Source organism: Podarcis erhardii, assembly GCF_964252035.2.
Source record: "Podarcis erhardii genome assembly, chromosome: 10".
Classification (NCBI taxonomy): Eukaryota; Metazoa; Chordata; class Lepidosauria; order Squamata; family Lacertidae; genus Podarcis; species Podarcis erhardii.
Window position 1 is genome coordinate 29,989,055 of NC_138500.1, and position 59,990 is coordinate 30,049,044.

A 59,990-nucleotide genomic window follows, 5' to 3' on the forward strand; every position below is an offset into this window, starting at 1 on the left:
AGTCATACTTAATGCAGTGTGTAACTTATAAATGCATTGAATCAGTTGCAGGTATGGATGGGGGAGATATTCTGCTTAGATCACAATTAAAGATGAGCCTACCTAATTTGTACTTCCCAAAGATATAGTCAAACTGAAACACAGCCTGCCTTTGAAATTTGCATTTATCTGAATTTTGCAATGCCATGTGCACAAAAATGCATATATTCATGGAAGCAACATACAGAAATGCTTTAACTTAGAGGACATTGCTTTGCAAAAAAGTGTGTATTAGGTAAAGCTGTATACAAAAACGTGCTTATTCAGGGACAAATTCACACTAAAATACTGGTGAGGACTTTAAAATGAACAGTTTGGGGGCCTGATGTGGAAATGTGAAGAACTGAACTTAAGTCAGGAAAAATGAGAAACTGAAATGAATAATTTTGCCCATGCCTAGCTGAGAGGGACCTCAGCGTTTGCTTAGTCCAGTCCCCTGTCACTACATTCCCACAGAAGGTGGGAATGGGTGCTTCTGCCAAAAGATTAGATGCAGACCAGGGCGTGGATCTCATTTGGGATTATCCCTGAAAACTAACTGGATGGAACTTAGGTCACCCAGCAAAGACAGTTCTTAGTTACCATTTGTGCCCTTTCAACAATGTTTAGGGAAGAAATATGAAACACCATTTTCATATTGCATATGTACTACTGCTATTAGCCGCCTTGAGCACTACAGTCGTAACTTGGAAGTCAAACGGAATCCATTCCGGAAGTCCGTTTGACTTCCAAAACGTTCGGAAACCAAAGCACGGCTTCTGATTGGCTGCAGGAAGCTCTTGAAGCCAATCGGAAGCCACTGAAGCCTCGTCAGACGTTTGGCTTCCAAAAATAGTTCGCAAACCGGAACAATCACTTCCATTCAAGAACTAAGCTGTTCGAAAACCAAGGTACGACTGTACTTGGAGGAAAAGCGAGATTCAGATTTAACATATAAATAAGAAGAAAAAAATGTGTGAGCCAGAAGGGTGTGTGTAGGTAGAAATAGTTTCCTTCCATCCCTTTTGGGCAGTGGGGATTTAGATTGAGATAGAGAAAAGAAGAAACAGAAATTGACACGCATAGCTGAAACCTCTTAAGTTTATTATTCCATACATTTGATGCAAAGTTAATGGTGCTAGAGGGTTGTGGTGCTGGGAAGAGGGGAGGATGTGCTACTTCCATAAATAAGGGTGTAGAGCAGTTAATAGATTGCATGCATACAAGGATTACAGGCATACTACATGTTCTTTTCAAACACCATGGAGAAGAGATAATCATCCATAGCAGAAAAATGGAGTCAAGCATATATAAAGCTCATAACTTTTGGGGAGGTTAGCCTTAGTCGTCTCAATCCAAAGGGGTTAGGAACAACAGCAAGTACCACAATGTACATGGTGGCCAGTTGTGGGTCTATCCTCATGCAACTGCACAGGGTGTGTTTTGGGTACCGTCTTAAGTCACGGCAGCCATCAAAGTGACATGCTCATTCTTTTTTGAAGCTGTGGAATGGGCATGCATCAGGGCCACGGAGAAGAGGAAAATAAAGGCAAAGTTTGATTTAGCTGAGGAGGCTGCCTCCATTTGAAAAACTCAAAAGGGAACATGGGTTCATCTGAATTCTGCACAGCCCTACTTCTTCTTTAAATGCCCATTCCACATCACTTACACCAGCAAGGTCCTCCTTGTTGTGGCAAAGACAGAACTTAGCTGTTAACAATTTTGAACATGTGACAGGGATTGGCCCTGCCAGGAGGCAGGGTGAGGCAGCCTCTGGCACACAGCAGATTTTGGAAAGCGGGAGCAAATGATTGGTGATTTAGTTTATAATGTTTTGGGCAAGCCATGTGCATGCTCTGCTTCGGGCACCAAAACGCCTTGAGCTGTCTCTCGTGGGGGAATGAGGATATGTCTGTTCTAGCATTGTGTTCATGTAGAAGTTCTCCCTGCGCACTTGGTCTGTGTTTAAGAAAATAGGAGAACCACACTGACCGTTCCAGGCACTGATATCTTTCTGCTTTCCCTCACCCACTCTGCACACACATGTGCACACACGCATATAGACACACAATCACTCTTGTAAGCCGGAAGGAAAAGTATTGGCTTTGGTAGGGTATCTTCTGGCATGTTAGAAAGGTAGCTGGGGGAGTTTAGAAGGGAGCCACAAAGTGTTGGAAACAAACTAGGAATACAAAATGTTCATAACAACAAAGTTGGATTCAGTCCCGTTTGCTTTTTTTACGGTCCAAGGGACCAGCATGTATGCACATGCTTACATGCTGCGATGCAAAGGCGGCCAGAGCATATAATGCAGTTCCTGAGTCCAAAGTACTGTGTAGTTAAGTCTTAAGAGAGCCAGGCAGCAGAGAGGCGATGGAATGGATAAGGGAAAGTGGGCCCAGGTGCCAAATATCAACAGGAAAAGCAAGCATAGGTTGGTCTTCCAATGGGGAGCAACATTTCATGCACGTGCGACTCTGAAGCAGGAATGTCCTAGAGCATGGTCCATATCGGACGGCTGCACCATTCTACTTCTCCACCTGTAACATTACCCCACCAGGGTGCCCACCTAGCCTTCACCCACAGCGAGTGGCAGAATTGCGTCCATTGTGTTTCTTTCTAAACCATCAGGATGATGGGTCTGGACAACTTCAGGGAGGGGGAGAGAAGGGAAGGGATTATCTCTCAATTTTATTTTGTTTTAAACCCTTGATCTTCTGAACAAAAACAAAAAAACCTGCCATGACTAGTTGCTCCGTGCCTAGAATCGTCCTCATCTAGAAGGCCTATGGGACCTCGGAAGCCAATCAAGGACTGGGATAGTGGGGGGTGGCTGGGAACCTTCCTCCAGCCAGGTGAGCCATCGATAACTGCGGTCAAGATAGACACGCCCGGATATTCTGTGGGTTCTGGCGACTGGATTACACCGAATGACCTCGGGACCCGGAGGCTCGTCTTCTGGGGCTGATTCTCCGGAGCCTTTCCGCTGCTGCTTTGGTCACTGCTCCCCGTTCCCTAGGGTCTCGAGAGGGTCGTATATACAGGCTGCTCCCAGTGTGTGGGGCTATGAGACTGTGGCACTGAAGGTGCCGGGTCAGAGATGGCAGTGTATAGGGGCCGTTGGGAGGGCCCCATATAGGAGAAGGCTGAGTAGAGGCCGGAAGCCTGACTGGAGTGGCCGTAGTAGGGTCCTGAGGGCTGGTGGTCAGGGTAGTCAAACTGAGGCCTGGATATAGAGGGGAAAGCTGAGCCATAGTGGGGCAAACTGAGAGAGGTGTATGCTATCTGTGAAGTGGAGGGCTGGTCAGTGTAATGGGCCCCCGGAGCAGAGCCCTCTGTTTTCACTTGTGCCTTGGAGTCTACCACCGATGATGTGGCAGCAGACAAGGAGACTCCATGCTGCTTGGAGATCCAGGCCGAGTGTCCACTGGCTGCAGCCAGGGCACTCCCAAGGCCATAACCAGCAGCTGTGGCATAGCCTCCGACATGACCTGGGTGAGCAGCATGTCCATTCGGCGGCAGGTACTGGTCAAACTCGTTGACGTCGAAGGGCTCCATGTTGGACATCACTTCGTGGCTGATCTCCCCAATATCCACATTGCCAAAGTCGATGTGTGGCTTTCCTCCTTCCCCAAGGGAACGCCCCTCCCTCTTGGAGTCAGCCTTACCGGACTGCAGTTCTGTCTTTGGAGTGGTCGGTGGTGTGGGAGGTCCATGGCTCTGACCTGTGATATGAAAACCACATAGGAGGAAGCCGAGAGAAGATGTCAGTTACCACCTCACCGCGGATAAAGTAGAGAGAACAACGTCACAGCAGAAGAAGAGAGCAGCTGACCTGTCTCCCTTTGCTGCACAGACCTGCTAGAGCAGCTCCCTAGCTTGAAACCCTACAAATGTTGTTGAGTTGCAGCTCCCATCACCTTTAATCATTGGCCGTGCTGGCTGGTGTCAATGGGAGCCAGAGCCCAAAGCATCTGGAAGGCACTAGATCAGCCTTTCTCAACCTGTGGGTCCAGAGCTCAGGGATGATGGGAGTTGTAGTCCAACAACATCTGTGGACCCACAGGTTGAGAACCTCTGCACTAGATGTAGGAAAGCTGTGCTAGCATTGTTCCTCAGAGACGAGGCAAAAATAAATTGGGCAGCAGCTAATGAAATACAAAATGACAGCTGGGTTAAATATAGCCCTTAGACTTTGGCAATGATGAACCATGAGGGTTTGTTTTTAAAAAAATAAAAAGTTGCCAAACTCACTTGTGCCTATCCCCGGTCAGAAAAATAGGAACAAAATCAACCATTTGTTTTCACGATGGTACTCTACAGTTAGACAAGGGGTAGCCAAGTGATGCCCCTCAGATGAAGGTGAGACTACAACTCCCATTATCCCTGACCATCGGCCATGCTGGTTGGGGAAAATGGGAGTGGGAGTAAAAACAAAAATAACACCATGTTGCCTACCCCTGATATTCCCAGCTGCTGATCTTCAGGCTATGTCTGTGGATTAAACTGTATTATGGGACTAACCTGAGGGGTGTTCAGGGTGCCCATCAGACAGGGGAGAGCCTTCCCCAGGGTGCCTGTGGTCCAAATGGGCGTTCTTGTAATGTGCCTGTATTGCAGCTGCTCCACCAGCTTCTCCCTCGGCCTGGCTGTCATTTTCACCCTGGGCGGCCTTGCCATTTTTCCGCCGGCGCGGCTGGTACTTGTAATCAGGGTGGTCCTTCTTGTGCTGCATTCGCAGCCGCTCTGCCTCCTCAATGAAGGGACGCTTGTCACTTTCATTCAACAATCTTAAAGAAAGCAGAGGAAGGGGGGTGTTGGGGGAGGACACGCAGAACGAGTTTGTTAAAAGCGGAACCACAAACCCACCAGAAGCCATAGCATTGCCATAGAATTGGAGGAAAGAGGGGCAAATATGTTCTGAAAGTGGATTGCTCCATTGTGACCCCTGTCAACCATACACTCCCTTTCAGAGGTTTTGAAGTGGCAGGGTAAGGGTCTTCGGGCCACTTTATGAACAACCTGCATATATGATCAGCTCCCCATTTTTGATACATTTCTAGTCTCAACCAATGAGCCATCTGATCCATTTATTAGTAGTAGATTGCAAATCAATCACACCAGCAAAGTTGTTGACCTTAAGCACAGTTTTATTTAGATTTACTAACACGGGCAAAATGTGTTAATTCTCTTTATTTTTTTCTGTGTAGTTTTGAAAGCTGTGCAATTGGGAATGTCCCATTTAATTATCCCAGATATTGTTGCATTAAAAAACCCCACAAAATTCTAGGGTCCTTGTGCTCTGATCTCATTTTCCACTCTCTTTAACAGGCGCTGCTTTATAAGATGCTGTTTTGGGGTGACTAATTAAATACACAGCACGGAGCCTTGAAAACACAGGATGAAAGACACTATAGAACGGTACGGTCACTCCTGTAGCACTTTGAGTTTACTCCAGTTAGAACAGAATCTCACTGCTCTTCATCATATTAGTCATGGACTAGACAAAATCCTATACCTCTTTTGCAGGTGCTATCAAGCTTTGACCACAACCTTTTTTCATACTACATCAGGGATGGCTAAATGGTGACCCTGGAGTAATTTTTTTCTGGACCCTGGCAACTCTTACCAGATTTTAATCAAGGTGTTGTGTACATGCTTGTTGTCAATTTCCCTCATAAGAAACAGCATTGAGTGGACCACGTTTCTTATCTTTGTTCCCAAATATGCTTATTTAGCCCATCTAATTTGCTCAAACATAATTTGCACAACTTTTGTAGATTCCAGAATTCCAGTTTCGGAGTTGTCTTCTGTTCTGAATATGGTTCCATGGTCATTCTATCTTGCAACACAGATTGACTGTCATTCCCCACCAACCCAAATGCCGTTCTGTGTTCTATAGGAAACAGAAAAGCTCCAGGGTGTGAAAGCTTCTTGGGTGACATTTCCAGTCAAGACAGACCTAGCTGTAATATCTCACATACAATTTTTTCATTTATATGCAAGATCTCTAGTTGAAAATTTGAATTAACTTCTGGAGAAAGTATAAACTGAAGAAGCTTCTGAGGGCCTATGCAAATACAGAACCAAACTTTCTGCAGAGTCTATTGCTAGAAAGTAAATAAACTCAGGCCAAAGAAATAAAAAGGAGGAAAGAGCTAATGGCAGGAATAATGAACACAAAGCAGCCCATAGCAAAAGTAGTGGCAGACTTAAGACTGATTTAGTCAGGCCCTAACAACAACAACAACAACAACAACAACAACAACAACAACAACAACAACAACAACAACAACATTTCTCACCCGCCCTTCACCATCTTATCTCGGGGCTAGTTACAACAATTTAAAAATACAGTATTAAAAACTGTTAAGGCCATTGGGCAGACTGAGGACGCTGCCTCACGCAGCAGATGCTGATGGGTGAGGAGTGGCAGCAAGGTGTTGGGGGAACCTGCCCTGCCTGCCTGAAATGCCTCTGCTATCCAATGAAGCCATAGAGGGTGCTGCCTTGTTCACCAAGGTTGAATTATGACCCAACTGCCAGTCCAGTCCACTTCTGTACACAATGGTAGGGACACCATTTTGCATTTCACTTCAGCGAGCAAAAGGCCTGGGGCAGCCCTGGATTGAGCTTCTCCTTTTCCCTCTTGGGCAGGATGTCCTGCAGTGGTACCTCTAGTGGAGCTGACCTAACTTCACACCAGGCTGAGAGGGTCTCTGCCACATAACTGCATTCCAACCATGGCTTTAATCCAGGAGATTAAAACGATTGAGTCACCCTGAGTTCAACACCAGCTTTCCTGTGTCTCCTTCCCGCCCCTTTTTATCACACACAAATGTCCCCAAGGATCCTAATTCTCTCATCCTGAATTGCTCCCAGCACGGTTATTCAATGAGTCCAAGACTCGATTCCTGATGGTTTCCAAGAAGCAGGAGACTTGGGAATCAAACCCATTTTGAAACCTATTCTGGGTGCTTTAGGTGGATCCACGCCACATTTATTTACTTTATTTATTTATTTTAAATTAAATTTCTATACCATCCTTCCTCTGAGGATCACAGGGCAGTTTTCAATGTAAAAATACATTAACACATAACATAGTAACAAACAAAACAATACTTCCCCCAAACAGTTTAAAAGGTTATAGATCATTTAATTAGCCAAAGGCCTGAGGGAAGAAGGATGTTTTTGCCTGGCACCTTTATATTTAAAGCACACCCAACACACAGTGGAAGCACATGACTTCCCCCAAAGAATCTGGGGAACTGTAGTTCGTTAAGGGTTCTGCAAATTGTAGCTCTGTGAGTAGGAAACCTACAGTTCCCAGGATTCTTTCAGGGAAGTCATAATTTTTAAATGTACACTGGATGTGCTTTAAATGTATGATTTGGATCTGCCCAAAGCCCCCAAACAGGTTTCCAGATAGTTTTAATTCTTGGGTCTCCCGCTTTTTGGAGACAATGAGGAGCTGGGCTTAGACTCGTTGAATAATCGTGCTTGGAACAATTTAGGATGGCATAATTAGGTTTTTTCTGACACTGGAGGAAGCAAAAACTCGTTCCAGCAAAGGATCCAGCCTTTTTTAAACCTGGGAGGTACTAAGTACAACATACACTCCAACATTTCTCCAATGAAAATAGGGATGTCCCATTTCATAATGATAATTACCCCACACATCTTACTAGGTTGCCCCAGCCACTCTGGGAAGCTTCCAACCTATATAAAAGCATGATAAAACAATAAACATTAAAAAAAAACCTTCCCTATACAGGATTTTCTTCAGACGGCTTGGGGGTCAGATAATTCCATACCCTCCAACATTTCTCCAGTGAAAATAGGGACATCCTAAGGAAAAGTGGGACATTTTGGCATCAAATCAGAAACCTGGACGGCTTCTCTAAATCAGGGACGTCCCTGGAAAATAGGGAAACTTGGGGGGTCTGAGTACAAGCCGGTGGGGAACTGGGTTTCTGCAAGCTTTCCAGAGCTTCCAGCCCTTGCTTATGCTAGTGGACATAGGACGTTGCCTTATAGTCAGTCAGAGTATTGGGCTATCTAGTTCAGTACTGTCTACACTGACAAACAGCTGCTCTCTGGAGTTTCAGCTAGAAGGCTTTACCCAGCCTTACCTAGGGATACTGGGAATGGAAACTGGGATCTTCTGCATGATGTTCTACCCTGAGCTACAACCCCCAATGCATGCGCAGGGATGGATTTTTCAGTTATGGCACCCACGTGTGCCTAACCATATTGCTTCTTCTGAGTTTAGGATGTCATTTCCTTTTACTGTGAAAAATGTATCATGTGCAGTATTACAGATACATGTTTGTCAGGAGGAAACAAGCCACAGAAACAGTGAACTCCAGATTTGAACTGCAGTGCTCGATAGCAGCCTTGCTCTTGAGATTCCCTGACTGCATTGTGCAACCAAGTCCTCTTTCCGTTCCTCCCACCCTACCCTGTGGCCCAACCCTGCCCTTGTCTTCTCCTGCTATGTCACCTGGCTTCCCTTTGTTCTTCCTGGGGATCAGAACTTCAAATCAGCTTTAGCAAAGGGAAACCGGTATGAGCAGGCAGAGAGGCCAGGAGATTTGCGGGATTTGGATTTCACTCATTTCCTGCCTTGGCGTCCCCCCTACTTCATGACCTTTCATGCAATGGAATTTTTGCAGGCACCCAGGAAAGAAAGAAAGAAAGATTGGCATGTAAATGCAATTGGTATTAAGGCAGCTTTAACTGGACCTTCTCCTCCTTCCTCCCCATAGGCAGAATACTTTTTGATGCTGCCAGAGTGGCATCTACACTCCAGTTTTGTGATCACGGAGGGGATCCATTGCTGTGGCTTCTACATTTGTAGTCGTAGCACATGCAACTAGTCTAAATCACTGAGCCTCTTGGACTTGCCAATCAGAAGGTCGGTGGTTCGATTCCCTGCGACGGGGGTGAGCTCCCATTGCTCAGTCCCAGCTCCTGCCAACCTAGCAGTTCAAAAGCACACCAGTGCAAGTAGATAAATAGGTACTGCACCGGCGGGAAGGTAAAGGATGTTTCCATGCGCTCTGGCTTCTGTCACGGAGTTTCCATTGCACCAGAAGTGGTTTAGTCCTGCTGGCCACATGACCTGGAAAGCTGTCTGTGGACAAACGCCGGCTCCCTCAGCCTGAAAGCGAGATGAGCGCCACAACCCCAGAGTTGATTTTGACTGGACTTAACCGTCCAGGGATCCTTTACCTACTCCCCCCCCCCACATCACCACCATATCCTCCTTAACTGCTACTGGCTGGAGTTGATGGGAGCTGGGGCCTGACAACATACGGCATACCCTCCAACATTCCTCAGGTGAAAATAGGGACATAGTCTACATCAATGTCATCATTGCTATCCCCCGTGCCTCCTTCTCCTCAGAGGCTAGGGCATGGACTCAGACACAGTGGCCGAACGAACCAAGCTGGAGCCAAGTGACCATAATGGCTGCTCTTCAGCTCCCACAACACCCCTTGCAGCCATGGCAATGGCCTTGCAAAAGGCCCTACCCCCTTCGCTCCCCCACTCTCCACTTTCTTTATGGGAGTCCGACCGACTGAGGTGCAGGGAAACGGTGAAAAACTTTCTTGGGGGCATTCAGGTGACTTGTTTTTATAAAAACAGGAAGTGACGCCATATTGAGCTCATCTAATAAATGTGTTAGAAGGATGCACAGAACTGAACTTCTAGTAACACATTGAAATGCTGTACTGAAGGGAAAGGCCCTTGGGAATTTGGGACTCTGCATGAGGAAGTGAGATGCTGTAATGGCTTAAGGGTTTTCGTGACAATCCTGGCATTGTGGGGGCAGTGGGAGGGTATGCATATGGAGGGCACCACCTTGGCCATCTGTGCCAAAGTATAGTATTTTTCCGTCTATAAGATGCCCCAAGTATAAGACGCCCCCTATTTTGGGGGACTCTGATTTAAGAAAATGGGGGGAGATCTATTCTATCTGTGTATAAGATACCCCCAAATTTTGGACATTATTTTTTAGGGGGGGAAACCTAGCCTTATACATGGAAAAATACAGTATGTCTATAGTGTAGTGGCTCTATTAGTGGGTGACTGCAAAGGATGCAGCTGATATATTTTGCCAAGCCTCTTTACTCATCGGTGTCTGCTACAGCTGAGTCAGTGCTATAAGAAGGGCTCAGTCATTGGTCCCATAGAGAGCAATGAGGAGAATTAAGGCAGGGAATAGAGTGGGGGAAGAGATCAGTTGTATCTATGCATATGTGTGTACAGACCCAATGTAGATGTTGCAAGCACTGCTCCAAGGGACAATTTGCTCAGAGTGGTGTGTGCCAAGAAAGATTCAGCTGTTATCCACATGCTGAGATCCCATCAACTCATCTGTTATATTTGATAGGCCTCTTGCCTCTAGCATGCAGGCATGGAATAAAAAAACCCAAATCTATGGCAGCCAATGGATTCATTTCATGCTGTCCGAGAGAGGATCCTCCATATTTACACACCCCAAAGACTTTTTACATCCTATTTTGCCATGCACCGAATGCAGAAGAGAGAGACCAAAGGAACTTTAAAGAGACTTGAGCATGAATCTGCTAACTTATAAAAACGTTAGTTGCTATCCACTCAGACTTGAATGGAGACAGTGGTTTCCTGTCTCATTATAGGTGTGAGTAATTAACTGTGCTTATTTTGAATACGTACATTTAAGTTTTTAAATGCATCTGTGACAATTCAATTAATGCATATGCAAAATAAGCAGAGCAGCAGGCTATAATTTTTAACCATGTGATGCCACTGTTGACAGTTTTTGCTCTCTACATCAGAGGTGGGGAACTATAAGGCTGGATCAGACCTCCCAGACCCCTCCTGTCACTTCATGCTCATTCGCAGAGAGGAAAACAAAATGATCTGCCCCTGCAGGAAGTTCCCTACATGGCCAGCTTGCTGTTTCCTCTCTTTGAGTGCTGAGAAAGGGCTCATTTTTCCCAGTGCCCAGAGAAAAAACAACACACATGTATATACACACACTTACAGACATATGCACACTTGCATACACTTTCACACACACACACACACACAGAGAGAGAGAGAGAGAGAGAGAGAGAGAGAGAGAGAGATTTGTACACCAACATGCTAACTGAGGATCACGAAGGGGCACCCTAACATATAAAAGCATATGCCACAATAAACATGCAAGTCCTAAGGCATGTATTCTGCCTTAAAGGGGAAGCTATCACTTAAGGGAAATATACTTATTCAAAGGCACCTTTAATATTTTTTCACATGTTCACAGTCTAAGGCCTGGCATGCAGGCCGATTCTGGGAATTTAGGAAGCATCGATTTTATTCAAAGCCATGCGCATCTTTTCTTTTTTTAAAAAAAATGTTTTTATTAAGACTTTCTTGGGTTACAAAAGTACATACATCGTTTCTGTTTTCTGATCATAAAGTCCTTTTTCAGATCATTTATATTCGATATGAGACTTTGATGCTGCATACAGTAGAAGGTTGGGGAAGAAGAGAGGTAGGGAGAGAAAACTGGGGAGAGAAAAAGGGGGTAGTAAACTTTCGTTCTTTTACATAGTGTATGTGTGATATTTCTGTGTCAGGTACACATGTGTAGGTTCCCTTTCTATTCAATAATTAGTTTTCATTGGCGTTGAGAGTGGTTGTGGACTCAGGGTATGGTTAGTTGCCTTCAGCCGACTGCTGTGAGTTTTCTTTCTATGGGGGGGGGGAGGGTTGTTGGGTCAAGTTAGCCGTATCAGTTTGTATGCTGTTGGTGGGTTTCTTGCCAGTCACACCTTTTAAAACTTTATTTTAGCTTAGTGAAATTCATTCAAAAAGCTCTGAACTATGTGCGAAAGTAGTTCCCGTAATTGCAAGGTGAACTGAATGTGGAAGATTTCTACAATTATCTGCCATTTGTGGAGCACAGTCTGTGGGCATGAAGCTCAGGCTGTGCTTTTGTTCTTGCGATGTCACAAGTGTCACAACACTCGGCACTATTTATAGCCCTTGTCAATGTAGCACATGGATTGTTATTGCATGAGGGTCATAGGCACCTGTTGGGCCCAGCCGTCCGTGATGTCATTCCTGGCAGAAAACAGCTCCTCCCTCTCTCCCTCACATTCTATTGGTTGCCAGATCCATTTCGGTGTTTGTCTGGGTTTTGGTTTTTTTAATGCTTCATTTTAGGTTTTGGGTTTGAAAGCTGTGTTCTCTCAAATCATGAAGAGAAGCATATGCACTGTGGCATTCAGAGAGAGAGAGAGAGAGAGAGAGAGAGAGAGAGGATGCAATAAACAGTAAAAAATATTCCACTTCCACAACACACTTGTTATGTTTACAACTGGGATGCAGAGATGGGATACTGAGGCACTGCTGCTGGTTGCATCACTTGTGCAAGTACTGCACAACAGGTGAAATGTGGCCAGGGCACACTTTGAGTTATTGTATGGAAAGGCTCAATCTGAGGGCCTATTATTTACAGGCATAGAATGGGTTAACAAGTAACCCCCCCCCCTTTCCTGTGAACCATAGTCCTATGAGGATCATAGGAATCTCTAGCGATGGGAGAGGGGTTTGCGGAAGAAGCTCAATTCAGTTTGTACTTCAAGGTGAATCTGCCTTATTCACACTTTCTGAAATAGCACACAAACTGAAACACAACAACCCTTCCGAATTCTCACTTCTCTGAATTTTGCAATGAAGTTTTGCATCCAGGCAATGTTTGCATACTAGGATAAAGTGTGCATACGACTGCGTAAGTTTGCGAAAACAACGTACAAAAATGCATTATATCAGGGGGAAATTGTTTTGCAAAATTGTGTATATTAGGGGGGGGATGGCACAAACATGCAGGCGAATTTTCACAAGAGCTTCTTTAATGAAAAGAAAACAGATGTGAAAATGTGGAGAATTGAACTTAATACTGAGAAACCGGATATTGTCCATGTCTATGGATTTCTAACATAATTATCAGAACCTTCACTAAACTACATCTCCCAAGGACTGTCTGGGAAAACCTTTAAAATGCTATAATATGGATATATGTTTCGTGTGTATATATGCCTCCAAAGTTAACATCTCTTTGTGACCAGATTGCTTACTGAAATTCTTGGGCACGCTCAACTGAAACGAAGGCGCTTCAGGGAGTATTTCTAATGCGCCTTGGTTCATCTCACTTGTTTCATAAATTCATGTACCAAGAAATTAATTTGTGTTTAATGTGCCTCAGCACTCTCCTCCCTCCCTCTTTTCCTCCTTTGTGGCAACAACAGCTACTCCTCTGCGGCTTGTTCCTGTGACCAATTGTTTGTTATTTTATTTCTTGTCCAGTAGAGGGTGCTGCTGCGGTCACCAGTATCTTGGCGCTGCATTTTTCAAGCAGTGAAACAAGTTTGATCTCCTGCTGCATTATGCCAGATACTGATAACTGTTTTGTCTTGCTTCCAAAAGGGCGAGGCTCCTGTTTACAGGCCTTTTGGGAGAATGTCTGTAGATGCATGTATGTGTGTATGAAAGCCACAACTTCACTTCCCATAGGTCTGACACCATTGAGTATTGGCAATTGTCCCCGTTTCTCCCTCCATCTCACTGTTTGACTGTCTTCGGTCTACCTCTTCAACTTCTCTTTAAGTTCAACTCATCTAAGTGGACTGACTTCTGATTAGTCACGCCTAGGATCATCCTTTCAGACTTAAGAATGCTTCTAGTTCTTACCGGAAAGGTAAATCCAGATTAAAGTGGGGAATATGGGATAGAGTCATAAAACTGTAGAGTTGGAAGGGACCCTGAGGGTCTTTGAGTTCAAGCCCCTTGCAATGCAGGGATTCTGCCCCTAGTCACCCCTGAGTGGGCTTGAACCACCAACCTTCTGGCCAACAGCCAGACACACTGACCCCTTGCACCACAGAGACCTCTTGATGCCTATGAAGTTGTGAAAGGGCTGCAAAAAATGTAAGCCTAACAATAACCTGCCCCACAATAGATACTCACCTGGAATCATCCTTAAAGAGTATCATTCTAGGATTTGACTAAGTTAGAAGAATTCAGGTTTCCTTATGGCAGGGTATGGAACTATCAGATTTCATTGGACTCCAACTTCCATCAGCCCCAGCCAGCATGGCTAAATGATGGGAGTTGTGGTCCACAGGTTACACACACACACCCCTGCCCTAGGGAAGGCCAAGTGAATTTGGCAGCTATCCTGGGTCCAGCAGTTCCCTGGCATTCAGTCTGAGGCACTGGATACCGATTTTTGTTATTTACAGGAAGATGCTGAAAAGCGTCAACTAACCAACTAGATTCAGTTTCAAAACTACTCTAGGTTGATGTATTTTTTAAAAAAGAAAGAAAGAAAAGAAATCAGCTCTATATAATTAGCCTCACCAAAGTTGGCAAAATGGCAGGGTGGGGGCAGCAGTTTAATTTCCACTGCATTTAAGCTCCCAATGAAGCATTATTGTTAGCAGAAATATCGAGTGATAACCTGCATGTTTGAATCGTCTATCACAGATTAACCCCAGCAGCCTAAATTTCCACATTTTCTGAGAAGGATTACAACCCAAAATAATAATACTGTATAATAGAGACAGATGACACATTCAGCTGGGAAACTGGATCATTAGGTGGCAAGCCGGCAAGTGGAAAGAAACACGTATGCATTCACACACACACACACACACACACACACACCTTGTAACTTCTTTATTTAAGGGTGCTTCCAAACAGCCTGTTTATTGAGCATTCATTTTGATTTGTTTACAAGGAGGTTAGCTGACACCGTGTCAAAGCAAGTATTATAGCACACTTCCCAGTGCATTCTATGATTCTATTTACTCAGCATTTTCCTTTTTGCAAAGAAGTCAGATTTTGCAGGGGGCGGGGAGTGGATTTGTTGTGAAAGACCTCCCCAAGTCCGAGTCAGTGATAACCGCACAACTTGAATTTCCTTGTATGTGATTGAATCCCGCCCTAAAATAGTGATAATCTGGAAGCACGTAACTAGGGTGGAGGTCTCTAATTCCTTTTTCTCCTTGCTGCATCTAGGGGTTCATTTCTAGAAGTTACAACTGAAGCTGACCCTGAAAGCTGTGCCGTAGGACCTTAACATTTCACATTGTGGTTGCTGTTGGTTGTTGTTGTTATCTCACATTTCAAAATATTTTTTTTTCCACAGCAGCTTACAAGCGATTACAAGGATTAAAAATACATCAAGACATACACATTTATAATTCCATATATTCCACAGTTGAGGAGCTCTAAAATTTTGTTACAGGGCTGAGTTCTGGTGACCTTGAACTTAAGTCAAGCTGTAGCATGTGAAGAGTGGTCTGATGATTTAGGCTGCAACCCATACCATGTCTACTCAGAAGTAAGTTCCACTGAATTCAGTGTGGCTTACTCCCAGGTAAACAGGGTTAGGATTTCAGCCTCAGTTACCACCGGAAGAGCCAGCAGTAAAATGGAGCATCATGAGAAGACAACATGCTTTTTAGTCTGTAAAATAGCTATTCTTAACAAAGGGGATAAATAACTGGGAATTAATTAGACCAATTAATTACAGCATGAAAATGAAGCCATTAGCGTCACGGATGTTACCACAGAGTCTGATTCCCTTGTAACTGCCCTTCACATTGTCAACAATAATTGTGATGGGAGGTATTCAAAGCTCGTCCTATTCAGAGTAGACCCATCAAAAGTAATGGACACGACTAATGTAGGTTCACTAATTCCAATGAATCTACTTCGAGTAGGACTCAGCTGAATACGATTAAAACGCAAGGCACACTGTAAGCCTTATAGCATAGGGGGAAGGCACACAACAAACCAGTGGGAGAGTAATCAGCAAACCACTCAAAGGCCTGTTTATGTCTCCCAGAGGTGTGGTTTTATCATGACTTGCCCACGGGATGGATAGCAGTTGAGTGTGCTTCACTCAGATTTATTCTGCCACACTCACAAGCCTGCCGATGCCCGTGCAACTGTTGATTCCGTCAGTGTACAGCGACCCTAATTACTATACTGCCTGACAGCAACATTTCAAAAGACAAACAGGTTCTCTGCAAAATCACGGGCAAAGAGAAAAAGGCACACGAGAAGGCAAGGATTCCAAATATATGTACATTGCCATGCAAAATAGAGACACAGGCTGCACATATTTTTTCTGAAGCAAATTACATGTAACCCACATGTGCGCTGTAACTTGTAATGAATGCAACACGTCTGCTTTGCTACATGTGTGTTCCTCACTTAAGAAAATGGACTCTTGAGGAATGTGCATGTGATTTCCTAAGTAAAATATACATCTGCGAAGGAAATTAATCGTGGATGAAGTAACTGGCCTTTGCTTTTAAGAACCAGCAGGGCCCAGCAGCTGAGAGATCTATTTAGTTAAAGCTCAGCTCAGCTACAGACCTGGTGTGTTTATGCAGCGAGGGAGGGGGTATTAGGTAAGTCACTCCCAGCTCCTCATCAGTAAAATGGGGTGGCTAGTTATGGACTGCCAAAAAAGAGGATTTGCATGGACAAAAAAAAAAAAAAAAAAAAAAAAAGATCACTTCGCATAACATTCACATAACGAAATTCATATGTATAGACATGGCTCTAGAAATAATTCCTATAATTTAAAAAGAACGACAATACAATGGGACCTCGGATTAAGAACTTAATTGGTTCTGGAGGTCCGTTCTTAACCTGAAACTGTTCTTAACCTGAGGTACCACCTTAGCTAATGGGGCCTCCCGCCACCACCGCACGATTTCTGTTCTCATCCTGAAGCAAAGTTCTTTACCCGAGGTACTATTTCTGGGTTAATGGAGTCTGTAACCTGAAGCGTCTGTAACCCGAGGTACCACTGTACATCACACCATAGTGGGAAAGACACCAAGTGACTGGTGTGCCTGCTTTTTTACTGACCAGGGGTGGCTAATTGTGATTAGTGGCTTCTAAGCTCCCTTTCTATAGTTACATATATTTAAACCAGACATGGGGCAGATTTGTTTGTTTCTACATTATGTATTTCCGGTGTTTTCAAATTGTAAACTGCCCTGTGATCCTCGGATGAAGGGTGGTATAGAAATACAACAACAACAACAACAACAACAACAACAACTCTTCAAATAGAGGGCTGTCTTCTGACTGCCCTTCCAAACAGAGGTATGTAAGGCAAGACACATGGCTACCCTACCATAAAACAAGACATATAGGCTTATTGTGGGAAAGATGACCTAAAGCACATTGCAAATTTAAAGTGCTGCCTATCTTTACAATTCTAGGTGTATTTGGAAGTACTAACTGCAGGTTTTCCTTCCCCCAAGGAACTCCCAGGTCATGTTAATGTGTAGATATTACCACAATGAATAATGCCCTGCCCCTTGATGTCTATCTCTATTGACAGCAGTTCCCATAGTGCAGTGACTGACTTTGGTGTGGATAGAGGAAGAGAAGCGTGGGCACATTTGAGGCAAACTACAACTCCCTGGCTTTCACCTGGGGAAACATCTTTCATGGCCCACTGGAAAATATGCCCACTGGAAGTCCACAAGCAGGACATGAGTGCAACAGTATTTGCTATGTTTTGCGGGACTGTAATGTTCTTGGGTGTCCCTTAAAACAACAGAAATCTGGAAATTCAGTCAATAGTTTTGCATTCCTTGAATGGGGAAAGAAAGGCTACTGTGGAGCCTAATAAATCTTTAAAATAAAATAAAAATTTGTTTGGAACTCCTGTTTTTACTACAGAATGTAGTCACAGAAAGGGAAGGATGTGAAAACTACTAACAGCACAAGCAGAGCAACAACCACACCACAGGCCAAAATAAGAGGAGCAAGTGGTATTTATACTTGTGATTCATCATTTGATTTTAACACATCAGCTTTTGGTGGCACCAAGGCCAGTCACCATTTGATCCCAATTCCCAAACCTGGTGCTGTATTTTTTTTTTCATATCTGCAGCTTAAATACCTTTACATCTCTCTTGCCTGTTTGTTTGTTCCCAATGCAGAATATAATGCAGAGGAGAGGAAGTTGTCATTCTCGCCAAGTGCAAGTTTTCCACTCACATTTTAAACCTCATGTCATGAGTGAAAACAGCCTGAAACAATGGCTCTAGAATGTCATCCATCCACTTTTCCGGACCTATTACCAACCTGTGCAACTTGGGACTTACTTATATACAATGCCACCATTTCTCTCCCCCACCCCCATCGTTCCTTCCTTCCATCATCTTTCTCATTTCTCTAAAGCAAGGGGTGGCAAAGCTGTAGTCCTCCATTCTTTGTTGAATTCCAACTTCCACCAGCTCCAGCCAACATGACCAATGGTCAGCGTTAATAGAAACTGGAGTCCAGTAATATCCAGCAAATACATTTTATCCACCCCCTTCTTTAAAATGTAATTGTAGCACTGCTGCTGTAACATACCAAAGCAGCGTCGGGGGGAGACAGATAAGACCCTCTAGTGGCAAACCAGAGCTCTGGAATTCTTATATTCTGCTTGCTATCTCTCACCCTTCCCAACCAGTGGCGTAGCGTGGGGGGTGCGGGGGGGCCGGCCGCACCGGGCGCAACATCTGGGGGTTAGGGTTAGGGGGCGCAAATCCACGGGTTAGGGGGCGCAAATCCATGGGTTAGGGGGTGCAAATTACTTGCCTTGCCCCGGGTGCTGACAACCCACGCTATGCCACTGTTCCCAACTCAAGTGGAACAACAACAATGGACTCTTTCTGGGAGCGATCCACCAGACATGGTGCCACTTTGCAGCCCCTATTATTTGAAACTGGCCACTTGTGCAAAAAACCACAAACCTACCCAAGCCACAATGAAAGGAGTGGAAATCGCAGAACTATAGTATTTGGTAAATGGCGTGACCTCTCTGATTTATATATGTGTGTGTAGAATCAAAATAATAATGACAGTAATAGATTAGTAGTAGTAACTGCCTTTCCACGCAACAGAGCCCAGGAAGACGAACTTCATTCTAAAGGCTCAAACGCTGCCACATCAGAACTGCAAAGTAAAGTTGCATTTCTTTCCTTCAGTTATTTTTTTTAAAAAAGTGTAAGTGTATTTTGGTGTAGTATTTATTTTAAAATATTTCTGCTGATTTTGAAACGTTGGCGGCAGCAGAGTATTTAAAAAATGAGGAAAGCATGTAGAGCCATGTTAGTGGCGAGAGACACAAGGAAGTCTCTGTTAGCAAAAGCAAACAAGGCTAAACAAGTAAAGGCGTACATTGGTGGTGTTTCCCCCCTCCCTTTTTTTTCACAAGGCAGCCATGTTGATTTGGCCCATGGGTTGTCCTCGTGGAAGCCACTGGGACATGTTGTGAATACACTCCTAAAACCAGAACTATGCATGCAGGACAAATACCAAGGGACCCAAGGCTAAAAGGGAGCTGAATATTATCCAGACCTCTGCCTTAAACGATGAGCATTCATAAGCACTTTTTAGAACAAAAAGGAAGCATAAGGTAGCATCCAGCTGTCTTCACTGTAGGGAGTGCATGAGCAGACCCATAAAAATACCAGTATCCACAGTACAGATCTATCCTAAACTCTCTTTTTTTTTTCTTTTCTTTTCTTTTCTTTTTTTTTTTTTTTTTTTGCTACTCTGAAATAAGTTCCATTACATTCAGTGAGCCTCATCCAGGCTACTAATAAGTAATTGCAACCTAAATGTGTTAAAGATATCAAATAATCATAGAATTGTAGGGGCTACAAGGGTCATCTAGTCCAACCCCTGGCAATGCACAAATCTTTTGCCCAACATGGGACTCAAACCCACAACCCTGAGACGAAGAGTCTCATGCTCTACTAGTGGAGCTAATAAGACATTAATAAGACAAATATAACAATATAAGAACAATGAAAGTAAATGCAGCCATGAGTTAAAGGATATTGAGATCCAAAGATATCATCATTCTGTTTAGTGATTCACATATCAGACTAACTAGAGAGGGGTTTAAAAGGCAGGGACTGCAACTTCACACCATCACTGAGCTTGTAGCTAGTTAGGGAAGTGGACGGCACTCAAAAAATGTTGTTGTTTTGCCTCCCTCCACCATAATTTATATATTTCAGATATTTGTTTTCTAGTTAAAAGTTACACAGGTTAAAAGATTTTATAATTACTGAATCCTTACATTTGTGGAACAGTTAAACATTTGCAATGCTGAAAAATCACATCAAATAAGGGTTGGGGAGAAAAGAATAGTTTCTGACTGGGACTACATAAGAAAGTACATGCAGACAATTATAACTAACCTTTGTTGACACTCAGTCTGCTCCTCTCAGCCAACAGAGACCAAGGCATTATACAGATGTATGTGCTACTGTTACCAGTGCAATAGAGACACAGGTTTCCCTATTGGTTTATACTGCAACACACTCTTTAGGTGGCAATCCTCTGTCCACTTTCCCTAGAGAAAGCCCTACTGAGTTCAATGGGACACACTTCTGAGCAGACATGATAAGGTTTGGGCTGTTATGGTAAGTCCTGCTGAGATGTAAGTCCCATTGAGCTAAACGAGATGCCTGCCCAGGTAGGTTTACTACAAATCTATCCACAGCAAAAATGAGTCAAAGAATCCCTTGAGCCACCATTTGACAAGCAGCAAGAAAATTAATATATGCAGGTATTCCCGCAAATTTAAAAATAAAAGCTACAGAGAAAAAGGAGAACATTTAACTGAATGGCTAAATGGCATATTTCAAAGGATTCCCTGCCTAGGACTGAACTACAGTCAACTTGTCTGTATGCCACAAGAACAGTCAGTTGGGTTAAATCAGTTAGGTATAGCATTATGATGATGATGACTAGTGGATAAAGTAGGGAATGTGTATAGGAAGAGTCAGGTGAGTGGCGTACACATCTTTCCAAAATCTTAATCAGGTTCAGCAAAGCATTTAAGTCCACATACCAGTGAAGCATTATGGGAATGATGGCTAAATATTTAGACTGGGAGAAATTTATATGTAGGCAGGACAATTGCTGGGAATCGCATGTGGGGTAAATGTCGTGGCACCCGGGTCCTGTTTGCTGGCTTTTCGGAGGAATCTGGATGGCCACTGTGAGTATAAGATGCTAGAATAAATGGGCTTATGGCCTGATCTAGCAAGATTTTTCTTTTCAGGACAAATCAACTGGTGCCAAGCCTTAGGAATCTAATTTACAGTCTGCCACATTTCTCCATTTTAATTCTTTGAGGAAGCCATTTTGTTTGAGTTGTACTGCAGGCAGAAGACTTAGGAAAAGAGAGGAGGTGGTTTGATAGATAGAGGAAAAGGTTCTGATGGGTGCTATTCTCTGTCACCACAGAGGCAAACTAAAAAATGGATATAACCCAAAGGTCTTGCCTTTAAATGTCTGTATTTAATATTTCAGCTTCGCGCCCACTAGACGTAGAAAGAGGGTTATCTGTCAGATATAATATGGCGGAAAGAATGGAGATCCAAACCCTTTAACTGAAGCTCAGTCTGAATTCTTATGAATTGCCATAAGGGGGGGGGGGGACCTCAGTGACAGAAAGGGGTGTGTCTCTGACCACTCTAACGTGGCAGTGAAAAAGCATTTCTCCATATAGGAAGTTGCTTTATACTGAGTCAGACCGCTGGTTCATTGAGCTCAGTATTGTCTCTACAACAAGATTTCCCAAACCTCTGAGTTCATTGACTCACTGATGAGCTTATAAAGTCGTCATCAACCCCATCCCAAATTCTTTGTAATGTAAATGAAATAAGATGAAAATAGATCAAGATATAATTGATATTTATTAACAGTCGCTCACCTTTAATCATTGGCAAGGGAAGTGCACTCTGTACATGCCCACGGCCTTTATTTCCGAGGCTTGTAATTCCTAATTAATTTTTTTGTACTGTATCTCAAAAACTTCTTTTCCACGATGACCTTTTGACCCATGGGTCTTTATACATTCCCTGAAGAGTCTCATCAACCTTCAGGGGGTCAGTACTGATTACTTTGAGAAACCCTGGTCTACAATGACTGGCAAGGGCTCTCCAGGGTTTCAGACCAGGAGTCTCTCCCCATCCTACCTAGGGATGCCGGGGACTGAACCCATGACCTTCTGAGTGCAAAGCAGATGCCCTACCACTGAGCTACAGCCCTTCCTATAAACAAGAAGCCTGAAAAGAAGTGGAATTCTTGGCCCTGCAGCAATCACATGGATTCTGCATGGCTTTCCACAGACAAATTGCTCAGCAAAGCTAATCACATGAACTAGGTCCCTGCTTATTTAGATGAAGGAATGGCAGTTAGGGTGTGGATGGGAGAAGAATTTGAAAAAAGAGAGAGGAAAAAACCCACAGGGTGGCCGGATCTTAAGATTTCAGCATGTTGCACATATCTAATCTGTTCACTCAAAACCAAGAGTCATGTGATAATTATTATTTTTTAAAGAAAAACCCTGCGTCTTCCATTTTGTTTTGTCTTGAAGGTATTTTCTAATAATCAGATTTTCAGATAAAAGCTGAAATCCTTACCATAACCTCAAGGATTCAACTCAAAAAGAAAATAATTTAAGCTTTGCTCAAGCCTAACTTGAGTGTTTTTTTGTGGGTTTTGAATATTTAAGCTGTCAGAGTACTGCAAGCTGAAGTAAAAGGGATATCCTGCCTTGGTGGAATTCGTTCTTAAAGGTTTACGTGGATGAACAGCCCCACTGCATTTCAAATCTCACAGGAGAGCTTTACAAGTCCCTGTGTCAATGCAATAATGCAGTGCCCATCCCCACAAAATGCACAACCAGCCTTTGTGCCAAGGGAGGTACCAATTAAAAAAAGGAAAAAAAGTCTGATGTATGTTCCGGAGAAGGGAAGTATTTTGCCTGCAAAGTCAGGATTCACTTGGGAATGAAACCAGCTAAAATTAAGCGTTCAGGAGCTTCTTATCAAATCTACCAAAGCAATAAGTCCAGATAAAGCCTCAAGGCAAGGCATGTGGAGACTGGCTGCCATGGGCATAAAACTAACAAGGTTCTTCTCTGCCCCAAGGATTGCTATTTTCAGCTCCAACTTGCTAGCCCTCTCTTTGCAGGTTAGCATTTGGAGAACCTGAGTTGGAGGCAGAGTTGCGCCTGCCATAATGCATGAGGGCATGGACACTGTCCAGTAGGTGCCCATGACATTCTCACAACTGCATGATTCTAGACACTGCTCCAAACAACAACTGTCCTCTTAGGCGGGGTAAATAATCACATTTCCCCACCTGCAACATAGTGTTACTTGAATGCCAGGGAAATGTGATGTCTCTGAAACAGTCTTGCTTCCTTAATGTAAGATGCTTAGATTCCATGTAAATGGCGAGCAAGAGCCGCACAACAAATGCATAATAAACAGATAATCTGGAAAGTATTGAACAGTACAATCCTATGCATGTTTACTTAGAAGTGAGTTCCGGTATGTTCAATTGGGATTACTCCCAAGTAAATTTGCAAAGGAATGTTGTCTTCAAAGATTTACTATATGAACATATGTGCACCTGAATAAGGAACATAACGTGCCTTCTCGCTACCTGAGTGGACACTGGCTTGTTTCTACTATGGTTGGAGTAACATGTTGTTCCATAAACAGGAACAACCCCAAATTCTCAGAGTCCAATTAGCCAGAAGCAGTGCATTGGCATAGATTGCTCAGTGGTAATATAAGGGAATCTTATATTCTGATTGCATTTCCTTATCTCTTCATCAGCCTTTTATTACAAGCCTTGTTCATTGCTCCATTAGCCTCCCCCCACCCCACTACTCTTCATTTTTCATATATTTCACAGTTGCCAAATTCCAAATCCAAATCACCTTCAGGCAATCACCGATTATTGATATCTGTGACTAAACAACAATGGGATGGACTGTAACAGGGGGCTGAGTTTCTGTCCTTTGCCATACCTGCTCCTTCCTTCCTGCCATGCCAACAGCAGCTCACTCTGTCTTCAAGACAGGTACAAATACATTTAAGGAAGTTTTTAAAAACAAAAAACACAAATACAAACAAATGCCAGGCTAGAAAACTCAACAGACACAGAATGTTAAATTCCAAACACTCCAAGTTGAACTTTCACAAATCAAAGATTGGCTCAAAATCATGAAATGAAAACCAGCTTGCGTACAGGGGAGCACAATTTTGTCATTTTGCTGCTCAGCCTTTGTTCCATGAAAATCAAGTTTCTTTTCTCTCAGCCATGAAAGCTGTCAACATTACATTTTCAAATTAATCTTTCCCTTAATTTCACCACCATGACACTGCTTCTTTTGGACTTCAGAACTGTTGGATAAACAGCATGTAGCAGATGAGAGACTCGTGATTTCACGAGGGGACAAAACTGAAGAAGAACCCCAAAAGTGTAGTAGAAAGAAGGAACGCAACAGGTCAAGAGGAGAAGGTGAAGTATGCAGTTTCTGAAAACCCAACTGCTGGGACTGTGGCTTAGCGGCCAGATTAACTGGGCCTTGCAATGGAATAGGATTACAGGTCAAATCAAAACGTGGACTGAGTTTTATACTGGTAGCACATAATCAAGAAAGAAAGTGCCTTCTATTAACCTGTGCCTTATTTCCTGGATCACCCCACCTGCTCTCCCCTTATCACCACATCAAAGCAAAAATTAAACCCAATCAACCGATGCCTGTCTTTCTCCCAGCCATTCTTACCTCCAGAGCTTCCCAAGCGTCTTACTGAGCTCTGCATTGTGGAGGTGAGGATACTGATCTGCCAGCTTCCTCCGGGCCGCTTGCGCCCACACCATGAAGGCATTCATGGGCCGCTTGACATGGGGCTTGCTCTTGCTGCTTCCATTGACCCGCACAGGCATGGGCACCAGGGTCCAGTCGTAGCCACTCAGCACCTGGCTCACTGCCTCCCTGATGCACACTGGGAACTTGTCGTCGTCCGCTTCTGAGTCCTGCTGTTCCTTCTTCACCTTCCCCATCTCACCGCTGCTGGGGTTGCTAAGGTGAGAGCTAGCATCTGATGCCATGGAAGGTCCTGGAGAGAGGCAGTGGTGGTCTTCAGAACCCACAGGACTCATCTCCACCTCAGAAAGGTCTTGATCGTCTGTCATTGTTTCCTCTTTGTTTTACTCCTCAGGTACCAACGTCTTCCAACTGGAACCACATACACAAAAAAAGGTCTAAATGAACACTAAAGCTAAAAAAGTTCAAAATATCCGAATAATCTGGAAAGGATTTGGTACATACTTAATAAAAATCTGTGGACCCTACCGCATTAACATGTTGCTTTATGGGACCTGCAAAAGCCGTGATCAAATGTGAGTGGAGAACATTCTAATTAGCTGGAAACTTCTGACATGTGCCATAAAGTTTCTCTAACATGAGAATCCGCGCTTTTTTTTGGTGTACATGTTATCTACAAACAAAGATTGGGGAGGTCTTTAAGAGGGTGAAGACCAAAAAACAAGACCTATTTCTTAATTTCTCCTTCCAAATCCCAAATATGCCTGCAGTTTCTTAACTTGCTTTGATATTGGAGTCAAGAATATCAGCAGTTGGGGGGAAATGGGTGGTTATAAGTATTAAAGGATCAAGACAAAACGCCTCATGATTGTGTAAGAATTAATGTATTCGGAGTGCGTCTCAAACACACTGCGCCATTTGAAGCAGACCAGGTAAAAGGCATCATAGAGTGGGCTGGGAATATTTTGGCTTCATATTCCCTTCCTGGTTCACTTACGCTCCAGATATTATTATTTTTAAAGTTTGTGTGCATTGCATATATCTAATATATGCACGTATGTTAAAAAACTTCTAGAAAATTTGAAGCTTCTCTCACTTTTCAACCCTGTCAGACATTAACCAACCTCAGGAAAGCAATACCTAAAAATAAAGTTGGCACAGGCACCTAGTTGGTTCCCTAACATAAAAGAAATTAGCCCCCACCCCAAATTGGCTGCCTTTTCAATCTGTAATTCTTCACCCAAAGCTCAGTGGAAGGAGAAAACTGTCAGATGTGTTTTAAAAAGGAGAGAGAAAGAGGGGGGGAGAGAAAGAGACAGTGAGTTACCAAGCTCAGGTAGAGAAACTTACATCGGCCGCTCTGTCGGGCAAATCCTGAGAGAGCTGTAATTTGTATCCCAATAGCCCCTCTGTTCTCCTTTCACAAGCCTGGTGGCTTTTCAGGAGCTGTGTGCTGAGGAAACTCTCAGACAAGTGCCATTCCTAAGGGGAGGCTTGGTTTTTCCTAATACCCTGGATGAATGTCTCTGTGACTGGCTTGCCGCTTTACACAGGGGGAGGGAAAGACAGAGGGTGGAGCTAAGAGCTCTTTATGGCCCAGATGCATTCATTGTATGCAGGCAGGAGATTCTAAGGCACCCCCCCTCCAAAACTGCACATTTCACCCCCATCTCAAACTGACACTTATAGAGGCGTGTTGTTATTTGTTGTTGTTGTTTTTTGGGGGGAAGGTGGTGCAGTCAATGTTTATTTAATTTCTTTTTACATTGGATGGTTAACATTGGGCATTTTTAGGCCCATTTGGCGTGAGAGGGGATGGCGTTTAAGGACTGCGTTGAACAAAATTCCTATATGGAATGGAGTGTGTGTGTGTGTTTGTGTGTCAACAACCACACACAGAGATTTTGTTGTGGCAGCTGTATATGCATTGCAGAGCTGCCATCGGCCAGAGTATTGCAGCATATTCTCCCAGAGAAGACCTACATTTGTGTAGCCACCACAAAGGGGAAATATGAATGTGTAAGCACAGCTATATAGAAGTTCCTTCAGCGTAGAACTTGTATAACATGTGCGATCTGGAGGCCTTTGTGTCTCTCCTCCTAGGCTTTCCTCAGCACATACACTTATTGGAGCCTATGGGGAAGAGAAAGATGGCAACATCTTCACTTGCAGGTCCTTCAGGGTGGTTGTCTTCATCTTGCACACATGGTACAGAATATTCTAGAAATGGTATGGAACATCCTAGGAATAGCTGGAATCTTAAATATCTGCTTCTGCCATCTCCAGGTTGTGGGATCCATTTCTAGAAGATACCAGGATGGGAAGATATAATTAAAAGTTTGAAAAGGCTATTTGAGGCTAGGGATGAGGGAAAATTTCATTTTGCATTTAAAGGTGAACCTATCTAGCTTGCACACTCCAAAATTATATGTCAACCAAAACACCACAATCCTTTGAAATTTGAAATCTTCTGAATTTTGCAATGAAGTTCTCTAGCTAATCTACTTGTCCAAAAATGGATGTACTAAAGTACAGTGTGTCTAAAAATTGCATATATTAATGACAGCAACATGCCCAATGCATTATATTAGGGGAAATTGCTTTGCAAAAATGTGCGTGTTGGCCAAAATTGCATAGGAAAATGTGCAAATTAGAACAAATCCACAATAAAATGCTGGTGTAGAAATGTGGAGAACTGAACTTTAGACTGAAAAAAATGAGAAACCTGGAGAAACCACAATTGCCCATTCCAATATGAGCATTTGTGCGGAAAGATAGAAGAGTTCTCCCCAAATTATGAACAGATTATTTAACACCTCTCCCTCCAATGAAAACTCTCTAAAACTATATTTTTTGTTCCCTTGTCATAAGTGATATCTTAGGCACTGTGCAACTAGTGCTTGTGACAGTTGCACAAACATTAACACATTCACAACAACAGTATTGCTAATGGATTGAGGGTTGGAACCAGATTTTCACAGTAATGAAGGATGTATATAAAAGAAGACATCTCTATCCTCTGAAATAAAGACAGAAAATCTATAAAATTAAAATTAAAATATTTGGTGTATGTGTGTATTGCGTGTAAAATTGATGTCTATCTCATCCTTGGAGAACAAGGTTTCAAGCCACATGTCTCAGTTGGAAAAGTATAATGTCAGTTCCATGTGTTCTTCTGCAACTGCACCATAAGAATTTGAGAAGGGCAGATTTGGAAGGATTGTTTTGGGAAAAGCAAGTTAGGTTGTTTTGCATTAAAATGTGAACTGAACCAAATTTCTCCCCCATCCCTTGCTATGATCTTTGTTTTCTTATGGCTTGGTCACTAATAATGGGTGATTAATTAATTAAGCGGCAATCAGTGCCACTTTCCGAGGACTCTGTAGCTGATCAGGTTGCCAGATGTTAATCCAGAAATCATAGCTGTAGCATTACAGAGTCAAAAGTGGGAAAGAGTGATGTGGCTGGTTTTATCTCCCATCCAGGCCAGGTGCTCCAAGGGTCCTTTCACCTGTCTTCCTCTCCTGCTTGCTACTGGAGGGTGGGACTGAGAGTAAACTTCTGCTTGCTACACCAAGTCCACTCTTGGAATAATGGGCATGGGAGCTGCTTCTTGCATCTTCTACTGCTGTAGGCATGATCTCTGACAATGGTTTAAGGCAGGAGTATTCATATATTGTTGGACTCCAATTCCCTCGGAATCTGCTTTCACATGAGCATCCAATGTTTTATCAAAATGGAACCCTATTGAGAATGTATATCAATTACCACATGTGTCTTAACATGTGCATTCCTGTTACAGGTAGGTAGCCGTGTTGGTCTGCCATAGTCAAAACAAAATAAAAGAAAAAAAAAATCCTTCCAGTAGCACCTTAAAGACCAACTAAGTTAGTTCTAGGTATGAGCTTTCGTGTGTATCTGAAGAAGTGTGCATGCATACGAAAGCTCATACCTAGAACTAACTTAGTTGGTCTTTAAGGTGCTACTGGAAGGATTTTTTTTTTCTTTTATGTGCATTCCTGTACATGCCAGCTCAGAAGAAAGTCCAATTGAATTCCATGAGGCTTCACATGAGTATAGGATTGCACCCTAAATTCTTTTAACTAGTAACTATGTTTAATGGGGGATGCGGGTGGCGCTGTGGGTTAAACCACAGAGCCTAGGACTTGCTGATCAGAAGGTCGGCGGTTCGAATCCCCGCAATGGGGTGAGCTCCCGTTGCTCTGTGCCAGCTCCTGCCAACCTAGCAGTTTGAAAGCACGTCAAAGTGCAAGTAGATAAATAGGTACCGCTCCGGCGGGAAGGTAAACGGCGTTTCCGTGTGCTGCTCTGGTTCACCAGAAGTGGCTTAGTCATGCTGGCCACATGACCCGGAAGCTGTACGCCAGCTCCCACGGCCAATAAAGTGAGATGAGCGCCGTAACCCCAGTCAGCCACGACTGGACCTAATGGTCAGGGGTCCCTATACCTTTACCTATGTTTAGTTTAGCCCATACCTCTATGGATATAATGTCCTGCTACGTTTGGCACAAATAGTTGTGTATTCATTTCCTTCAGAGAATGTAATGAGCCACACAGAGTTGATTGCCATTTAAAAACAGGACCGTTTGGGATCATGCTATGAACCATGCAGCAACCCATCAATTAACAAACAGAGCTTGGTAACTTCTACCCAAGGGAATAATGAATGATCCCCAGTGCATACTTTTGGACGATGGAATTGTATCGCATAAACTCAGCTTGCAAAGTGCCCACTTCCCCCTTGTTAGAGCTCTTTGAGCCAGTGTGAGAGATGGAAAAGCCTCCAGACCAGGGAGCAGCCTCGGGGAGTGGAAAAGGGGGTTGGCTCCTGGTCCCACAGGGATATCACCATGGCTTGGAAACACTGGCCTGATTGTTCCCATGTCAGGGCAATATTCAGCTTAGGGTGGAGGGAAGAGCAAGCAGCAAACAATGGGAAAGAGGCATGCAGCCCACCCGCCAAACATAAAACCCCAGAGCCCAGGTGCAGAGTTTCTGCTGGCTTCCAGATGAAAAAGAAAGAGTAAGTGAGACACCGACTTGCCGGCAGAAGACCTAGCAGGAAGAGAGGGAAGGAATCCACCTTGTGCTAGGAGAAGCTAATGCAGCAGGTTGGTTGAATATGAACAATAGAATTTTTACGGTTAGGAAGGTGACAGGAACATGCACTAAAAAGAGTCGAGTTAACAAGTGACTAACAGGAAGACATATAAACATCCCACAAGCAAGCAGGATGAACGCTCATTGCTGTATAACCTCCCCACAAACAAATCACATTGAATGCTCAATAAATACCAGGCACTGTCTAACCCAGGGGTGGGCAAACTAAGGCCCAGGGGCTGGATGTGTCCCAATTGCCTTCTCAATCTGGCCCGTGGACGGTTCGGGAATCAGCGTGTTTTGACATGAGTAGAATGTGTCCTTTTATTTAAAATGCATCTCTGGGATATTTGTGGGGCATAGGAATTCCTTCATTTATTCTTCAAAATATAGTCTGGCCCCCCACAAGCTATGAGGGACAGTGGACCAGCTCCCTGCTGAAAAAGTTTGCTGACCCCTGGTCTAATCTCACCGTAAGCTTTGTGCAAGCAAATCAGGATGGATGATCAGTAAAGAGGTCATATGGGGGAGCCCATATTTCTGCAGTCTCAAAGCAGGGGAAAAATATATTGTTTGTACCTTGCCCATCTAACTGGGTTGCTCAAGCCACTCTGGGAAGCCACCTTTGAATGGATTCTTTTTAAAAAGATGGACATTCTCTCTTCAAGCATAGAAGCTGTGGCCCTCCAGTGCTTCATTTGCTGCTATACATGTCTTCCTCAGCTGCAAACTCAAGACCTGCACAAAATTTGTTATGATCTCTGTTTTTAGATTATGGTCTTTACAATTCTTAACAATTCTGCTTTTATATTACTGTCTGTCTTCCTCCATAATGTTGCATGGCCTGGAGAAAATTCCACCAGGTGTGGCTTCTTCCATCAGTGTGGCATAGGAATGGCAGGGGAAAATACAATTCAGTTTGGAACAAAGCTCCTTTCCAAATTTCCATTTCTCCAAATTTTGTGATGCAGATTTTCAGTCAAGCAATATGTTCAAAAAGGAAAATACAAGGATAAAGTTTGCATAAAAATATGTATATTAATGAAACGGTTATTAATGCAAATGTATATTAGGGGAAATTGCTTCACAGAAAAATGGTACTGTATATGTTGGGAGAAGTTTGCAGTAAAACACGGGTGAATTTTTGTCAGGATTTTTTTAAAAATTGCAAATCAATGTGGAATGTGGTATACTGAACTTAAGGTTGGAAATATGAAAAATTAAGAGAAACTCATAGTGCTATGAGTGTGGGGAAACCACATCTGCCTGTTTCTCTTTCCAACAGCCAGGGCCATCCTGAGACATTTTGCTGCTTGGGGTGAAAGACAAGGGCCATATTAACACGATACATTTAAAGTGATGTGCTGACACGTCAAACCATCAATTCTTCCCTCAGAGAATTATTGGAGCTGCAATTTGTTAAGGGCTCTGAGACCCCTATTCCCCTCAGTTTCCTGTGAAGAGGAATTTATTGTTAAACCACCCTGGGAATTGTAGCTCTGTGAGAGGAATACAGCGGTCTCAGAACAACAAGACCAGGCCCTGCCTGCAACTCTTAATAGTTACATGTATCCCTTCAAGTTCTGAATCCAGCAGCCAGAAAACTTTCCATAACCAATGTGTTCTGGAAACCTGGGGGTGCAAACATGGAGTGATTTATTATGCCACGAGACAAGGGATGCATGCAACTTGTTTACTTCATAGACCCTCTTTTGGCTGGCTAATTACCATCCCCAAAGGATAGCATATTCATAAAACTTAAAGAAAGTCACGAATGTGATGAATCGTGCAGAGTCACAAATTAATGTGATATTTATTACAGGAAATAAACAGAGGCAAAAAAGTGGGGAGTGAGAATCTTCCTAGTACTAACTCTATACCGTCACAGGAATCTGCATGTTCAGATGGTAAACAAGTAATTCAGTTAAGCATAAAGAGCTCATTTGCATTTATCTCTGGCCTAGTTCATTCTTTTCATTTGGAAATGCCTTTGTATGAAGGACTCCCCTCACCCCTTTGCTATTTGAATGGGGAGCACTGGTAAGTGTATGGTAAAAAGGTAAAGGTAAAGGGACCCCTGACTGTTAAGTCCAGTCGCGAACGACTCTGGGGTTGTGGCGCTTATCTCGCTTTACTGGCCGAGGGAGCCGGCGTTTGTCAGCAGACACTTTTTTTGGGTCATGTGGCCAGCATGACTAAGCCGCTTCTGGTGAAACCAGAGCAGCGCATGGAAACACCGTTTACCTTCCTGCCGGAGTGGTACCTATTTATTTACTTGCACTTTGACGTGCTTTCAAACTGCTAGGTTGGCAGGAGCTGGGACTGAACAACGGAGCTCACTCCGTCGCGGGGATTCGAACCGCTGACCTTCCAATCGGCAAGCCCTAGGCACAGTGGTTTAGAACACAGCGCCACCCACGTCCCAAAGTGTATAGTGCTTCCTCACATAACATGAAACTTGCACCACCACCATCCCGTTTAGGGGATTTGTAGTGGTACTGGCATGGAGAAGATGCTTCATGAAATGATGTTATAATGACCAGGGGTTGGTTCAATCTTTGGCATCTTACAGCCTGAAACCCTTGAATGTTCTGGGACAGCCACTCCCATCAACCCTAGTCAACATGTCCAATGGACAAGGATGGTGGGAGTTGTAGTGCAGTCCAGAGGCACCATGTTGAGAATCCCTGGTGTAGACAACCCTGAGCAATGGTACATTTTGGCCCAAGGCAGCCTTCTATGTTTCTGTCAAGCAGAGGCACTTCTGAATTGCAGTCGTCCTGTGTAGACTAGCCCTGTAGCACCACAAATAAGTCCTAATGCCTCAGGGTGTGAAGGATCATCCATGCTATGGCTAAGAGTTGTTCTCTGGGCTGGTGATAGCATGGAAACTCCTTACACGATGAAAAAGAAAGGCATTATTACTGGCAGGACATGTTTCAGGGATAACAGGGAGATATTATCACATGGCGGCACATTCACGTGATAGGTGCACCATGGAAACCAGTCCTGTCACTTATCTCAGCCCATGTCCGAAACATAAATTTCTACAGGCTGATTTTTATTTTTATTTTTAAAAAGGATAATGAGCTTCCTCTTATGTCTTGGCTGATTTTGATAGTAACTGACATGTAAACAAAATTCAAAGCACAAGTCTCTCTTTGAAGTGGATGTAATAGATGAGCCTTGATAGCGTTTTCTGAATGGGACACACAATCCCAACAGTCATGGCAAATGTACTAATTGGTGAAAAATGAAATGAAATGAAATGAAAATGAAATAAAGATTTGGAGTTACAAATGACTGCTTGGAGAGCCAGGGTTCCTGTCTTTTTCAGCAGGAACCTGCCTGCTGGCTGAGACCATCTTCACAGGCCCTGTTATAGATTCCACCATCAAAAGAGAATTGGTTGGCAGAAACACAAGGCAGAACCTTTTCTGTGGCAGCACCGCAGTTGGGAAATTTTCTCCCAGCGGAGGTGAGACTAAATACCTGCTGGCATTTAGGCAGGCTGTGCAAAAGTTCTTACTTCATGTGGCTTTACTGATTTTAAATTGATGATCAAGGGTTTAATTCTTTTAATTCTTTTGGGGTTTTTTATGGTATTTTTTGTTATTTTGTGTAAACTGTTTTGAGGGTGCTTGCTAGGGCAGAAAAACAGTATAAATGTGCATAAAATAGAATAGGTTGTTAGCGTGTTGCATCAGGAGACCCAAGTTCAAATCTCCACTCAGGCCACAAAGTTCATTGGGTGGCCTTGGACCAGTCACTCAGTCGAACCTACCTCACAGGGTTGTTGCAAGGGGCTGGGCTTGTATGCTCTGTGCTCCCTAAAGGAAGGGCAGGATAAGAATCTAATAATAAAATATAAAAACAGTGGATGAAATGCAGTTGTTCTGGGAGGAGATAAGAAAGTGTGCAGTGGCTTATAGCAAGATCATGGAGAATGTAGCACCAGCAAAGCAGAATGTGGCATGGAGTTACAAAAGACAGCTTGGAAGATTTTAGGATACAAATGGTAGAAGAGACGTTCAGAATCCTGACAAAGATGAACAAGATCACCGGGAGGTGAAGACTACGAAGAGCATTCAATGTGAGCAAGAGAAGTCTCTGCTGGTTACAAAAGGGAAGGCAAGAGAGAAAAAGCACTCTGATAAACTTCTCAGCATTGCTACTTGCTGCTCAGCTATGTTGGCAATCTTTTCCAACCTTGACAAAGGGCGCTTTCTTCCAGGGTGAATGTTGGAGCCATGAGAAACTCAGTACTGCACTATGGTCAGTGTCAGCCTTAGACATTTTTCCATTGGAAGCTCTGGCCTGGAGCTCCTTTTAAAAAAACCTCAGGGAGAGAGAGAGGGGACTGGAGACAGGAGAATGAAGCCTCTTTTGGCAACCATAGCACCGCCCCATGTTTCTCCACACCAAGAAACTGTAGCAGTGCGCAAAGCAGCAGGAGGAAGAGGAGGCTTCCCTTGCTCAGTTTGTGTCTCTTTGGCTCATCTAAGGGGCAATATTTAACTAAGCTGCTAGCCATATTAACTGTGTTGCCTATGACAGGGATGGAGAACCTGTGGTCACCCGCCAGATGTTGGAGACTCAGACTCCCATCAGCCTCAGCCACCATGGCCAAGACTCAGGAATGATGGGACATCCAAAGGACTACACATTCTCCATCCAGGCCTATGAGCTTGCTCTTGTATTTATGCATTGTACCCATAGCAAAGTTAGTCATCCAACCTACCACTTGGCACAAAGTAAACAGCTGGTATATTTATAGTGGTATGTAAGCTCCAGCATAATGGCGGACCATACTTGACTGGACCATACAGTTGCCCTACCCAAAATGTAGCTCATCAGGAAGAAAATGGTTTCACCAAGGCTCCCTCCCTGATGTCTGCTCAGAAGTAAGTCCTACTGAATTCAAGGGGGCATACTCCTATATAAATGGTGTCACAATTTCAGCCACAGTAGTTTCCTGCTAATGATTAGAGCAGGTATAGGCAAACTCCAGCCCTCCAGATGTTTGGGACTACAATTCCCACCATCCCTGACCACTGGTCCTGCTAGCTAGGGATGATGGGAATTGTAGTTCCAAACATCTGGAGGGCTGGAGTTTGCCTATGCCTGGATTAGAGGTCTAAACAATGTGGAAGACTGGTCCATCAAAAGAGAAACTGGTAAGTGGAATCCATATATGAAAAGACAAACCAATCTCAAGGTGTTCCATATCAAACCCCCAAGCCCCCTTAGCCCTTCATTATCTCATCTAAACATTTGAATGAACTTGCATGCACAGGTATGCATGTGCCGTCACTATCTTCACAGCAGTGCCTAAATAAGAAGGTGGCAGCTGTTTTGTCTGTCTCCTGTCTTAGGGGCACAAAATTAGTGTTGTCCCAAAGCAGCCTGAGGGAAAAAATGGAGGGTCTCACACAATTAAATATTTCTATACAGTAGAGCAGAACTGGGCGGGGGAGGGCAGAAGAAGTTTGACACACAACGGCCGAACAATAACACCAGTGTGCTGACGGAATGGGAGACCCATGAATTGGAAGTTTGATAAGGGCTCTCTCTTTCTCTCAACAACCCCTTCAATTTCCCTCTGCACTCTCTCCCCCCTTCCCTTGCCTGCTTTCTTGTTTGGGCTTTTTAACAGTGCACTGTCTTTGTTCAAGATACAGGTGAACAACAATCATGTGATTAATACACACACAACCACACACATGCACAAAGCTTTTTAAAGGCCCGTCCTGCCTTGCCTCAGAGGACCAAGGAGCAGATAGGGCTTTGAGGAGTTGAGAGACGTCAAGAGACGGGCTGCAGGCCACAACAGGGATGCCTTCGGGTCGTTGTCGTTGCTGTGAACTTTTTCCGACAGCCAGAGAACCTGCAAGGGCTTGGGGTGCCTCGTCCCCAAATGGAATGCTTCTCCATAGATACAGAAGCAGCATCAAATATTTGGAGGCTGTGAGGAGAAGGTTTTCGTTGTTTCTATGAAACCCTATTTGATGCCATTCTTCTTGGTTTTGAGGTCTGCTCTTTCTCAGGTCCAGTCACCCAGGCCTTGTTGACAAACAGCAGTAAATTGGCATGGATTTTGCTTGTCTGCTTGCCTCTATCTGTCACTGCTGGTGGTGTCAGGAAGTCTCACTGGAACTAAAGCAGGGGGATGGAAAAGAGAGCTGAAGGTTAGTCATCTTTATTTACGCCACTTTTTAAGTCACACAGAAATTGAAGAAGGGGCTGCCTGCAGTGGCAATCGATTAGCCATTCCTCTTCAAGGTCCGAGGAGTCTTTCATAAGCCTTGAAGCCTTGCAAAGGCAGATTCCAGCAAAGAAAGGACCCACAGAGATTCTTCTCATTTCCTTCCTCTCCTGTGCCTCACACAAAAACCACTTTCTTTCACACTCGTGCAAGCTTCTAGAGCCTTCCACCACAGAGTCTGCCTCTCTTGGGTTCTCTCTCTCTCTCTCTCTCTCTCTCTCTCTCTCTCTCTTTCTCTTTCTCTCTTTTTCTGTGATTTGAAAGGTGATTGTACACCTCCAGAGTCAATGAGAAAGGAATGTGTGAGGCAGAGGTGAGAGATTGTCACTAATCTTTCCATGCTGGGGCTGTTGGGGGGGAGGGTACAAATGTGGAGCCTCCCAAAATATTCCAGACAATCATTCTTCCAAAAGGAAACAGCTTTTAATCTCTTAGTATAATGGTGGCTCATGTGTGAAGATGACACTTGGCAGCTATGATAGCATCATCACAGAGGCAAAGAGGGCATTGAGGATCCTGAAGAGGCAATGATGCATGTGTGTATCTACAGGTATATAAAGAATTCTCATCCTGACCCAGCCCTTCCTTCCTTCCTTCCTTCCTTCCTTCCTTCCTTCCTTCCTTCCTTCCGTCCGTAGCTGGCCAGTTCATAACTTTTATTTTTTCTTATATCCCTTCTCTATTATAGATAACAATTTTTGCTGCAGGGACTTTTTATGGTGCAATTCTAGGCATGTCTACTCAGAAGCAAATTCAGTGGGGCTTCCTCACAGGTAAACAGGTACAGGATTGCAGCCTTAATGTCCCCTGAAGCTAAAAGTTTGGGGTGGGAGTTCTTCAACTGCAGGAGGGCGGAGTGGGGGCACACACAGATCTTCTGCTGGGGTGACACACAGCTAGCTGAATCGTCATTGAGACTGCAAAGGGGAAATGCCAGTAAATTGCCAGACAAATTTACAGAGGGCCTGCAAAATATTCTCTTTGTGTAAGGTCGCCCCTAGCATGACGCTCAGCAAGGGAGGGGGAACGGAATGCCTTCTTTATGATGCTTGTAAAGTCTCCAGCTTTGATTCTGAACATGAATGTAACTTTGCTGACTAGTTCCATGACTCCTTCTATTCATGTCCCAGGTCCTTGCATTTGTGAGGCATTCAGCTCTATTTTAGAAACATCATTTGACCTAAGAGCTCGCCAGTGCCACCTCCAAAGCTTCTCGTGTCTGAAGTCTAGGGAGCCTATCTACACTTGTAGCCTGGTTTTGTAGCATTTTAACCAACATAGCCACCTGCAAAGATCAAGCGAGGTGCTGACAGTTCTCCATTGTTCACTGTGGCTATACTCTCTGTGAGGAGATTCCTGGCGCCTCTCACAGAATGCAATTTCCAGAGTTTTCTGGGGAGAGGCAACGACTGCTCAACCCTGTTTAAATCCATAGAGTACTTCTGCCCTAAATGGTGCTCAGTCCATTTAATCGACTGACATAACTTTTCCCTTATTACAGGATGAGAAACAGCAGCATGAGGCCATAATAATCTGTTTAGGCAAGTGGCAAGGCAAAGATCATAGTCTGATCAGATCTGCTTCATTCTCAATATTTTCTAGTTCTTGACTCCGTTGAACATCCTTCTCCAACCCAAGGACCTAAAAAGATCCTGCTGGATCAGACCAGTGACCCATCTAGTCCAGTATCTTGGTCCCACAACATTCTGCCTACTTGCCATTCCCAACAACTTGTATTCAGAGGCATAGTAGATGGAGAACATACGCATCATGGCTAGGAGTCTTGATAGTCTTCTTGAACTTGTGACCTTCTCTAGGCAAGGCATGTGTTCTTTGGGTCAGAAGCAAGACAAATAGGCCATGTTAGTGCTTCTTTTACTGTTTCACCCATAACACGATTTAGCCCAGTATCTTATCACCATATCATCAGCCTTATTGCAAATCCTGTGATCCTGTGATCTTCCTGATGATTTATTCTCATCCTTTTCTCCTTGTTGCTAAGCAGAAAACTGGGAAGTCTATACAAATAAGAAAGCAATGAATAAGCACACTTGTGTTAAAAACAAACATCATGGGTTTTAAGACCGTATGGGGAGAAGGGGGGTTTGTTTTGCTTGCCAACATTTTTGCAGCATGTGGGGAAAGGCCACAGCTCAGTGTTAGACCATCTCCTTGGAATGAAGAAGGTCCCAGGTTCAGAACCTCACATCTCCAAGTAGAGCTTGGAAAAAATCCTGCCTGAAACCATGGAGAGCTACTGCCAGGAAGCCCAGCACACAGTAGGGCAACTGATTTTCATTTGTCAAAGCAGGTACACTCATTTTGGGTGTTCTTGAAGAACTGGCCAAACGCCACATTATGTTAAGTGTGTCTTTGCATTTATGTGGGTGTGTTTTAGCAGGTGTCTTCCTTCCCCCAGCACTACCACTACCATCCAAATCATAACTGTGGTGCTGGTAGAGAAGAAGTTAAGCTTCTCCCACAGTCCTAATGAAAATACCTGCTATGAAATGCTGTTCTATGATTGGCACCAACAGCAACTTCCCTTCTGGGGCAAATAGCAGCTTTGAAGCATTATTCTCATCAGGACCGTGATGGGAGGCAAAGGGTTAAAGCCCCTTTCCTCTTAACACCATGGCCCATATATAGGTCTGGAGAAGTAGCAGCTATTTTTTAAGACACACACAGAGAGAATTAACGTAATGTGCTGCCAAGGCAGGAAGGGGTGGATAGATATTCTTTTAAGTAAGGCTGATCCCAAATCCTAGTCATGATAACTGAGGTCTCTGGGAATTATGGAAGGGTCTTCAAGAACTGGGGAGGTTTTTCACATCTACTGTAGGTTGTAATTTGCTTTCCAAGCCAGTGGAAATGTGAGCATTTGTACCACTGAGATTGTTCTGTGACATCTGTGAAACTACTCAGAAAAGGGGGACCAGTTTAGTACAGTCCAGTGGTTCTTAAAGTGTGGGGGAGGCCCAACTAAAAAGTGATGTCAGGTATGAAAAATACAATGTACCTGTTCAGGATCACATCTAGTCTGTGTCCTATTTAGATCAGGTCATTTTTATACTGCACCTGCACTATTAAGCACACCTGGAATCCACAACCAGATATGATGCTGGCTGTGTGTTTGATTTATTTTATGCATCTGGTGTCACTCCTAAATTGGACTACCATTTTCAGGAAAAGATTGAATGTTACCCTAGAGCCAGTGCATTTCTGTCTGTCTTGAACTGGTCTAGTAATCAGCTTTGTTTCTGTTTGATTGCTTCCAGGGGGGTGAATGATGCAACACCATGTACTCCCCCCCCCCCGTATCTTTTGCTTTGGTAACTTGATGAAACTCATAAACAATACTTCTCCCATTTTCTTTTATCTGTTTGCCCAAAGCCAATGGATATGAGGAAGCTGAACGTTTTCTGCGTTTGTTTCCCACTTAGGGAAGATTGGACAGTTCTTGACTAAAGGAGGGTTTAACGGTAGAGCACAAGCTTTGCCTATAAGGGCATGGCACGTTTAGGTGGAATGGTATTGGGAACACCATTGATAAAGCCGGCAAACACCCTCCAAACCTCCTTGCTCGAACTCCAACTCTCCACAAGTCTCAAAGGTCGGTGCAAGGGCTCCTGGGATTGCACTTGCAAATGCTTGTGGGATGGGATTGCTTGACACTGTTTTTGTGTCAGTGTTTGCAGTTTTCACACTCTTTTAGGGCCATTTTTGTCCCTTTTCCTGCCACTTCCAAGTCTGCAGCAATGCGCGTGGTCGTAGGTGAATTGAATGCTGAAATCAACCTGCCCATTACATTCAGTCTTCTGCAGGAACCTTCTCCTTCTGTGGTAGATGGCAATGGGGAGAAGGCCATCTCTGAGAGAGCACTTAAGTCTTTGGAATACTCTTCCAAGAGCAGTCCCTTGATGGGCTTCTGCCAGCAAGTCAAAACACAATGGTTTCCCCAATCTTCCAGGGGTATCGACTGAACTATCCTTACTAACCTGGTTCCCTCCAGATAAACCTAGTGTCCACCAGACGTTGTTAGACACTGTTTCCTATCATCCCTACTCATTGGCCACAATAGTTGGAGTCCAGCATTTCTGGAGGGCATCAGGGTGCAGAAGTCTAGATTAGACTCTCCACAAAGTTTGGAAATTTGGGGAATACTATGCTACTGATTTCTTTTTACAGAAGGTTAACATGGGATTTTAAAGTACAGTGGGGAGGGGCACCATATAGGATTGAATCTTCCTGCTTACCAGCTAATAAGCAGGAGGATCTGATCCTGGGAGTCCTGCTCTTTTGCAAGTGGCTTTGCACAAAGGATCAGCACCTGTTACCACAGAGGATCCGATTCTGTGTTTCACAAGCGCGTTTCCTGCAGGAAAGTTGCTTCTAAACAACTGCCATACCCACAGTGCCTTTGATCAACAGCTGTTGAGCAAAGGCATTGATCCTGTGTCAGGCTGGCAAGAAGGAGAATCACAGCACTGGACCTACTTTCTCCTAGAAAGACGCCACTGCTTGTTATGTAGGCCTTGCCCTTTTCATGTGGTTTTCCCACCCTGCCTGCCTCTCATTCTTGCCTGATGCCCTGCCCTCTGGGCTCTCCAACCTAACTTGTAGCCATGACTGTACCTGATTTGTCTCACACCTGAGTTCCTCCAAATATGCCTGCTTTGGCCTTGGCCTCAAGCCTAGGCTGAATTAGGTGCACAGTCGTAATTATTATTATTATTATTTGCTGCTGCTTTCTATCCTAATGTTTTAAAATGTTGTCCTATTTGTAGTTTATATTTTTACCTGTATTTTATTTATTTGTTTCTAAACTGTCCTGGGATTCATTTGAACAAAAGGTAGTTTAGAAGTGCAACGCATAAAATTAATAAATAGCAGAACTGTGGAGACAGTCTGATAAACTGAGAGCCTGGTTTTAATCAGAAGTCCAACACATATATCCACTTATTACAAAACTGTTTAACAGACAGAAAGAGATTTACAATGGCAAAGGAATCCTTTTTCCTGCATAACTAGGGCCTCGGGAGATCAAAGAGGAAATTGGGCACAGACTATCTGTTCGCTACCTGCTCTGGCAGGTGGTACCCCACCTTCCTCTCACTTGCTATTTTAACTCCTTCATGTCCTGATGGAGTGTGTGTGTGTGTGTGTGTGTGTGTGTGTGTGTGTGTGAGAGAGAGAGAGAGAGAGAGAGAGAGAGAGAGAGAGAGAGAGATAGATGGGAGGGTACTTGTGTTTTTCTGTGGGTGTACACACATGTAAGTATGCAGAACCACTGTCCAGCATCACATGCAGTCCTTGGGACCCCCAAAGGTTTGCCCACCCCTGGGGTTAGCTTGTTAAGCATTAATGTAATAAAAGGGTGGGGGCAGGCAGAGCTGTAGCTAGGTGATCTTGTGCCCCTGGCAGAGCCATCCAGATTGTGCCCCCTAGCCACAAAAAATAGGGAAAAACAGGACTCCTGCATATCATATAATGACCCTCTATTTAAAACCTTTTCTTATGGTGCAATAATCAATATTTTTATTTATAAACATATTTATGGACGCATTTTTAAGCTGATTTTGAGGGGAGACCCCGCCTGCACCCCTGGTGGGGGCCTTCTTCACCACCCCCTAGCTACGGCCCTGGGGGCAGGATCCTGTCAGAACCTTGGTTCTGAGCATATTTTTCTGGGAAGAAGCGTGGTTCTCTTGGAGGAGGATTGAGTAGAGTCTATAGGGCAAAGTAACTTCCCTGCTTTTGTCTCTCTGGGTTTCTGGAGTGTCCCAGGAAGTCAGGGGAAGGGTTAAGTCAGGAACTTTTCAGTCTGCTGCTTTGGTCCTTGTAATTCCTCCCAGGGAATAAGAATGGGAGAACAAGGAGCTCTTTCTGTTTTCGAGAATTAATAGCAAAGAGTCATCTGGGGTGTCATTCAAGCCGTGATCGGCTCCCAGAGGAATGTGTGTGTGTGTGTAAGTGTGCACATGTGAGAGAGCACAGGCCTAAGGCTGAGATGCCAAAGCAAGGGCAGACACAGTTCTGTTGGTAACCAGAGGTATAAACGGGCATCCAGTTTCTCCTTGTGACTCCTCAAACTCCAACAGCCCTTACTCAGAGCCATTTTAATCAGTCTGTTCTGCCACAAAATTAAGGGTAACCAAATCTCTCCACTTTGGTTTCTTTCAATTTCTCATTTTTCCAGCCTTCAGTTCCCCACGTATCTACACAATACGATTAAAAAAAAAACCTTAAAAAAAAACTTCTCATGAAAAACCACCAGCATTTTAATGCATTTTTCTTCCAATATGCAGATTTTTGTATGCACGTTTGCCTAATGCACACATATTTGCAATGCAATTTCCCCTAATATAATGCATTTTTCACTAATACAGTGGTACCTCTGGTTACATACTTAATTCGTTCTGGAGGTCTGTTCTGAACCTGAAACTGTTCTTAACCTGAAGTACCACTTTAGCTAATGGGGCCTCCCGCTGCTGCCGCACGATTTCTGTTCTCATCCTGAAGCAAAGTTCTTAACCCCAGGTACTATTTCTGGGTTAGCGGAGTCTGTAACCTGAAGCGTATGTAACCTGAAGCATATGTAACCCGAGGTACCACTGTATATGTGTTTTAATCCATAGTTTCCCCTAATACATACATTTTTGTACACATTATTTGGCTGGAGAACTGCATCACAAAAATTATATAAATGTGAATCTCAGAGAATGGCTGTGTATCCACTTGAATATGTATATATTTTCCTGAAAGTGCAAATTAGGTAGGTTTGCCTTTAAATGCAAGCTTAATCAAATTTATGTTCCCTCCATTCCTATGCATAACAGGCAGCTGCTCTTTCCTTACCTGCTGCTGTGGCTTCTGCTTCTCCATATCCCAACAAGGCTGTTTAGGTACCTCAGTTCTATCTGCTCTATGATATGTACCTTTACCCTCTTGGGTTGGGGTATTTTTAGGTTTTGTTGTTGTTGTTGTTGCTGCTGCTGCCACTGGGTTGGGGGTTATTGCTGTTATTATTATTTTTTTGTATATTTGTAGATCTTATTATGACACAATGTGAAAATTGCTGATTTTGTTATATACTTTTTGATGTTTGTTGTTTATGACTACTTTTGTGATACAGTGGACCCTCCGGATACAAACATAATTCATTCCAGGGGTTCGTACGTACCCCGAAAAGTCCGCAACATGAGGCATCGCTCCTGCGCGCGTGCATGGTGCACTAGAGCATTTCTGCACATGCATGCAGCGTGCAGAGCGCTTTTGCGCATGCACACACAGTGAAACCCAGAAGTATACAATTCCAGGTTTGCTGCGTTCGCAACCTGAAAGTTACATTACCTGAAGTTACAGTAACCCTGAGGGTCCACTGTATTTGTAATTATGTAATTTTTCATGTTGTAAGCTGCCTTGAGCATGGTTTTAAAGTATGGAATGGTGGCATACAAATCAATATGTATGTATGCAATGCTATTATTGTAGAAAAAGAGGTGCCAGAACTCACCTTCTTTTAGGATGGTTATGGCACCCACCTGGGAGGTGCTGGAACTGAGTTCCTTTGAGTTCCCCCTGATAAAAAGCCCTGCATGTATGTTTGACCCACAAGGAACGAAGGCTCTCAGTGGAGCTGATGCTGGCTGCATCTATGGCAGAAGGTCTACACCTATCTTTCTCAGCTTGGTACCCTCCAAATGTTGTTGGCTTACAACTCTTATTGTCCCTGATGATTGGGCAGGCTGGCTGGAGCTGACAGGAGTTGGAGGCCAACAACATCTGAAAGAATACCAAGTTGGAACACACCCGTGTGGGTTGTCTGCATGGGCTGAAACCTTCCCTTATTATAAAGATGAAAGGCAGAATTCCCATTCCTGACTACAGGGTCATTAACAGCATCAAGCAACCCATGGATTATCTCTGGTATCAACAGAGTATGCCTCTGAATGCTAGTTGCTGGGATCATTGGCGGGAGACAGCTATTGTACTCATATCCTGACCGTGGGCTTCCTATAGGCATCTAGCAGGCCACTGTGGAAAACAAGATGTTGGAGTAGATAGATCCTTGGGCTGATCTAGCAGGGTTCTTTGTATGTGCTTATGCCATGTTCCCCAACATCTCATCTTCCAGAAGGTTTGGACCATCATCTCTGGCCACTGACCATTCTGGCTGTGGCTAAAATGTGGGGGAAAAAGGGAAGGCACGAGGTCGGGGAAGGATGATTTGATGGATGATTATTTCCATCAAGTATTACTTATGATCTTCCCACAGCATTCAAGTTGGCTGCTGTTAGCTATCCAGCATGGCTTGTGATCGGGCCACAGAATGGTCTCATCCAGCCCTGGTAGTTCAATATCAGGGGAAAATATGTGTCGGGGGAAAATAGGACTTGACTGCTGCCTTCATTGTGGATTCCCCAGCTGTTAGTCACATGAATGCTGGAAAATGTTAATCTATATGGATTATTTAGGCCAGTGGTCCATTAGTCAAAGTACAGGAAAAAACCTACTCTGCCGATATCTAGATTTGCAATTACGTAAGTCACAAAATGATTGCTAATCTATGTCGTCTTTCCTCCCCTCCCCCCAATATAGCATACAAGTTAGAGGGATGAATTTAATTCCTGTTTTATCTACCACAGCTGTCATACAGGAACCCAAAGATTAATATGTAATGTTGTAGATAGCAGATTTCTCTAGAAATGAAATCTGAACTTAATTAACTACAGTGGTACCTTGGGTTAAGAACTTAATTCGTTCCAGAGGTCTGTTCTTAACCTGAAACTGTTCTTAACCTGAAGCACCACTTTAGCTAATGGGGCCTCCCGCTGCCGCCACTCCGCCACTGCACAATTTCTGTTCTCATCCTGAAGCAAAGTTCTTAACCCAAGGTACTATTTCTGGATTAGCAGAGTCTGTAACCTGAAGCATCTGTAACCTGAAGCGTATGTAACCCGAGGTACCACTGTACTCTTAAAAAATGCATCTGAAAGGTTTTATGGGGGAAATTTGATTGTTGGATGGCATAGCTTCATTTCTAGGGTTTCCCCTCTGCCTCTCTCCCCCCCCCCCCCCCATGAACAACACCAGCATATCCATAATTTCAAAGGATTGTATGTACTGGTCAATCAGTGAAATCTATCACAGATGGCATAAAGTCAGTCAGTACAGGTAAGCAGGCTACTGAGTTATAATATTACGTACAAATTCAGGAGAGCTAGCAACATGTTAACCTTCACAAGATCCTAAAAATATTTTCTTGGAAGCAAGACTAGTTTCAGATGTGCTTAGGACTAGTGGAAAAATAAGTAGCGTGCCTATAAAAGATAGGTAGATTTAGAAGTTACACTTTTTGGTCCTGCAAATTACATTTTGAGACTATTATATGTCTAAGAAGTAGATTTAGCAAGTTGCAACATCATGCTTTTGTCATAATCATCCTCCATCTTAACAATGAATTCCAATGAATATCCAAAATGTAACAAGGGAAATGGTTATCTAATTTGCTTATATGTTGTTTTATGGACACAGCAATGATTCCTAAACTTTAATTAACATGATTCACCAACAGAATTTTGCAGGCATTTGTGAAGTACTCATTGGTTCCAAATTCTGAATGACTGAAAGTGGATGTCCTTGCAGACTGATATGTTTGCAGTTTTGCCTTTCTCTTACTTTCAACAGCCATCAATAAGGCACTTATTGGCTTGTGTGTTTCTTCAAACCCACTAATTTACTTAAAGCAATTGGATATCTCAAAGCAGTATAAGCTCAATCCATTTTCTCATAAACACACCCAGTCTTACTACCCATAGATTTGTTTCATATTGTAAGGTGAATATAGAGAGTGGAGTGGCCATTGATAATTTGTATGTGCTGATACTTGTAAATGTTTGCAAATTTAAAATTGTTAGGTGTTGAGGCTAATGCACCCATGAATGAATGACTGGAATCCAGGTGATCTTAACTAGCCAACACATTTTAAGCATATTTTAAGATTCTTGTGGTGCCAGTTTTAAGTAGGCTCTGTTAACATCTTATTTATACTTTTAAAAATTATTATTACCTTTACTTCTACTGAAAAACTAGCAGTAATCTGGTATCAAATGAGTCAAGTCAACTGGCCAGTATGTTGACCTTTTGACCTGTTTTATCATCTCTTTGCTTTTGTTTCCTCCCCTTTCATCTGCAATGTCCATTTGTTCTCACTTCTTAATGTACTCTCTTTGGGGCAGAGACAGTTGCTTTGTTCTGTGTTTGCTATTAATCTGCTTCCTCTTCAATATCACTGGAATCGAGTAAAATGAGCCACCATTTGGTATCAACCATCAATGGGAGCACAACGATGGAAGAATGCCTACAGTTTAATCCCTGTGCTCCTCTTCCTCAAAGGAAAGACTGTATATACAAACCCATCACCCTACAAATAAGGGCCCATTGTAGAGGAAGGGTTAATAAATGATGTAAAGAAGAGACCATTTAAGACATGGCAAACCTTGACCTTTCATAAATCATACTGGCTCGGTTGCGAGTGTGTGGGGGCTATATGCAGCTGCGCGCGACGTTGACATTGTTCCCACCATCTCTAAGTGCAACAAATCCCTCTATTGTCTTCCCAGTTTATCTGGTTCCTCTTGTTTATTAGCAGAGGTTGTTTGGCACTGGTTCCAGCCCTGGGCGGGTGGAAAGAGTGCTGGCACGCACCAAAGAGGGAGGGCGGAGGGGGGATGAGAAGGCTGTATCAATGGCGTTATTGTCCCACCATTTTTGCTTCTGCTGTAATGATATGTTTGAAAAAAAGGGATTAAAGAGAGAGAGGGAGTGAGAGAGAGAAATCTGTGCAAAGGACTTGGTAAGAATTGTTGTCTGGGCCCCAAGCGGATGCTGCTGCAGCTGGGAGGATGGCCCAGGACAGAGGCGCGACGGGGGTGCAGTGCTCCTTTATTCTGTCCCTTTGGATTCTGATCTGTCGCTCTAGTGATAAGCACTGGATTCCACAGGTGCCCATGCATTTCTTTTTGCATGTGGAGGTTGTCCCCCAATTTCACCTCCATCTTCCAGAAGCTGCTGTGATATCATGGCGATTTCAAGAAGATTATTATATTAGCATGGTGGTTTCAAAGACATGACTACCATTACCATAAGCAATATTGACCACCCTAGGGGTTTCGTTGTTAACTGCTACAAAAACTGACACGCTACAGTGGTACCTCAGGTTAAGTACTTAATTCATTCCGGAGGTTTGTTCTTAACCTGAAACTGTTCTTAACCTGAAGCACCACTTTAGCTAATGGGGCCTCCTGCTGCTGCCGCGCCACCGGAGCATGATTTCTGTTCTCATCCTGAAGCAAAGTTCTTAACCTGAGGTACTATTTCTGGGTTAGCGGAGTCTGTAATCTGAAGCGTCTGAAACCTGAAGCATATGTAACCCGGGGTACCACTGTATTGTCTATACAGCCGCCACTTTGCTTTATCTTGATTGAATGGGCCTGTTCCTATGTTTGTGCAAGGCTGCACAATCCTCACACGGGGACCTTAACTACCCCAAGTTTCACATGGGAAGGTATTCATCTGCAGGTGTCCCTCTATTTTTTAACTACCAACACAAACATTTTAACATGTCAGAGAGAGGGAATTCCAGATCAAACCTTCTTTCTGATGTGACATATCACTGATGCAGAGGTTATATTTGAACAGGGCAGTTTCAAACTTGAGGGGCTACAACCCCCTTCCAATAGACTACATATATAGAAGATGTATATGGGAACAAGCTCTTAGCTTTCTTTTGGCAAAAGAAAGTTCAGGCTGCAGTGCACTGATTGTGTTCACATTGTGTCCCCTATGGTTCTTTCCCTAGTAGTGTCTTTCTAGCTCATTGTGTTTCCCCAATCCTATTTCCCATGCATTGTGTTGTATTGACTTCTATAGTGGAACAGTAAATGAAGAATGGAAGATGGGCAAAATAAAGGCCTCAGTTCCAGTAGAGAACAAGAAGAACCCAGGAGGTTGCTCTTTTTTAAAAGAGTTGTTGTTGTTGTTTAGTCGTGTCCGACTCTTCATGACCCCATGAACCAGAGCACGCCAGGCACCCCTGTCCTCCACTGCCTCCCGCTGCTTGGTCAAACTCATGCTGGTAGCCTTGAGAACATCGTCCAACCATCTCGTCCTTTGTTGTCCCCTTCTCCTTGTGCCCTCCATCTTTCCCAACATCAGGGTCTTTTCCAGGGAGCCTTCTCTTCTCATGAGGTGGCCAAAGTATTGGAGCCTCAGCTTCAGGATCACACATTATTTGAACCATGTTGTCTGTTTTTCTTTATATGGATGGAGACCAGAATTCTTAAAGAATTATGGGCCCCAAAGGAAACATGAATTAATACATATACTCCCAGAACCACAGAGTAATTGAGTTGTGAGCCCCACTGAAAATATTCTGGCTCTTGTGACAATGCCCCACTTGCCCTGCCCTTGCAGAAGCCCTGAGCCGAGGCTTCTGTTTTACTGCCAATTTGCTCATCATCAGCTTGGCTCCAGCAGGGAGGTCAGAAAGTGATCAGGAGGCACTGGAAACTTCATGTCTTTCTGCTGCTTTCAGAATCAGACCCTGTGGAATCTCTCCACCAGCAACAACCCTCCCACCAATCACATGCACATACATTTCAAGGAACCTTTAAAAGAGTTCAAGCCTATGAAAGTTTTGCATGTTTTTAATTGGATCTATCTTGAAGATTGCAAATGGAGAGATGATCGCCTGGCCGAGAGTCTGAAGAAAGAAAATAGTTTGTTTCAGATTAAATGAAAGCAATTTGAAAGAGGGACGGCTGCGCATGATCTGTAGTCTTATCCCACTTTTACCTCTAATAAATAGTCATGCAGGTTTCTGTACTGTTTCAAGAGCCTACAAAATGTGTTTGACCTCATTGATGACAGTTATACACAGTGGTGTGAAGAGGTGGCATCCATATCAAGCCATTGTTGACTATCTTCACCAGCCATACAGGGTTATAAATTGGAGTTCCTCAAAAAACAGAGTTAATGGAGACCAATGGACACTCTGTGTTGCAAGCAGTCAATAATGAAATTAGAATACAGATCCTTTGTTTGGATGAAGAGGCAACCCCTCTGTTGCAAAGGAGGAAGAACACATCTCCATATGGATATATGTATAACAGAGAGACTGAACAAATGCGACAACAGTTAAAACCTTTGAATATGTTTGTGTGTTTAGGCCTCAATCAAGGGCTGTTCATGAAAGAAAATATTATTCTGTTTGATGGTGGTTTGAAATTCCTTAGCTATTTTGTGTACAAAAGCTGTGCTGAAAATCCACTCACCCCATCATTTCTACAGGGCCTTTCAGTCCTCACCAAAATTGAGATTTTCATTATCTTTTGGGGTGGCCACAAAATTCTGAAGACCTTTTGCAGTGACTGCGTATCTTATCTTAACTGAAAATAAAGTATGGGATGTCAATGGCTTTTGACTTTCTTTCTTTCTTTCTTTCTTTCTTTCTTCCCCTCCTTTTCGTTTTTAACTAGAAAAAGGCTGAGCTTTCCCTTCCTTAACAGTGTGTCCCATGGGAATGACAACACCACATAAAGTAGTACCATCTTTTCCCATGGGCAAAATTGACCTGATACATTTTGCTGCCTGAAGCGAAGGGCAAGATGGTGCCTCCCTCCCATTGTACTTAGAGAAACTGGGCTGGCAGTTGAATCTTACTTCAACACTGGGGATGGAACAGAGTCCTCCACAACACCTGTGGGCAGCAGACTACCTTAGGGAGCATAAGATAAAAACAGCCCTGCTGGATTATTCCAGTGGCCCATCTAATACCAGCATCCTGTTCTCACAGTGGCCTACCAAGAAAAGCCTCCAAGCAGGACCTGAGTGAAACAGCATCCTCTCCTCCTGCAGTTTCCAGGAACTAGTATTCAGAAGCATATTGCCTCCCGACAGTGGAGGTAGAACACAGTTATTCCGCAGGGCCTGTAAGACAGAGTTGTTCCGCCTGGCCTTTGGCTTGGAGCCAATTTGATTCCCTCCCTCCCTCTCTCTCTCTCTCTCTCTCTTTTTCTTCTTTTCCTTCTCCTCCTGCGATGAGGCTACATTTTAATATTTTAATGTTCCATTATTTTAATGTTGTATTTTATTTTTGTTTTTAAGTTGTAATCATTCATCTTGTTTTTATTATTGTTTGTAAGCCGCTTTGAGCCCGGCCTTGGCTGGGGAGGGTGGGGTATAAATAAAAAATTATTATAATATTATTATTATTGTAGCTAGCGGCCAATTATAGCATTATCCTCCATGAACTTGCCTGACCCTTTGTTAAAGCTGCTCAAGCTGGTGCCCATCGCAGCCTCCTGTGGCAGCAAATTCCATAATTTAACTGTGTGCTACGTGAAGAAGTACTTTTCTTTGTCTGTCCTGAGTCTTAAGGACATAAGACAAGCCTGCTGGGTCAAGCCAATGACCCATCTAGTACACCCGTCGTCTTCTCACAGTGGCCAACCAGATGCCCATGGGAAACTCTCAAGCAGGAAATGAGCACAACAGCACTCCGCCCACCTTTGTGATTTCCAGCAACTGCTTTTGTTGTGTATGCAGCATGGCCGTGGCCTCTCTTAGGGGCAAGCCTGGGCAGTGTGTATGGAGGTCCTGGGCTGCCCAGATGACAAGACCCCCCCTCTCAGCCTCACTGAAGTGGTCCAAAGAAAAGCAAAACAATACATTTGGCACCAGTTGGGCTGCAGGAGTTGCCAGGAGGAGGTGTACAAGTCGCCCTCCAACTGTCTTAGGGAAAATTGCAATTCATGAATCTTTCAGTTTTAATTTCTTTTCTTTCAATCTGAAGTATTTTGTTTTTTTGTTTCTTTCCCATCAGGAGTTCAGTTTACCTCATTTCTGCTTCAGCTTTTGATTATTATTTTTTTAAAAAAGAATAAGTCTGCATGAAAATTTGTAAACTTTTCCAAACACATTTCTTTAATGCTAGACATTTTTGAAACGGTTTTGCCTAATATACATTTTTTTTCGCAAGCAATTTCCCCAAATATAATGCACCAGTGTGGTGTAGTAGTTAAGAGCGGTAGTCTCGTAATCTGGTGAACCGGGTTCGCGTCTCCGCTCCTCCACATGCAGCTGCTGGGTGACCTTGGGCCAGTCACACTTCTCTGAAGTTTCTCAGCCCCACTCACCTCACAGAGTGTTTGTTGTGGGGGAAGAAAGGAAAGGAGAATGTTAGCCGCTTTGAGACTCCTGAAGGGGAGTGATAAAGCGGGATATCAAATCCAAACCCTTCTTCATTTTTGTATGCTGTTTTCATTAATATATACTGTTTGTGTGTGTGCGTGCACATGCGCATTTGGGGACATTTGGAGAACTGCATCACAACATTCAGAGAAGGGCAAATTGTAAAGGATGGCAGCATTTTGGTTTGTACATTGGTTCAGGATGTGCGACTTTGGTAAGTTTGCATTAAAACTTAGGTAAGTTTGCAAACTGAATACATTTCTCCCCATCCCTACCAGGGCTCCTTTGAGAGGAAGGGAAAGAAATGTAATAACATATATAAATAAGTAAAAGCAAAATTCTGCAATGTATTCCCACAACCTAGCAGAAGTACTCCTGGTCAGGAGTACAGCCAGCCAGCCATGCCCTGCTCAAGCAAGCCATTCCATTCCATTTCGTCCCCCTGTACCCCTACGCACACTTTCCTTTTCTTGCTGACATCCAGTAGTCTGTAGCTACCACTGGTTCAGTCTTCACTGGGCTGTTTTTGAGGTCTGATGAGGCAGGGATTAAGATTTGTATGTGTGCATACAAATCCACTAACCTTGAAAGTCCTTATTTTTCAGTGGCCCTGTTTTGCCTCAGTTTTTGTCAGCACTCACCACCTTAATTCACTATTAGAGGAAGTGATGCTGTCGCACCCAGATATTTAACAATAGACCTGAAAGAGGAATGACCCATGAAGATCTTTACTGCACATGAGTGTATTGTGCTCATTGGAAAGGCACCCCCAACATCTCCATAAAGGGCAAAAAATGGTCAGTGTTTTACCATGGATAGGCAGTGCGACCAGGTATCCTCCTTGACAAAGGGTGGCCCCCCATCTGAAGGGCGGTCAGAAGCTAGGCCTTAATTTTGAGGCATTCTCTGAAGGGCTGCCCAGTCCCAGTCTTGATTTAAGGTTTTTTAAAAACAAACAAACCCTGAAGAAGGGAGAGCAGGGTTGCTGAAATTGCCCATCAACAATTAGCAACTGGACAGCTGGACTGCGGACTGAGGAGACACGTAAATCAGTAGGGCACAGTCTTTCCTGTGGTGGTGAATTGCACTGTATCCCTATTTAAATTATAGTAAAAATAAAATAAAAAATTGTCCAGTAGCACCTTATAGACCAACTAAGTTTGTTCTTATACCAGAGCAAACTTAGTTGGTCTATAAGGTGCTACTGGATTATTATTATTATTATTATTATTATTATTATTATTATTATTATATCACTGCGTCAGATCAACACAGCTACCTACCAGAATCTAAATTATAGTAATTGGTTCTAAATCTCCCTCTCTGTGTTATGGAGATCTTTGTCCTCATATTCCCCATTTTATGGCACATTACCCCACCCCTCCCAGTTAAAAGTGGCCACCCAAGGGAGATGCACCCTAGGGATGAGACCCTGGCAGATTGAGACTGCTGGAGTGGTAGCTGCTGCTAATAGACTGGGTTTGTGGTAAACCTTTTTGAAGCATGCTGTACAGGGAGATCATGCAGACTGATCCCCACAGGGAAAATGACAGAAGTCAAAGGAAGGCTAGGGAACAGTGCAGACTCTCCATGCCCTGCCCTGTGACCTCTAGAAGTCCTGCACAATCTCAACAGGCTTGAAGCTTTCATCAGAAGGCAAAGGCCAGCTCCAAGTTCCTGTGGACTTGCAAGCAAGAGACTGGCTGTGTGTCTAGCACAAATGCATTTATTGGGTTGGGTCCAAACTGTGTCATGCTCAAAGCAGAGAGTTTGTCACATGGACGACCAAGTCTGGAGCCACCCAGTGCAAGCAATAGCATACAACTACAAGATGCGGGTGCCGCTGTGGTCTAAACCACATAGCCTAGGGCTTAAGGATCAGAAGGTTGGCGGTTCGAATCCCCGCTATGGGGTGAGCTCCCGTTGTTTGGTCCCTGCTCCTGCCAACCTAGCAGTTCACAAGCACGTCAAAGTTAAGTAGATAAATAGGTCCCCCAGCGGGAAGGTAAACGCTGTTTCCGTGTGCTGCTCTGGTTTGCCAGAAGCGTTTTAGTCATGCTGGCCACATGACCCGGAAGCTGCCTGCAGACAAATTCTGGCTCCCTCGGCCAGTAAAGCGAGATGAGCTCCTCAACCCCACAGTCATCCGCAACTGGTCTTAACAGTCAGGGGTCCCTTTACCTTTTTACAATACAATAAAAGGTGACCAAGAAATAAATTAAACATAATTTAGATCTAAATATAAAAGTATAAGAGGCTGTGGAAATAAAAAGGCCTTCAACTTGCCACCTGGGGGAAAGCATTCCATAGCTGGGATGCCAATGTGCAAATGTGCTATATTTTGAATCTTTCTTTCTTTCTTTCTTTCTTTCTTTCTTTCTTTCTTTCTTTCTTTCTTTCTTTCTTTCTTTTATATCCAGCCCTTCCTCCAAATGGAGTCCAGAGTGCCAAACAAGAAGAGATCATGAAAACATCTTTAAAAGGTCGGCTTAGGTGCCCGCAATGCTTTTTCCAGGTCAGAGTACAGTGGTACCTCGGGTTACAGACACTTCAGGTTACAGACGCTTCAGGTTACAGACTCCGCAAACCCAGAAATAGTACCTCAGGTTAAGAACTTTGCTTCAGGATGAGAACAGAAATCGTGCAGTGGCAGAGCGGCGGCAGCGGGAGGCCCCATTAGCTAAAGTGGTGCTTCAGGTTAAGAATAGTTTCAGGTTAAGAACGGATCTCCAGAATGAATTAAGTTCTTAATCTGAGGTACCACTGTAGACAATATGGAACTAGATAGACCAATGGTCTGACTTAGCACAAGGCAGCATCGTACGTTCCTACCTTCCTGTTCAGAATACGCAGCGAGTTAATGCTCCATTTTGTTTGTCCCTGCCTCTAGCTAGTGATTTATAACCTCACCATCTAGAATCTCACTGAGCAATGTGCAGTTTTTGAATTGACACACAAAATGTCTCCATCTTCCACAGAAGCTGCCTTCTATCCTCCCTCCTCGCCCACCAAGCAAAGTCTCTCCCTTCCACCTCGCTGCCACCCCCATCACCAAACCAATCTCTCTCTCTCTCTCTCTCTCTCTCGCTCTCTCTCTCTCTCTCTCTCTCTAACTTCCTTGCAGCTGCAGAGCTGGCTAGACAATCGGGTGTTTTAGAGAAATACATTTTTGGGCTAATTTGCCATGCATAAGTGTTTCTCCTACCCTTTAAAGGAAGGGAACAAAGAGCGTATTCTCCCAGCACTCTGCCCTGTTGTGAGGCGGCCCTGCAGCTGTACAGAGCTGTACTACCCTCCGCTCTCCTGCTCCATTCTCTGCTAGCTTTGTAAAGAGATGGGCCTCTGCTTTTACCAGCGCCACGAAAAGACCATGCCGTCTCCAACCCCCTCCAATGTGCTTATTCTTCTTTGGGGAGGCAGATGGAGCAGGTGGGAAGGCCGAGATGCTGCGGCAGCAACATCACCCTACCTATAGCGCCTTTGTTTGTTTGCTTTTAAGGAAAGCTCCTTATTTTAAGAGACAGCTGTTATTTTAAGGGATATCTCTCACTTGGTACGTTATGTCGCATTTCCAACACCAAATTTAAAAATGGGTCAGATGCAGAAGAATCAGGCGAAAGAAGCGGTCCTCTGCAGGGAATGAAATTTAGACGATGTATCAATACACACTTTCAGTGGTTAAACCAGGGTTGGGGGACTTTTTCAGACTAAGGGATGCATTCCACCACGAGAAACACTCCAGGAGCCATTTTCCAGTGGGATCAAAGGGCAAAGTAAGCAACTGATTCTAGCCATGCAGAGGTCAGAGGTATCTACACACCCACAAGTCACCAACAAGCATTATAATGGTCCAAGGACACATCCCAGCCAAGTAAGAAGATGGAGCTGGGCCAATTATTTAAATAGCAGCTGTGGGAGTGGAGCAATCCCCCCTATTTACCTCCCCCCCCCATACTGAAGTCATGGCAATAATCTTCCCCAAAGCTGATATATATGTCGTAAGGAAAGTTGATGTTGTTTTCCAAAATCGTGATAAAGGGAAGTAAATCAGTGTTATTGTTGAGTTAATGTAAGTTGATTTGTCTATGTTTTATGTATTTTATATCTTTTTTTTCTTTTTTCTTTTTTTTTTTGGTCATGTATTTTGTATTCTGTATGTTTGTGGTATGTATGTCATAACTTAATAAAAAGGAAAAAAATAATTAAAAAAAAAAAAGGAAAGTTGATGTTGACACGAAGGGCAACTTCAGGAGCGACAATCAGAAAAAGAATCCATGAACTCTGAGAAGATTGGGTGAAGAGATTTCCTACAGGACAAAGTCCAGAAGTATCACTCTACCAAAATTCTGTGGGTGGGGAGAGAACCAGGAGTTTCCTTGGCCACCAGCCATACAGCTTAAGGTGATTGCTCTACCCTTCCCAGACTCAACTCCTGAGCTCTCCATAGAGTTCCCTGCTCCACCGAAGCTAATACCTGCGGAATCAAGCAGTGACTTTCTAAGAACCAATTTCAGATTTCTCACAGGGGGTAGAAGTAGAATCCCTGGTGCGCCTGCAACTTAGTTAAGCTTTTAGTTGACATAAAGCAGTGATGGCCAAACTTGGCCTGCCATCTGTTTTGGGACTACAACTCCCATCATCCCTTGCTAACAGGACCATTGGTCAGGGATGGTGGGAATTGTAGTCCCCAAACAGCGGGAGGGCCAAGTTTGGCCACCACTGACCTAAAGCGTCACTGAAGCAGCAACTTAAACTCGTGGATTTGTGGACCTGCCTGACTCAGCTATGCATGGAGCTCTCCGGGGTTCTGTTCCCTTGCTGAAACTTTTGTGTCACCTTCAAATAATCTTCACAGATTCTGCCTGGAACAGGAGAATAATGCTGAGCCAATGCTGCGTGGTGAAAAGCCTGGCTTTCTGTTGTAATCAGGCAAAGGGCTGTTTCACACATGCAAAGCTGGGTTTGCCCTAACTTTACACTTAACACAAACAAAACGGAACACTCTCAACCATTGCCAGTCAGTTTCCTGGCACACATAACTGTAGCCACATGTTCCATTTTTAATTATGTGCTTAAAATATTTTACACGCTTGTCTTAAAAATGTAGTGCATGAAGTCGCCCCAAGGAGGATAGTGAATACTTACGGTATTGTGTAGCAGGAAAAGGATTTGCAACCCTGGAATTTGCTGGGATATGATTGGCTCCCAGCTGAAAATAGCAACCATTTGGAAGAATCCAGTTGGTTCTTCTGGAAAGGCTGACAGGTCTGCTGAGATTAAATATCAGCTGGTAATTGGGGGGGGTGTCAGAAAGAGAGTGGTGAGCTATCACAGAATTTTTGAGTAACAAATGAAGAAAAAAATAGAGCAGAAGTGAAAATTCCATTTTAAAACAAACAAACAAACAAAAATTCCATTATCACCATTCAAACAAAGGCAAAACCCATATGGGTAACATAGATTTCTTACCTCACCATTTGGAATTTGGGTGTTTTAGATTTGTTGGTATCTCTTGGTTGTTCCAAAATATGAAATGTCATAAGCTTTTAACTCTCAGTACATGACAGTCTACCCATCAAATACTCTGGGAATTAAATATTGCATGCTATCATCATATAATACCAATACTGAATGCCATTTCATTTCCATTATGAAATTTCAAAATACCAGCGGCTGAATATTAAATACTGAAATCTCATATTGGATGTCAAATACAGGTATTAAATATTTGGTAAAATGCCCCAGAAAATAAAAAAGTTTTTTGGCATCAATGACACAGAAGCAATTCTGAAGAGAATTTGGAGAGCAAATTTCAGCTGAAAACAATGTACCACGAAGAAGCTATGGAATTAATGCCACTGTATTAGTTGGACATCCCAGAACATTCCAACTGTGTGGTATAAGATGACATAAGACTCAAAGCCTTGTGTGCCGTCTAATTCTATACAAAATAGATACCATATATAGATGGATTTCCTTTGCAGAAAAATAGTTATGCATACCTATTCTTCATTTCCACTGAAGACTGGAGCTGAAATTAAGGTCGCTTGCAGATGATCCATTTGTTGAACATTCATCTGGATTTGTTTAGACAAAGTTTGCAGAGAGGCTAGATGATGTTGGCTCTTTATTGTACATTCATTCTTATTATTTTTTTCTGCAGGGAAATTAGATGGCATTGGGCCTCCTCAGATGTCCTTTTTTATTGTGCGTTTGTGATCATTAGCGGTCATGGTGGTGTTTTGGGGCGGACATGCTGCTTCATTTCCAATCAGTGCATGTCCCTTAACTCCCTGATGAAACCACGTAGCTTTTATACCACAAGTGTCCCCTTTTTATGTTTTGTCGTGCTTCTGTTGAATGATATAGCACAAGAGTGCCACTCCAAATGGCAATATGGGATTAACACAGAGGAAGCATCACAGGGCAACTGATAAAATTGAGTGATGTGTGGACAGTCCAGTATAAATCCATAACGAATGCACTATTATTGTATCAATGACATGTTGTAGAATATGCTCACACAAAAACACCAGTCTGGGGGAGCCTGTTTTGCCAAACAATTGTTCTCCCACTCTTTCCATAATACTAGAACCCACCAATTCTAGTATTATGAAAGGGGGAAAGACAACGTTTTCTGTATCCACTTCCTCCATGCCATGTATAATTTTATCCACTTCTGCCATGTCACCATTTGCTTGTCTCTTTCCCAATCTAAAAAGCCCCAAATGCTGTAATATTTCCACATAGGATAGTTTCTCCAGCCACATACAGATGTGATTGCATCTGAATCTAGGGCAATATCAACAAGCATCTAGTGGGGAGGTATATTTTTGGGCACCGTTCTACAGGCATCTCCCTAACGTATGCGCGTCTTGACTTGTGCACAACCGTGTATATGTACAGTAGAAGCAAGGAAATAATTAAATAAACTGATTTAAACTGCAAAAAGGCACAAAAGGGACCTGAAAAGAGCAAGAAACTGCAAAAATGGCACAAAAAGAATGGGAAAATTGACAGCAATTCCAGGGGGACTTTACAACCGCAGTCCCATGAGCCTTTGCACCAACCTTTGAGGCCTGTGGAGAGTTGGAATTTGAGAAAGGAGGTTTGGAGGGGGCCATTGTGGTGGAGTTTGGCAGATTTTTGTGGATTTTTCAAGGGTTTCCAGAGGTATAGAGGGTGTTTACAAGCTTTTCAGATGGTGTTCCCCACTATACGTGATTTCACGTATACATGCGGTACCCGCAAACGTAAGCAGAGAGACACCAGTACTCTAGACTGAAGAATTGAGTACAATGAAGAGTTTGGGGTTTCACTGTGAATCTTTTAATGACAGCTAAATGCTCATTATATTAATGGCTCAGCATTGCAGGCATTAGTAGAAGAGCTGGGTTTCAGCAAGCTTCCAGTTCTTGCTTATGCTGATGAAATTGCCTTGCACCAAGTCAGAGAATGGGGCCAGTGACCTCAATATTGTTCCCACTGACTGACTGCTGCTCTTCTGGGGCTTTCCTCAGCCCTACCTGGAGAACCTGAGGCCTTCTGCTTGCAACGCACACACCCTACCACTACTGAGAACCAGACCTTCCACTACAGGTGAAATCACCTGAGCTCAAGGATAAAGAAGTCAAAATGGCACAGTGATTTGCATGACGCCCTGGAAGTTTTCTGGCGCAACACCCTCTCTCCCTGGTCCCAGACTCTTGAACTAGATCTGCAGGAGCAGAGATTGCCAATGTTTGTGGTTATAGGAACGGGGGGGCGGGGGAGGAGATCAAGAGGGTGGCTGTTATGGGGGGAGGGGTGTCTATGGATTCGTGCTTCCACATGATTTCCTCAGTTGTTTTCAAAGTGCTGCTGAACCACCCACACCCCCATGTGATCCCTCATTTACGAAAGCAAAGGCGTAATCAGTGCGCAGCCAGCGTTTGTTTATCATCCCACCCAACCCACAACTACCCCCAGCCCCCACCCTGCGTACATCCATCGGCATTCTTAATATAAAAGGCACTGGAGACTTGGAGACAGCTGACCCTGGAATGTCACGTGGCTCCTTGAGGGGAATCTCTTTTTCTGGTCACTTCCTGCCTCTGTGCTCCTTTAGGGCTGTTAGGCATTGAGGATACTCCCAGGCAGAGCATTGCTCTGCTTCAAATGCTGCCCCACCCCACAGGACACCCACAAAGGGTTCAGTGGGGAAACCATTGCAATTGATTCTGTGAAATCCCTTTGGATTGCAAGGCTTTCCTTGCAAGGAAAATGTGGACAAGCCTGAAATTAGCAAGGAGGCCTTGTTGGGTACAAGATTTGTGGGGTGCTAGGTCTGAATAGGGACGTGGGTGGCGCTGTGGTCTAAACCACTGAGCCTAGGGCTTGCCAAACGGAAGGTTGGCAGTTCGAATCTCCGCGACGGGGTGAGCTCCCGTTGCTCGGTCCCTGCTCCTGCCAACCTAGCTGTTCAAAAGCACATCAAAGTGCAAGTAGATCAATAGGTACTGCTCCAGGGGGAAGGTAAATGGTGTTTCTGTGTGCTGCTCTGGTTTTGCCAGAAGCGGCTTAGTCATGCTGGCCACATGACCTGGAAAAACTGTCTGCAGACAAACGTCAGCTCCCTCA

The 59,990-nt window shown here is 43.7% G+C and overlaps 1 protein-coding gene across 1 annotated transcript; it reads right to left on the minus strand.

Annotated features, from left to right (window-relative positions):
• Positions 1 to 1,101: 1,101 nt before the first annotated feature.
• Positions 1,102 to 26,269, minus strand: SOX10 (SRY-box transcription factor 10). The gene is made up of 4 exons (XM_081878614.1): positions 26,081 to 26,269; positions 24,689 to 25,141; positions 4,543 to 4,808; positions 1,102 to 3,743 (listed from the first exon to the last, which is right to left on the minus strand). Exons 2-4 carry the CDS (start codon positions 25,096 to 25,098, stop codon positions 3,034 to 3,036), a joined length of 1,386 nt encoding a protein of 461 aa, XP_081734740.1. The 5' UTR covers positions 25,099 to 25,141; positions 26,081 to 26,269; the 3' UTR covers positions 1,102 to 3,033.
• Between the last annotated feature and the right edge of the window lie 33,721 nt (positions 26,270 to 59,990).

Coding starts and splice junctions, on each gene's coding strand:
- SOX10 (XM_081878614.1), bottom strand. CDS start 25,098: ATGACAGACGATCAAGACCTTTCTGAGGTGGAGATGAGTCCTGTGGGT. Junction 4,809..24,688: donor ACGCTTGGGAAGCTCTGGAG/GTAAGAATGGCT, acceptor GCTTTCTTTAAG/ATTGTTGAATGAAAGTGACA. Junction 3,744..4,542: donor GCACCCTGAACACCCCTCAG/GTTAGTCCCATA, acceptor TTCATATCACAG/GTCAGAGCCATGGACCTCCC.